Source organism: Malus domestica, chromosome 09 (assembly GCF_042453785.1).
Source record: "Malus domestica chromosome 09, GDT2T_hap1".
Lineage (NCBI taxonomy): Eukaryota > Viridiplantae > Streptophyta > Magnoliopsida > Rosales > Rosaceae > Malus > Malus domestica.
Window position 1 is genome coordinate 4,606,728 of NC_091669.1, and position 70,006 is coordinate 4,676,733.

At 39.5% G+C, this 70,006-nt stretch overlaps 8 protein-coding genes and 1 long non-coding RNA gene across 13 annotated transcripts; 6 read left to right on the plus strand and 3 right to left on the minus strand.

Annotated features, from left to right (window-relative positions):
- Positions 1-17,978: 17,978 nt before the first annotated feature.
- LOC139188286 (uncharacterized) lies at positions 17,979-18,892 on the minus strand. Of its 3 annotated transcripts, none has more exons than XR_011571632.1 (3): positions 18,671-18,892; positions 18,489-18,586; positions 17,979-18,313 (listed from the first exon to the last, which is right to left on the minus strand). It is a non-coding gene; the product is annotated as an uncharacterized lncRNA (long non-coding RNA). The 3 variants fall into 3 exon arrangements; XR_011571631.1 differs by having other exon boundaries at positions 18,439-18,586; XR_011571633.1 differs by lacking the exon at positions 17,979-18,313 and adding an exon at positions 18,372-18,405.
- A 4,086-nt stretch (positions 18,893-22,978) lies between these two features.
- Positions 22,979-23,989, plus strand: LOC139188110 (metalloendoproteinase 1-like). Its single transcript, XM_070805185.1, has 2 exons — positions 22,979-23,228; positions 23,598-23,989. The coding sequence occupies exons 1-2, from the start codon at positions 22,979-22,981 to the stop codon at positions 23,987-23,989; spliced, it is 642 nt and encodes a 213-aa protein (XP_070661286.1).
- An 11,462-nt stretch (positions 23,990-35,451) lies between these two features.
- On the plus strand, positions 35,452-36,354 carry LOC103442852 (metalloendoproteinase 1-like). Its single transcript, XM_008381651.2, has one exon. It carries the CDS (start codon positions 35,452-35,454, stop codon positions 36,352-36,354), a length of 903 nt encoding a protein of 300 aa, XP_008379873.2.
- A 1,256-nt stretch (positions 36,355-37,610) lies between these two features.
- On the plus strand, positions 37,611-39,866 carry LOC103421528 (uncharacterized). Of its 2 annotated transcripts, XR_011571138.1 has the most exons (4): positions 37,611-38,181; positions 38,303-38,350; positions 38,450-38,650; positions 38,966-39,866. XR_011571138.1 is itself a non-coding variant. In XM_029107888.2 (3 exons), exons 1-3 carry the CDS (start codon positions 37,829-37,831, stop codon positions 38,451-38,453), a joined length of 405 nt encoding a protein of 134 aa, XP_028963721.2. In that variant the 5' UTR covers positions 37,611-37,828; the 3' UTR covers positions 38,454-38,858. The 2 variants fall into 2 exon arrangements, 1 of the variants encoding a protein (XP_028963721.2); XM_029107888.2 differs by lacking the exon at positions 38,966-39,866 and having other exon boundaries at positions 38,450-38,858.
- Positions 39,846-42,963, minus strand: LOC103421527 (uncharacterized). The gene is made up of 6 exons (XM_008359570.4): positions 42,573-42,963; positions 41,786-42,167; positions 41,497-41,693; positions 40,710-40,854; positions 40,437-40,590; positions 39,846-40,192 (listed from the first exon to the last, which is right to left on the minus strand). The coding sequence occupies exons 1-6, from the start codon at positions 42,611-42,613 to the stop codon at positions 40,167-40,169; spliced, it is 945 nt and encodes a 314-aa protein (XP_008357792.2). The 5' UTR covers positions 42,614-42,963; the 3' UTR covers positions 39,846-40,166.
- A 2,960-nt stretch (positions 42,964-45,923) lies between these two features.
- LOC103442438 (COBRA-like protein 1) lies at positions 45,924-48,845 on the plus strand. Of its 2 annotated transcripts, none has more exons than XM_029107889.2 (6): positions 45,924-46,209; positions 46,629-46,708; positions 47,010-47,466; positions 47,547-47,706; positions 47,803-48,080; positions 48,243-48,845. In XM_029107889.2, exons 1-6 carry the CDS (start codon positions 46,104-46,106, stop codon positions 48,530-48,532), a joined length of 1,371 nt encoding a protein of 456 aa, XP_028963722.2. In that variant the 5' UTR covers positions 45,924-46,103; the 3' UTR covers positions 48,533-48,845. The 2 variants fall into 2 exon arrangements, with proteins under 2 accessions (XP_028963722.2, XP_070661074.1); XM_070804973.1 differs by having other exon boundaries at positions 45,962-46,209; positions 46,632-46,708.
- Positions 48,846-48,935: 90 nt separating this feature from the next.
- Positions 48,936-51,688, minus strand: LOC103442439 (COBRA-like protein 4). The gene is made up of 6 exons (XM_008381222.4): positions 51,540-51,688; positions 51,152-51,231; positions 50,508-50,964; positions 49,889-50,036; positions 49,519-49,799; positions 48,936-49,440 (listed from the first exon to the last, which is right to left on the minus strand). The coding sequence occupies exons 1-6, from the start codon at positions 51,553-51,555 to the stop codon at positions 49,157-49,159; spliced, it is 1,266 nt and encodes a 421-aa protein (XP_008379444.2). The 5' UTR covers positions 51,556-51,688; the 3' UTR covers positions 48,936-49,156.
- Positions 51,689-53,451: 1,763 nt separating this feature from the next.
- LOC103411226 (uncharacterized) lies at positions 53,452-54,438 on the plus strand. Its single transcript, XM_008349873.4, has 3 exons — positions 53,452-53,596; positions 53,884-53,972; positions 54,088-54,438. The coding sequence occupies exons 1-3, from the start codon at positions 53,573-53,575 to the stop codon at positions 54,233-54,235; spliced, it is 261 nt and encodes an 86-aa protein (XP_008348095.2). The 5' UTR covers positions 53,452-53,572; the 3' UTR covers positions 54,236-54,438.
- A 2,158-nt stretch (positions 54,439-56,596) lies between these two features.
- Positions 56,597-59,921, plus strand: LOC103442441 (PI-PLC X domain-containing protein At5g67130-like). The gene is made up of 8 exons (XM_008381224.4): positions 56,597-56,989; positions 57,087-57,209; positions 58,071-58,208; positions 58,401-58,499; positions 58,612-58,915; positions 59,185-59,405; positions 59,528-59,614; positions 59,730-59,921. Exons 1-8 carry the CDS (start codon positions 56,858-56,860, stop codon positions 59,760-59,762), a joined length of 1,137 nt encoding a protein of 378 aa, XP_008379446.2. The 5' UTR covers positions 56,597-56,857; the 3' UTR covers positions 59,763-59,921.
- Positions 59,922-70,006: the final 10,085 nt, after the last annotated feature.

The window sequence follows — 70,006 nt, forward strand, 5'->3', positions numbered from 1 at the left end:
GGCTCTCATATTCAGAGCATCCCTCTCTCAACTCTCTTCCTCTGTGAACCCAACAGAGGGCAATACCCTCACAAACACAACAACACTTTGTAATCCATACATACAGTTACAGAGGAATACAATCAACATCAGTGTGGACGTAGCCCAAATATTGGGGTGAACCATGATACATCTTGTATTCTTTACTTTCTTGCAGACTCACGGTCGGATTTACGTTGTTCCAAGACCCCTCCGGTTTTGTGTATCAACAACTTTAAAATTTAATTTTGCAGAATTTAAGGAACAACAAATTCATTAGATCGTTGATCTCAGAGAAGACTGTCCCATGCATTCCTTTAATCGATTCATTAGTAGTAGAATTATGCTCTCTACTAGTCTTGTTCACCCTGCTGTTCTTCAACTCCGACGAGTCCTCCCAGCTACAACTAATTAACCCTACATCACTCTCATTCACACTCTCAACCTCATCTCCACCGTCCATTCCATCATCCAAATTCGAATCTCGTCCCGCACTCTGCTGAACTTTACAGAGCAAACTCAAGCCCCCACACAATGTTGACGTGAGTCGTAAATTAGTTAGTCTTGGAATGTAATTTGGTTTACGATGTTAGAGAGATTCCTTCCTAGTTTAGGTTAAATTCTCTTTTATTATTCCTTGTGCTACAGGGTGTGGATGTATATATATTACCTCCATATTGGAGAGATAAATAATACAATTTAACAAAATATACAAATTATATCTACAATATCATTCATCAATGGTCGTTCGATCCCATTGTCATGCATGCAACTTAGATTTATAGCTCTTGTTTACGGTCTGGTGGTATTTCTCTTCACTTGAAAGTGAGAGGTCTTAAGTTCGAATCTTGTAGATGGCGAATTCGATACCAAATTAAGCTGCTCATTGTGTGGTTTAGCCGAACTCCCCCTCCACTTAGTGTAAAAATATCGATGTACGACTCAAAAAACCAAAAAGCTAGTACATTGTTTTCATAGAATTTATGCTCATCTATTTTGAAATGGAAAGTAAGGCAAAACCAACAAGTTACAAAAAGACTGACGTTTTACTAAAATCTATGGTTAAACTTTTACTAGTTAAGATTTATAAAAAAGATAATGCTAGGAGACCAAATTTTTAACCAAATTTGTAAATCAAATGATGTGTAACAAACACGTTAATTGACATTTAGCTAATAATCCAATCATTTAACTAATAATCCAATCACCTTCAACCACATCATTTGGTTTAAAAAATTTGGTCTTCCCAACATTATCCCTATAAAAATTAGTAATAATTTTGTGATTCAAGAATGACATAGTGACATTGTTTAGAAATATGTACTGCTGATTATTCTGTTGAATTTTTTTAGATCGACGAGCCTGAGGGCCCACTCTAACAACATCGATACTGTCCCCAACTTTACCACCTGCCCAATTCGTCAGGTGTGAGATTTTACCAGAAAAAACATCGGTATTAGTTAGAGTAGGGTAATCATATTTAAAGCCACCCTTGTTGACTTTCCCCACTGATGTGGGACTGCTAACACGCCCCTCACGTGTAACCCCATTTAGTGGTTCACATATGGAGATCCACACATCAGCAATTGGAACTCAGAGGTTGTTTCCAATAAAGTCCAGGCTTGTTTTCAATCTTTTTTCAGGAAGTGCCTCTTAAGAACTCAAGGGCTGACTCTATGTTAAGAGTCCAAGCTTGTTTCCAAGCCCACACTCCCCAGTGACAAGCCTTTGGCTTGCACGGGCCCATAACCGTGGGCTCTATACTATGTTGAAATTTTTTTAGATCGATGGGCCCGAAAGACCCCGCTCTAACGACATTAATATTGTCCTCAACTTTATCACCTACCCAATCCGTTAGGTGCTGGGGATTACCACAAAAGGCATCGGTATTAGTTAGAGTAGGATAATCATATTTAAACCACCCTTGTTGACTTCCCCCACCGATGTGGGATTGCCAACACGCCCCCTCACGTGTAACCCCATTTAGTGGTTCACACGTGGAGATCCACACATTGACAATTGAAATTCAAAGGTCAGGTCTATGTTAAGAGTCCAGACTTGTTTTCCCCAGGCCTGTCGATCTAAAAAATTTCAACATGGTATTAGAGCCAAGGTTCGGACTATGCAAGCTAACAAGCTTGTCACCAAGAAGGAAACAAGCCAGGACTCTTAACATAAAGCCGACCTCTGAGTTCCATTGAAAACAAGTCTCAACTCTTAACATAGAGTCACCTCTGAGTTTTAATAGCTGATGTGTGGATCTCCATGTGTGAATCACTAAATGGGGTTACACATGAGGGGGAGTGTTAGAATCCCACATTGGTGGGTGCAAAAAAAATAAAATAATGGGTTTAAATATGATTGCCCTACTCTAACTAATACAGAGGCATTTTGTGGTAAAACCTCACACCTGACGGATTAGACAGATGGTAAAGTTGGGGATAATATTGATGTCGTTAGAGTGGAACCCCATGAGCCCGTTGATCCAAAAATCCAACATATTCATGCACAAGACCAAGTTTTCTTCTTATTCATGCACAATAGTACAGTTTCTTTCTTCGATCAAGGGGATGCACAATATATATTATACAATTAATATGGGCTATTTTTTTTATTAATTGAAACATTTTAATCCATGAACGACATACTGGGGTCAGCATGTTTGTACCATACTTGACCAATCCCGAAACTACCGAGCACCGGCCAACGCTATACTGTCAAGGACCCAGAAGAGTTCCCCTCCGACCAGGAGGCCAATCACTACTCGACACGTGTCAAGATTAGAAGCCAATCAGAGCGCAGCACGTGTCGACATCAAGAACCAATCATAACATGACACATGTTAATGTGACAAAGCTACAAGTTTTTCTATAAATAGGGGTCATTCCCCCACAATATGGCCTAATGCCATTTGTGTTAAATCATTCACAAGAACTCACTAAATTGAGAGCTTGATCCTTTGTACTTGTGTAAGCCCTTCACTACTAATAAGAACTCCTCTACTCCGTGGACGTAGCCAATCTGGGTGAACCACGTACATCCTGTGTTTGCTTCTCTGTCTCTATTCATTTACGTACTTATCCTCACTAGTGACCGAAGCAACCAAGCGAAGGTCACAAAACCTGACACTTTCTGTTGTACCAAAGTCTTCGCTGATTTTGTGCATCAACATTTGGCGCCGTCTGTGGGAACGACACTTATTCCTACTCTCTTCAGCTGTGTCAAGCTGGTTTCTATCATTCGTACACTTTCTTTTGACCAGGCATCCCTCTCCAACATGGGAAGCGAAGGAAGCCACAACACACAGAATGACACCCCCCTTGCACATAGTGCGAAGCAACGAAAGAAGGAAGGAAAACGAGTTCTTCTTCAAGCTAAAGTCGATGAGTTGGAAGCTCAGAACAACAAGATAGCAATGAGGAATGAGGTCCTCCAGGAGCAATATGAGAAGCTCTTCGAGACACTCCACGAAGCTAGGCAAGCTCAGACACGCGAGCTTGTTGCCCCCGTGGAAGTCAACCATCAACTGGGTGCCCTCCAACATGGAGGGTCACATGCATTCGACATAGATATCCCTGATAGGGAACAGATTACCCCTCGACTTGATAATCAACATGAGGCTTCTCTTAACCCAGTTGCTTCGACCCGAACCATGAGAAGTGGAGGGAGACACCTCTTTGCTGAAGGGGCAGAAGGATCGAAAGCCGTCTTTCGCGATTGTCGGGATTTCCTGAAGCAACGTCGAGAGAATTCCATCCATATAAGCTCAAAGATCAATGACCCAAGGATTTCTGAGAGACTCGGTCCCCTGCCACGGCCCGAGCCGGCCACCAATTTGGGGAAGGGGCAACAAGTCCTAGAGAGACATGAGGGTACAGGGGACTCAGAGGTGTTCCGACAGACATACCCTGGAAGCCAGTACAGCGAGTCCAGGGAAAAATCACATGCCCTTGATCAAACCTTCCTAATTCCAAGAGGAGATGGAGATTTACGAAAGAAAGCTCCAGTGGCACATAACTCCGCTCAGGACCCCCTTGTCCTACAACTTCTTGAGGAAGTAAACAAGTTGAAGGCTGAACGTCAGGCTGAAATACCTGACTGGAACCAACCCAGGCCTGGCCCTCTTACAAGGAGGATCCTCAACACCCCCCTTCAAGCAAAGACAAAGCAAAAGCTTGGCTTGCAACTTTATACTGAAAAAGAGGACCCGATTGAGCACCTTAACCTCTTTGAGTCCACCATGACATACCGGATGCACACCGACGAAGAGCGATGTCTTCTCTTCCCCTCCACCCTCTCTGGCGGAGCTCTAAATTGGTATTGTCGTCTTACACCTGAGACGGTAGACTCATTTGAGGAATTGAGGAAACTATTTGTTTCCCAACACATTTTCCAAACCGATCGCTTGCACTCTGCAGATGACCTGTACACTATCCGCCAGAAGCCAGACGAGTCATTACGTATGTATGCTGGCCGCTTCAGCCATGAATACTCCCGGTGTGCCGAGGCAGATGATCGGATCATATTTATATATATTTTTACTTCGAATTCACTCGTCTTTTCTTAGTTAGTTCCTTATATTTTTGAGCTATTTACGTTATTTTTGTGTTTATAGAATTTGTTATGCAAAGAAAATAAAAATAGCACAAATGAGTTTTAAATAATAAATTCGTCGAAAATTGCTTTAGTCGTTCTCATTCTGTCATGGATTATTGGTAGAATTATGTCACGGCATAAACAAAAAAAAATGGGGAGAGTCGGTCAAAGAGGGAGCAAGAGAGCATCATGATTTATATTTATTTTTACCTCGTTGACTCCCATATTCTTCACTTCTGAAAACAACAGGATGCTGCTTTGCAGCTGGAAAGAAAGGAATCCAAGGTGGAAACGTGAGGAGTGGAAGGCAGAAAATAAAAGGAAATCAGAAGGCAGCTGTAGAAGGGAGAGCGAGGAGAGAGGAGGCGCGGGAGAAGGGAGCTGCCTTTGGGCAGCTCGCAGAGACGCAAGAGACGTGGGCTTCGCAGGGGCAGAAATAAAGAGAGAGGGAAAGGTCAGAGAAGAAGAAGAGAATAGCTGCTTTGCAGCTGGAGGAAAGTCAGCACGCAGGGAGAAAGCTGCCTTTGGGCAGCGTATGTAAGAGAGAGGGCAGCGGGGAAAAACAGAGAGGCAGAGGAGAGCCTCGGCACAAGGAAACAGGGAGCTGCTGTGCAGCGACAGAGGAGGACAGAGAACAGAGAGCAGCTCGCAGGGGTTCAAAGGCACAGACAGAAACACTCTTCTCTCTCGGTTAAATCTTTCCAAAATTATATTTTATTTCTGTTTTAATAATGTGTAATTAAACTTATTTTGGCTAGAGGTTAATTCGAAACCATGAATATATTTGTAATATGAATTGATTACCTTCGGTTGTGATTTCATAAGTTGTGATTTCAATTTACTTATCCGTTCGTATAAAAACTGATTTGTGTATGTTGGTTGAGAGTGCACGCTTAATTTACATGCATGAATTTGATGCTAGAATATAAGTGAATTTCACCTAATCGTTATGAACTTATTTTCACAAGTAGTAAAGGTTGCTAGTCACAATCACGTTAAGTAAATTCTTGGCAAGAGTATCATGCTTTTCATAGTTACGAATGCCTCGTCAATGCTTATAGTTTTCACAAAGTTTAATGATCTTTGATTGTATCACTATTGTGCTTTTCACGTAGGGGACTTTTGAAGAATGTTTTGAATTGTTGTATGCGTTTTTCCGTCCAATTCAATAACTTAAGGAAAACTTGAAGATTAAAAAAGTGCTGTTCACGGTTAATCTGGAGTATTGAGATTTACAATTTATTGAAAGAACAACTGAAAATCAATTTAGGTTGCATATGTGTCATGTGTGGAGAAGAACCCTCTAGCTAGTCCGTCATTTATCCTTTCATTTTAATTTCATGGTTTTGTCAATTCTGTAATTTAATTAAGTTTAATTTACTTTTCATCAAAACCAAACACCCATCCATTATTAAATTATATTATTTATTTAGTTTTCTTTATTGTTAGTCTTTTAATTTAATTTCCATCCATTTCAGTTCCTAGTGTTTAATTTAATTGTTTTCATTATTTTGAGTCATTTTAAGTGTGTTTCGAGTTATTAGAGTTTTTAGCCTAGTTTTGTGTCCTTGAGTCTTGTTTAATATTTTTAAATTAATTTAGAATAGATTAGCAATCCCTCCTAATCCCCGGCTTAGAACGATACCCTACTTACATCTATACTACAATTGTCAAAAAGAGGGTTTAATTTGTGTGTCAAGAAATTTTCACATCAAATTTTGGCGCCGTTGCCGGGGATTAGTAACTTTGCTAATCCCTTTATTTTTGTTTTTGTTTATGTTTATATTGGTGTTTGTGTATTTTACTTTTGATATTTGATTTATTTTTCTTTCTTTGATTTTAGGTTCAAATGGTGCCGAGGGAAATTTAAAGGAAAGATGCGTCCGGCTAAAGACGTTAAATCAAGCGCTTCTTAGGAGGCAACCCAAGCATTCAACGAAGGGAGACTTTGGAATTGCTAACCCAATCAGCTTTGCATTCTTCCACCCTTATCTTTACTGCTTTCATTTTGTTTTGTTTAGTTAGTTGTGTTATTTGGTTGATTTCTGTGAGTTTGTGTTATTTAGTTTAAGTGTGGGGGAAGGTTAACCAAAGTCTCTTTACATTAATTTACATATAAAAAAAAAAAAAAAGATAAAATTTAAAATTAATGATAAAAAAAAAAAAGTACATAAAAAAAAAAATTTAAAAATTAAAAAAAAAAAAAAATTTAAAAAAAAAAAAAAAAGTACAAATATTTTACAATAATGTAAACTAATAGTATTCATTGGTCGGGTGGTGCTTCGGTAGTAGGCGGGGCTTCAGCAGTCGGCGGGGCCACAGAAGGAGGAGGCAGCAGAGGTTGATCAGTTGGAGCTTCACTACGCGGTGCCGCTCCAGAAGACGAAGGCAGATGCGGTTGGAACAAACCCACAAACCTCCGATGATCAAGTAAAATTTGACCATCGGTGTCCTGCATCTGGTCAATCTTCCTCTTCATGGTTGTGGCATAGTTGTGTGCAAGCTTGTGCAATTGTTTATTTTCATGCTTGAGTCCTCTAATCTCCTCTTTGAGACTCTGTATTTCAGCCACCAACGATTCAACGTGACGGGTTCGAGCAAATAGGCGTTGGGCCATGTTGGATACGGAACCGGCGCACTGCACGCTAAGAGCCAGAGACTCCTTAACCGCCAATTCATCAGACCGCCTAGCGAGCAGTCTGTTATCTCTGGGGGTGACAAGGTTCCGGGCCACCACCGCGGCAGTCATGTCATTTTTCATCACCGAATCCCCCACGGTAAGAGGACCGGTAGGGGATATGAAGGATGGGCGCCATATATTGTCTGGTGAAGGCGGAGCTGCCTCTTCACCAATGTTCAAGTCAAAACGACGATCGGAAGGGCCAGACATTTTTCAGAGGTGGTGAAGAAAGAAGAGAGTCGGAATTATCAAGATTAAACAAGTGCAAGAAGGGAGTGTTTACAGGAGGGTGCTCAAGTGTGTTGTGGAACAAGCTTAACGCCTCTATAAAAAGAAGAAATCAAAGAGGCGCTCCTCAGAGAAGCGTCCTCTCGCAAATCGAAGAGTCGGAGTCTCCTTTCTCAAAAGTCGGATTCTTTTCTCAAAAGAGGCGTTTCATTTCTTAAAGGCTGGGCTTGCTCAGAAACCACGAGCCGAACCCCGGATTTCAAAAGATCAATTTGTCCAGACATGTCGTCACTTGTCACACGCAAATTGCTTTGCGAAATTCTCGGGTAGTTTGTCGAAGCACCAATTCAGAAATCAAAGAGGGAAATTCAACAGTCAATGACACGCTAGCTTTCTCAAAAGCTGGGCTTCAACCCACGGGCAAATCTTCTTTTCCAGATTTATCCGCACGTGTCACATGCTACCTCTACAATCGACGATGCTCAGAGCTCGAAGCGCCGATTCCAGATATCAATGAGGAATCTGCTTTGCGGAAATTACGGGCAGCTTTGTCAGAAAGCGCGTAATTTGTACTATTCATCCATCTACCGGCTGCCGACACTAAGTGAGAGAACAATTCCGGTTGTGAAGACAAGTCCTATAAGTTTCTACCTTCGCATTCCACAGCAAAAACACACTCTCTCAGCACACCCTCTCAACACTTCTTCATCTCCGAAAATGCATTCCCAAAGAATCCTCCTAAGTTACTCTGTGTTCCTCATTCCTTGGGATACTCCTGCGAACAACCCATTCAAAGCAAAAGTATTTCATATCATGAAGGTTGAAAGCAAGAGTATCTCATATCATGCTTTCTCCCTGTCCTTTCTCCAGCCAGCACCTGCTCTCGAGTACTCATCATCTTATGTTTCCGCTTCGTCTCTCACGTATAAGGGAAGTGAAGATGATACCTCGAAGCATGTGGAGACAACGTGCTGATTCATCCTCAACTAAGGACAAGGAGAAAGAGAGCAAGAGGTGGGCACTTGGAAAGATTGAAGAAAGAAACAGACCAATACCTCTACCTCGTGCCTGCCCGCCATGCAGAGGAAACAAGCAGAGAAGAATGCAGCTTGCACAATCATCCCAGCAGAAGGAGTCTGAGATGAAGAACTAGAGAAGCTGCCACATCTGCTTGGAGAACAAATAAGGAACTGCAACATTCCCAAAGAGCAAAGCCTTGCAGTACAATAGCATAAAATCATCACTTGCAAGTGAAAAGCTAAGTGTCACCCTGTTCAAGAGGAAAGCTGTGGAAAGTCAACAAGCACGACCAATGATTACTTATTAGTTTTATTCATTATCTTTTATCGTAATTTTCAATTTTTCGTTTGCAATTTTTTTAATTAATTTTCTTGCGTTACTTAACTGAATTATTTCTTTTCTTTGCAGGAACTTTTGGTTATTTCCACCCTTGAAGTTGATTGCAGAATTTTAGCTTGGGGGGGGTCATCGCTTGATTTTACTGCAAACGAGGGAAGTTTTCAGTCCACTTGTTTTATTTTGTTTCTTATTATTTATTTTATTTTATTTTTTTTATTTGCATTATAGTGTTTTCTGACATTGGGGACAATGTCAAGTTTAAGTGTGGGGGTAGAAATCTCTAGAATTTCATTTGTTTCTGTGTTGTTAGTTTTTGTTTTCTTAAAAAAAAAAAAAAAAAAAAAAAAAAAAAAAATCGGAAAATTTAAAAAAATCCAAAAATATTGTCTTGTTTCCCTTATTGTTTTGAATTAGATTTTTGTTAGTTTCCCGACCCAATGATATAATTGGATCAAATTTGAACCATGATCATCAAGAACTTAGTTAACATGTGTTTTATGAAATTCCTAATTCTCTTGTTAGTTTTGTACATGTTTGACCATCTTTGAAAAACCAAATGCACATAGCCTTGTTAATGTGAAACTAAAGTATGACTTAAAGCTTCATATGTGAATTTAGTGACCATATACATCCTATGTGAGTTTTTGAGCCGATTGAAAGTGTGTGCATTTTTCATACACTCCTATTCTTTCATGTGTGATGAACTTATGTGAGATACATCTCTAGAACTTGCGTAACGATCTTTCGAAATGTTTGTCATTGATTGCATGAACTTGGAAATGATAGAGGCATTAGGTTTACCACCATGGCCCAAATAACCATGTTTCCCAAAGAAAAATGATATCATTAGATTGCCAATTTGAGCCGTATATGTTGAACCTTTTGTTTCTTATCACCAGATATGTCTACCCTTATACCTGAAACATTTTTCCTTACCCTTTCCAAGCGAGCAATGCGAGATTGTCTTATGTGAAACGTTTGTGAAATACTTTGAAGATGTTTGGCAAAAGAATAAGTGTGGGGGTATTTCATTTAAAAAAAAAAAAAAAAAAAAAAAAAAAAAAAAAAAGATTGTATACAAAGAAAATAAAAAGTTTTTAAAGTTTCAGTTTAAGAGTGTGGTTGGAGGTGCTAGAAGAATCGCTGGAAATATTGAGTTCTTATAAATCTAAACAAAAGAACTGCTTGTAGCCTGGAACTTGTGTTTACCTATTCTTTCATTTCAATAACCCTCTCCCTAAACCTCATTACGTCCAATAAAAGTCCTCTTGATTTAAGTTTTGCAATTATGATTGTGGAGATGAGATCTTTATGCAAGCTTATGGTAGAAATTTCACATTTGATTCTTTGAGCGAAACACATTAAAACTAAACACATGTGTGATTGAGTGAATATTCAGTGAGAAGGTCGCTAGTTTGCATATGATGATTTTAAAAATAAAAACTTGAAATTGCATTAGCATGGCTATCTCACACACTACACTTCAAGGATGATTTAAAGATTACTGCTAATATTTGAATTAGGAAGATGAACTTGGATTAGTTCCTTGATGCTAGCTATGGTTCTTGATGATTTGTTTTCTTGAATGAAATTCTATGAGGGTCACATAGAGGGAAGCTAATGTTTTTTTTTTCTTGTTACTTCTTGTTCTAGTTTTCTTTGTTTTGCTCGAGGACTAGCAAAAGTTAAGTGTGGGGGTATTTGATCGGATCATATTTATATATATTTTTACTTCGAATTCACTCGTCTTTTCTTAGTTAGTTCCTTATATTTTTGAGCTATTTACGTTATTTTTGTGTTTATAGAATTTGTTATGCAAAAAAAATAAAAATAGCACAAATGAGTTTTAAATAATAAATTCGTCGAAAATTGCTTTAGTCGTTCTCATTCTGTCATGGATTATTGGTAGAATTATGTCACGGCATAAACAAAAAAAAATGGGGAGAGTCGGTCAAAGAGGGAGCAAGAGAGCATCATGATTTATATTTATTTTTACCTCGTTGACTCCCATATTCTTCACTTCTGAAAACAACAGGATGCTGCTTTGCAGCTGGAAAGAAAGGAATCCAAGGTGGAAACGTGAGGAGTGGAAGGCAGAAAATAAAAGGAAATCAGAAGGCAGCTGTAGAAGGGAGAGCGAGGAGAGAGGAGGCGCGGGAGAAGGGAGCTGCCTTTGGGCAGCTCGCAGAGACGCAAGAGACGTGGGCTTCGCAGGGGCAGAAATAAAGAGAGAGGGAAAGGTCAGAGAAGAAGAAGAGAATAGCTGCTTTGCAGCTGGAGGAAAGGGGGGGCAGCGCCAGAAAAATAAGAGTGGAGAGAGACTGACAGCGTGAGCATAGAGAGAGTGAGAGGTCAGGAGGGCGTGACTGGAGAGGTAAGGACAGCAGCAGATCTGTCTTTGCAGCTGGTAGGGAGGTCAGCACGCAGGGAGAAAGCTGCCTTTGGGCAGCGTATGTAAGAGAGAGGGCAGCGGGGAAAAACAGAGAGGCAGAGGAGAGCCTCGGCACAAGGAAACAGGGAGCTGCTGTGCAGCGACAGAGGAGGACAGAGAACAGAGAGCAGCTCGCAGGGGTTCAAAGGCACAGACAGAAACACTCTTCTCTCTCGGTTAAATCTTTCCAAAATTATATTTTATTTCTGTTTTAATAATGTGTAATTAAACTTATTTTGGCTAGAGGTTAATTCGAAACCATGAATATATTTGTAATATGAATTGATTACCTTCGGTTGTGATTTCATAAGTTGTGATTTCAATTTACTTATCCGTTCGTATAAAAACTGATTTGTGTATGTTGGTTGAGAGTGCACGCTTAATTTACATGCATGAATTTGATGCTAGAATATAAGTGAATTTCACCTAATCGTTATGAACTTATTTTCACAAGTAGTAAAGGTTGCTAGTCACAATCACGTTAAGTAAATTCTTGGCAAGAGTATCATGCTTTTCATAGTTACGAATGCCTCGTCAATGCTTATAGTTTTCACAAAGTTTAATGATCTTTGATTGTATCACTATTGTGCTTTTCACGTAGGGGACTTTTGAAGAATGTTTTGAATTGTTGTATGCGTTTTTCCGTCCAATTCAATAACTTAAGGAAAACTTGAAGATTAAAAAAGTGCTGTTCACGGTTAATCTGGAGTATTGAGATTTACAATTTATTGAAAGAACAACTGAAAATCAATTTAGGTTGCATATGTGTCATGTGTGGAGAAGAACCCTCTAGCTAGTCCGTCATTTATCCTTTCATTTTAATTTCATGGTTTTGTCAATTCTGTAATTTAATTAAGTTTAATTTACTTTTCATCAAAACCAAACACCCATCCATTATTAAATTATATTATTTATTTAGTTTTCTTTATTGTTAGTCTTTTAATTTAATTTCCATCCATTTCAGTTCCTAGTGTTTAATTTAATTGTTTTCATTATTTTGAGTCATTTTAAGTGTGTTTCGAGTTATTAGAGTTTTTAGCCTAGTTTTGTGTCCTTGAGTCTTGTTTAATATTTTTAAATTAATTTAGAATAGATTAGCAATCCCTCCTAATCCCCGGCTTAGAACGATACCCTACTTACATCTATACTACAATTGTCAAAAAGAGGGTTTAATTTGTGTGTCAAGAAATTTTCACATCAGCAGACGACAAGACTGCCCTCAAAGCCTTCACGGCAGGCCTACGTGATTGTTTCTTTAAATACATGATCAATGCCAATACTTGGAAGACTTACTCTGAGGTGATGGCGCAGGCTTATAACCATGCCTCCGCCGAGGCAAAGACATATCAGGAGAAACCCCCTACAACCATCCTTTATCAACAAGTGGGAGGTGGAAGCCAGACTCACCTAAATGAGAAGACCTCGACTTTCCAAACAGCAGTGGCACCTCCCCATGCCTTGCATAATGCTTCGCCGAATCAACAGACATATCAATTTCAAGGCAAGAGGAAGGATTTCCATCCTCACCACTCTCATTTCAGTAAAAAGAGTAAGGGACACTATCCCGATAACCAAGGGTATCGCCACAATAACGCTCGCCCCCAGGCAGTCAATACAGTGGGTCAAACCCGCGTCAAGATACCCCCTACCCCAAGGTATGAGACATACACGCCCTTGAATGCCACATGCGCGGCCATTTACCCCAGCATAGCTCACCTGATACCAAAGCCAAAGCCGAGGCACCCAGATTACACGCCCCCGAATAACGCGGGCATGTTTTGTTGCTACCATGAGCATAACGGCCATGATAGCGAGAAATGTATCATCCTCCGTGATCGTATTGAAGCTTTGGCACGAGAAGGAAAAATTGATCAATTCCTCCTTCACCCTCAAAGGGATAACCGTAACCAACGCCAGGTGAATGTCATATATTCCATAAGCGGCGGCACACCCATATCTGAATCTTCCAATAGGGCCATGAAAAACAGTGAACGAATTCTGAGGCCTGGTCACCAAGTGTTTCACGTGGAAGACATCAGGGGAGGGAAGTATCAAAAGCCTAACTGGGATCCGATATGTTTCTACCCTGAGGAAGAAAGAGGCATCATCTACCCTCATAACGACCCATTGATCGTGGAGGCTCACATAGCCAACTTTGATGTTCGACGAATCCTCGTAGACACAGGGGCTTCGGTCAATATCATGTTTGCCGAAGCTTTCAGGGCACTCAGTGTAGCTGAACACTTGCTCGATCGCTCGATTTCTCCTCTGATAAGCTTCTCCGGTGATATCGTGCAACCCTTAGGGAGCATACATTTACCCTTTACTATTGGTACAGGCCCTTACACGGCTACCATTACCACTAACTTCCTAGTGGTTGACTGCCCAACGGCATACAATGTCATCTTTGGGCGCACAGGCATCAATGATCTCAAGGCTATGGTATCCACGCATATGCTGTTGATGAAATTTCCAACCCCCCATGGCAACGGCTACATCAGAGGAGATCAGCTTAGTGCACGATCATGTTACAACACTTCAGTTAAGCAACAACACTTGCCCGGACCCAAGGAAACCCTGTCTGTACATGACCAAGTCACAAAGACCAGCCTAGATGAAGCGAACTTGGATCTTCCTGATAGCAACAATCAACCCGATGATCCTCGAGATGACTCTTTCACCCAGCAAGCCCAACCTGCTGAAGAGTTGGAAAAGGTACCTATCTTAAGAGATTATCCAGATCGCATGGTGAAGATTGGCACCACATTGTCACCACCCCTTCGGTTAGCATTGATATCTTTTTTGAAAGAGAACACTGAAGTCTTCGCCTGGTCATACGAGGACATGCCAGGCATCTCTCCCGATGTCATCTGTCATCGTTTGAGTATTGACCCCAAGATCAAGCCGGTGAGACAGAAGCGAAGATCTTATGACGCTGAACGATACGAGGCAATGAAAGCAGAAGTTGAAAAACTCAAAGGCATAGGCTTTGTCCGCGAAGTCAATTACCCGACATGGGTAGCAAATGTGGTCCTTGTTAAGAAAAATCCGACCAAAGAAAGTCTTTTGCTTCAAAAGGTCTTGTGGAGAATGTGTGTTGACTACACCGACCTAAACAAAGGGTGTCCGAAAGATAGCTTCCCTCTTCCTCTTATTGATAGACTTATAGACTCTACGGCCGGGTGTGAACTCCTGAGCTTCATGGATGCTTACTCAGGATACAACCAAATCCTCATGAACCCTTCGGATCAAGAACACACAGCCTTCACTACCGACAGAGGACTATACTGCTATAAAGTCATGCCTTTCGGCCTAAAGAATGCAGGAGCGACTTATCAGAGACTAGTCAACTCAATGTTCGCCGAGCAGATTGGGAAGAGCATGGAAGTTTACGTTGATGATATGTTAGTCAAGAGCAAACATGCTGACCAACACATCACCAACCTATCTGAAACTTTCACTATTTTGAAGAGGTATCGAATGAGGTTAAACCCCAACAAATGTGCCTTCGGCGTAGGCTCTGGCAAATTCTTAGGTTTCATGATTAGCCAACGAGGCATTGAAGCTAATCCCGAGAAGATCAAAGCAATCCTCGACATGAAGGAACCGGTAACTTCAAAGGACATCCAGAGCCTTACTGGCAAGGTGGCAGCCTTAACCAGGTTCATTTCTAAGGCCACAGACAAATGTGCTCCCTTTTTTAAAGCACTTAAGGGAAGTAGGAAGTACATTACATGGACTGATGAATGTGCCGAGGCATTCAAAAACCTCAAGGAGTACATGAGTAAAGCCCCTCTACTCTCCAAGCCCGAGGTAGGAGACATTCTCATTATCTACCTATCGGTATCAGCTTCAGCCGTAAGTTCCGTTCTCATTCGAAAGGATGGGAATATTGAGCGACCTGTCTACTACGCTAGCAAAGCCTTACAAGATGCGGAGACATGGTACTCTAACATTGAGAAATTGGCTCTGGCATTGGTCATGTCTGCTCGAAAACTCCGCCCTTACTTCCAAGCGCACTCCATCATCGTGCTTACCAATTATCCTCTTCGACAGATACTCCAAAGTCCTGACACTTCAGGGCGAATGATCAAATGGGCAATAGCGTTGGGTGAGTTTGACATCTCCTACCAACCAAAGCCAGCTGAGAAGGGCCAAGCAGTGGCAGACTTCATTGCCGACTTCACATATCCGGTTGACATTGCTTCTACACCTGAAGCAGTGGCTTCATTACCCCCGGAAGCTCAGAAGATAGAACCAACAACCCCAGCATGGAGTCTGTATGTTGATGGCTCATCCAACCAACAGGGCTGTGGAGCGGGACTAGTCTTGACTACACCCGACAAAGTAGCAATGGAGTATGCTCTTCGTTTCAAATTCAAGGCATCAAATAATGAGGCCGAGTATGAAGCCTTCCTAGCAGGATTACGTTTGGCCAAACACATCGGGGTTAAACAAATTGATATTTTCAGTGACTCCCAATTGGTGGTCAACCAGGTTACCAACAACTTTGATGCTAAGGACAGCTCCATGGCAGCATATCTTGCGCAAACACAACTTTTGCTCAAGCACTTCCACTACCAGATCACCCAAGTTCCTCGAGCGGCAAACAGTCATGCAGACGCCCTGGCTCGCCTCGCCTCGGCTGTGGAAGACAAGATTGGAAGAAAAATTCATGTCGAACTGTTGGCAACACCAAGCACCATGGCCGCAGAAGTATGCAACTTACAACAGGGGGATAGTTGGATCACCCCGATCTATAATTTCCTTGCTCATGGCACCCTCCCAAATGATAAAGTCCAGGCTAAGCAAATTCGATACAAGTCTACCCGCTACCTGATCATCAATGATCAACTCTATAAGCGAGGTTTTAGCCTGCCATACTTAAGGTGTCTTACGCCTGCCGAGGCGGAAATCGTCCTTCGGGAAATACATGAGGGAGTCTGTGGAGATCATGCTGGATCTCGGTCCCTAGCACACAAGACTTTTCGCCAAGGATATTACTGGCCAACACTCCACCAGGATGCCATCAAAGTATCCCGCTCATGTGACAAATGTCAACGATATGCGGCTATTCCTCATTCCCCTCCAGAGCCTCTTACTCCTATGATCAGCCCTTGGCCCTTCGCCCAGTGGGGACTTGATTTGATCGGCCCAATGCCGGCAGGGAAGGGCAAAGTCTGTTACGCAGTCGTTGCAGTGGACTACTTCACAAAGTGGGCCGAAGTAGAACCCTTGGCAACCATTACTGAGGCAAAGATAGAAGACTTCGTGTGGAAGAACATCCTTTGTAGATTCGGCATTCCCAATGCGATAGTCACTGACAATGGGCGACAGTTCGACAACAAGAAGTTCAGGTTGTTCTGCTCTAAGTTCAACATCAACTTATGCTTTGCCTCTCCAGCTCATCCCCAGTCTAATGGACAAGTTGAGGCCATCAACAAAATAATCAAGCGCACTTTGAAAACCAGCTTGGACAAAGCTAAAGGCTGTTGGCCAGAATTTGTACCCCAAGTTCTTTGGTCATATCGCACTTCATATCGGACTTCAACAGGAGAAACTCCATTCTCACTTGCCTTTGGCACAGATGCGGTTGTCCCTGTTGAGCTCGAGCAAGCAACATTCCGAGTCCAGAACTACATTCAAAGTGAAAATGACAAACAACTCACCCTCAACTTGGATTTAGTCGAGGAACACAGAAACCAAGCTCACTTGAGGAATGTCGCCTACAAGCAGCGCATCTCCAACTATTATGACTCTAGGGTCAAGCCTCGCTCTTTCAAAATAGGAGACTGGGTCTTAAAGAAAAGATTACTCTGCGACAGAGTCCCGAGTGAAGGCACACTTAGTCCAAACTGGGATGGACCGTATGAAGTCATTGGCATCAGTCGCCCTGGCTCTTACACACTTAGAAGCTCCGATGGCAAGACCCTTGGCCATCCATGGAACGCTGATCACTTGAAGTACTACTACAAATAGCCTCACGATGTACAAGTGTTGAGCTATAGCCGTTCGGCATCCTATGTAATGAAGGCCATTTGGCAATGAATTCACTAAAGAGGTAATTTAGCCAACTTGGCCCTCACTCTTTTACATTCCTAGCAATGGAACACTCAAATGTTGAAACCTCAAAGCAGATATATCCAACACGAAACAAAATCTAAGTATGTGTCGACAAGACTATACAAAGAAAGGAACAACCAAACAATGGCTTATATCCAAACAATAGATCTATTCATACACAGCCAAAAAACTTCACTTAAAACAGCTTCACCCAAAAAAAAAAAAAAAAAAAGCTTCATCCAAAAAGTTTCACCCAGAAAGTTTCATCTACAAAGCTTCACCTACGTAGCTTCACCCAGAAAGCTTCACCATCAAAGCTTCACCTAGAAAGCTTCATCTACAAAGCTTCACCCAGAAAGCTTCATCTACAAAGCTTCACCATCAAAGCTTCAACACCAAAGCTTCACCTACAAAGCTTCAACACAAAACCTTGCTCCAAATAAACAAATTTTGTTCACAAAACCCAAGATGCCCTTGAACTTGTACAAAAACACTTGGGTAAACATAAACATTTTTTGTTTTACACCCACAAGGGCCCAAAATTTTCCTTCTTATTTATTCACTTATATATGTTCCCAAACATATTATAATAGATCCAACAACAAGCCAAAGTCCCAAGTTTCATAATGGACAAAAGTACAAGCAATTCATCAATAATGAAGGTGCTACAAAAATTGGAATCTGCCCCAAAATAGAAATCCAACCCAAGAGACTTTTTCTCTCTCTCCCTCTTCCGCCTCCTTTCATCTATCAAATTTCTGCAACCTCTGCTCTTCTCCAATGGAGCTGAATTTTGGACACCCTATAGTTCTTGAGCATATGAACAACTTTCAAGAAGGAACCATTTCTGTTTGAGCGACGCAAATTAAAGTGTTGAAGCTCCAAACATGACAGTGGGATTCTTGCAGATTTCGAAGCTGCTGTGATGTTTCGAAGATCTGGAAGTATTTAACCATTAGTTCATTCTGAATTTTTGATATGTTATGAAAGAGACGATGAGGAACAACTTCAATGAAGAAAGCATGCTGATCTGAACAATAGAAAATGGAGTTTCGAAGCTCACAACAAATCTGACGGGTTGACAGAAAAATAATAACCAGTCACTCATCATACTTGGATTTCTGGAGTTATACTGCTCCGAGGGACCTCAAATTTGGATATGTTGTAGTTCACAAGTTAAGGAACAACTTCGATGAAGAAAGTATGTTGATCTGAGCAAGATAAAATGGAGTTTTTGAAGCTCACAACAAGTCTGACGCGTTGATATACAAATGACGAACAATCACTCATCATACCTGAATTTCTGGAGTTGTACTGCTCCGATGGATCTCCAATTCGGATATGTTGTAGTTCACGAGCTAAGGAACAACTTTCATGAAGATGGTTTTGCGATCTGAGCCACAGAAAATGGTGTTATATTGAAGAAAAGCTAAAGGAAGACTAAAGGAAAGCAAAAATGGTAAAGCAAAGCAAAAGAAAAGCTAAAGGAAGACAAAATCATGGCACATGATAATGAGTCATACCCTACCCCTCATTGGATTCGAATACACCCATCCTCCAAAATCATGACAAAGGCCACATTATAGATATCTGTACAAACATTACAAAAAAAAAAAAAAAAAAAAAAAAAAAAAAAAAAAAAAAGGGCCTAGGCCTCCACTTCTTTGGACCTAACACATCTTCATAACAAAAAACAGTATATGAAGAAAGAGCCCTGGGTTACCACTTCGAAAAGAAACAAGTGAAGTTTTCCTACTCATGACATTGACTACTAGCTAGACACCTCATTCGGCAACTCTCTTCGCCTGAAGACTTGGGGGACTCCCACCATATGCTACTGCACCTTGATACTCGGCAGTCTCACAACCACTCAGTGACTTGGATTTTTCAAGTCTCCAACCGAGAAGTTTTCCTCACTTGGGAAATTAAGGGAACACTACCTCAAACTACATGCTTCACTCACAAAGCTTCAACAATACAGGTTTCAACAAAAGCAAAAATTCAAAGAACTTTATGAAGAAGGCTTTGGTGTATTTAACACAATATGTTGAAATGAAGCAAAGCTTATTTATTAATATTTTCAATAAGCCACAAATATGTACATATACATGAGTCAAAATAAACAAACAAAAGGGAGCCTTCACAAAGGTTGCTTAGGGGAAGTCTCAGCAGTCGGTAGAGCCCCAGAAAGAGAAAGCACCGGAGGGTGGTTATCCGGAGCCTCAGTACTTGACAAAACCCCAGAAGGAGGAGGCATTGGAGGTTCATCATTTGAAGCTTCATTACCAGGTACAGCCCCAGAGGACGAAGGCAATAAATGCCTTTGGAACAAACCCACAAACCGCTGATGATCAAGTAAAACCTTACCATCAGATTCCTTCATCTGGTCAAGCTTCCTCTTCATGTTTGTAGCATAGTCATGGGCGAGCCGGTGCAACTGCTTATTCCCATGCTTGAGCCCTCTAATCTCCTGTTTGAGACTCATCACTTCAGCAGCCAATGATTCAACTTGGCGGGTTCTAGCAAATAGGCGTTGGGCCATATTAGACACAGAACCTGCACACTGAACACTAAGAGCCAGAGAGTCCTTAACAGCCAACTCATCAGACCGTTTGGAAAGTAGTCTGTTATCTTTGGGAGTGAGAAGGTTCCTGGCCACCACTGCAGCGGTCATATCATTCTTCATCACAGAATCCCCAACGGTAAGAGGACCAGTAGGGGATATGAAGGATGGGCGCCATATGTTGTCTGGAGAAGGCGTGGCTGTCTCTTCTCCAAGGTTCAAGTCAAAACGACGGTCGGAGGGTCCAGACATTTTCAAATGTGTTGAAGAGGGAAGAGGTCAGACAAATCAAGATTTTAGAAGTGCAAGAAATGAGCTTCTACTGGTAGAGATTCAAGTGTGCTGTGGAACTTAATGCCAGCCTCTATAAAAATCTGCACTCGACGGAGCTTCAGAAATCGAAGAGGCGTTTGCTTTCTCAAAAGCTGGGCTGCTCAGAGACCACGAGGGCCGATCTCAGAAATCGAAGAAGCACCTGCTTTTTCAGCCTCGTCGGCACCTGTCACATGCACACTCAGCTTTGCGGAAATTACGGGCAATCTGTCGAAGATTTCTGGTGAAGTAGAAAGCACGTGAATCTTACTGTTCAATCACCGCTCTCCATATGCACCATCAACTCCTCGGGTACCACATATAACTTTGTCAAAGATCTCTGACAAAGTTTAGGCACGAGAATTTCGAAGTTCCAGCTACCCTACTATTACCCATAAGGGTAAAGGAACAGCACCACTGCTTGACAACTGGAAAGTCCCTATGTGTGTCGACCTCCGTGTTTTGCGGCAAGACAGGTTGGCAAGAACGTCCAACCTTTACTCACATTCGAGAAAAGACTCCCAACATAATTACTTTCTCAAAAACCGGAGTAGCACCGCTTTCCGAATCTCGAGAGTCAGATCCTCGACGGGATTGCTTGTTCGAAAACCGAAGAGGCACAACTCTCAGAACTTCGAGAGCTAGATTTCCTTAGATAAAGCTTGTCTGTAATCTTCACACGTAACATCAGCTTTCCAGATACCACATACCACTTTTTCAAAGTGCTCTGACAAAATTAAAACACGTGAAGCTGGCAGCTCCCACTACATTGCTGTGACCAAAAAGGGTAAAGGAATAGCATTACTACTTGTTATTGGGAAATCCCTATATACATTGACCTCCCTCCTCAACGGACAGGAAAACCTGCAAAAATGCTCAACCCTTTCTCGCATTCAAAAAGGCACCCTCAACATAACCTCTCGAAATACTCAGCTTTATTTCCCCCCGATAATACCTCAGCAAATAAGCCACACCAAGAACAAGAGTATCTCATATCATCAGGGTCGAAAGCAAGAGTATCCCATATCATGCTTTCTCCCTGTCTTTGTCTTTGTCCTTGTCCACACCTGCAGGACAAGGAGAAAGAGAGCAGTCAGTCGGAACCTGAAATCAAACCTCCAATTTGGAACTGACTGCCTGGAGCCTTTGCCTGGTTGCTTACTTAGCATTGCTCTCGAGTACTCATCCTCAACTGCTGTCAAGGTCACGAATTCCACCGGCAAATGCCTCATGACAGTTGATCAGATATTGGCTCTTTACACTGAAGCTGCCAAGCGTGGATGAGTCACTATGAAGGAATGTTCTGAAGGACCATTTAAATGCAAAGGTTGCACACCACTTCTGCCATGCAAAAGATTGAAGCAGAAGGTTCAACGGTGAGCTGAAACAGATCACTACAGCACGACACCTTTCCATACCACATTCATTATTCCGTCAACAGCAAAAGTATCCCATATCATCAAGGTCGAACGTACTTTAGATTTGATGGACTTGTTTTGACCCTCAAATTTTTGAGTCGGCCTTATACTCTGAAGGGCACCAGAAAACCCTCCAGCACAGTTCAAGAATAAGCCTGTGGAAAGTTACTTCTTCAAAAGCAAAAGTATCTCATATCATCTCTTATCCATTTGCTTCTCCTTATCCTGGCAGTTGAATGAGAGACAAGGAGAAGGAGAACAATCAACCGGAAGCCGAAGTCAAACCTCTGATCCTGGGTTGCTTACTTGGAAGTTTGACTGCTTACCTTGTCTGTCACCTCTTTCGGCAGATCTCCTAGCTCGGCGACTTGGGGGACTCCTACTATAGGGTTTGTATCGCACTTGACCAAGCCCGAAACTACAAGTAAGCTTCAAAGTGAAATTGATACATTACCTTGTGCATCTTCATCAGCTAAATACACCATTCCCGGATGGAGGAAAGGTACTTCCAGAGAAGGGCAGATGAAGATCAGACCACACTTCGGTACTTAGAAGTTTCGTGATTACTCAAGGGATTGGATCTTGCAAGTCCCCAACCGAGGAGTTTCCCTCACTCGGGAACTTAGGGGAGCACTGTTTGTACCATACTTGACCAATCCCGAAACTACCGAGCACCGGCCAACGCTATACTGTCAAGGACCCAGAAGAGTTCCCCTCCGACCAGGAGGCCAATCACTACTCGACACGTGTCAAGATTAGAAGCCAATCAGAGCGCAGCACGTGTCGACATCAAGAACCAATCATAACATGACACATGTCAATGTGACAAAGCTACAAGTTTTTCTATAAATAGGGGTCATTCCCCCACAATATGGCCTAATGCCATTTGTGTTAAATCATTCACAAGAACTCACTAAATTGAGAGCTTGATCCTTTGTACTTGTGTAAGCCCTTCACTACTAATAAGAACTCCTCTACTCCGTGGACGTAGCCAATCTGGGTGAACCACGTACATCCTGTGTTTGCTTCTCTGTCTCTATTCATTTACGTACTTATCCTCACTAGTGACCGAAGCAACCAAGCGAAGGTCACAAAACCTGACACTTTCTGTTGTACCAAAGTCTTCGCTGATTTTGTGCATCAACACACAATATATATTATACAATTAATATGGGCTATTTTTTTTATTAATTGAAACATTTTAATCCATGAATCTACTCTCAAAACACATTAGTATAAATAATTAAACGAAAGAAGTGGAAAATATATATTTTCCATATACATTTTGAGTAGTGTTTTCTGAGAGACAAATGGCCCCAAATATTCTTTGCAATCGGTTGGGAGCTTTACTTTTCCTTCTAGCAATTCATGCCTTCGCAGTTCAGTCAGTTCAAAATGAAGAGGGGAAGACAATAGGGCTCGATGAGCTTCGAAGCTACCTGAGGACCTTCGGATACCTAAATGACAGCAGTTCGAAAAGCTCCAGCAGTTTGGAATTTGATGAGGTTTTGGAAACTGCACTGAAAAGTTTCCAAAAAATATATCATTTGAATGTCACAGGTTGATTCCAGTACGGTTCACCTAATATGCACTCCAAGGTGTGGTATGCCTGATAATTTTGTCAACCTAAATGCAACAGAACAACGTACACATGGTGTTCATATGTGTTAGGGAGTTATAATAGTTAATGACACTAATTATTGAACATTGGCCAACTGTCCGTTATATTGTAACTCCATATTTATTTGTACATCTATGGCCTTTAAGATGTAACCATAGAGTATAGTATGGGTTCTTATTATACCTATTATACCTTCTTCAATGGAAACTTGAGATGGCCACCCACAAAGCGCCATCTTACCTATAATTTCAACGCCGGAGCAAAAAATCCTGTTGGTCCATATGCATTATCGATGGCATGTTGACAAGCATTTGATCTATGGGCGAAAGTTACCAAATTTACATTTCATGAGGTAGGGCCAAGTTCACCAGCTGACATTTTGATTAGCTTTCAACGCCGGGACCATGGAGATGGGATCCCATTTGACGGTCCCGGTAAGGTTTTGGCGCATCCTTTTGCTCCCACGGATGGAAGGCTGCACTTGGATGCAGATGAGAATTGGAGCTTCAGGCCTCCAAGTAAGAACCAGTATGACCTGGTGTGGGTGGCTACGCACGAATTAGGGCATGTTCTTGGACTTATGCATAGTACATTTTCTGATGCCATTATGTATGCCTATGTTGGTGCTGGGAGGACTAGAAGGGCGTTGCACAGTGATGATATTGCAGGGATAAAAGCTTTGTACCACCTGCAACCATAGAGGAAACATGCTTAAATTGGATTCTACATGACAATGATATATGTGGAGCAAAAAATAATCACAAGGCGACATGTGGATTTTTGGGTAAAAGGGGACAAAAATACCCTTGAGGCATACCGGGATTCTTACACGCAAGCAGCGGACAATCATCCGTCAATCAAGTCAAAAGTGTCCAAAATAGGTAACCAATTCAAAGATATTCTCATCCATCCTCATCTTAGGTAATTATTTTATAACCTACATAACATTACATATAAGTGGAGGTTAATTGGCTAATTAATGGATTAATTCCTAATTAATCCATTAATCACCAATTAAAACACCTTAGGTGCTAAATGTGGTCATAGGCGGAGTGGTACCACCACTACGAGGTTCCACCATAGCCCAAGTCGTGCCATCCAAGCTTGCACGAGCCCGAGCCCAAGCCTCGCATCCGCATGCATCACGCATTAAGTAGCCTGCTCCTGCCGAGCAGCCCATTCCCGTGGCCCAGCCTACTCCTGCCAGCAGCCTACTCTTGTGGCCCAGCCTATTCCCGTGGCTTTCTAAGCAGCCCAAATTGATCCAAGATTAGTTCAACCATCCCGGTTTCAAATTTCTGGACCGATAATCGAACCAGGAGCATTTTCACCATATTTTTCTTCGGATTTGACATTTTCCAACTCAAATCTCGCGCCCGGAGTCTACCACACTTCCACTGCTCAAGAATATGCATTCATTCTGAGCTATTCCAATCCAAATGGTGAACAACATTTGTCTCGACAAGTCATAGAGTGACAAGCGCTTTTGCACAACAGACAACATTGGTGAATCAACTTTTGCAATGCACCGGGATCCAACGTGCCCCGGACGAGGTATCCCGAAGTAAGACAAGAGTAGACGAACCTTTCCAGCAATGTCCTGGCAAGTAGCCACTTGACAAGCCACATGCCTAGTGTTCGAGCAGTGTACACTCCCGATTGGGCCCCCGAGATAGCGTATACTCCCGTCTTAGCGCAAGGAGGAGCATGCATTCTCGATTAGGCCCACGGATGAGCATACATTCACGGTTGGGGTCACACTCCAATAGTCAACATGAGCAACCTTCCAGGCAAAGTGTTCATTCGCAGCTAAGCTTGCAAGAAGCATCATCCACCTCACATCAGAGTAGGTAGCACGACGGACAGAGAGAAGTAGTCACTCAATCCAGCTCAAGTTCAACCAGCAGCCTGCGAAGAACTCGCTCGCCTGCTAGGAATGCACCACATACACTGCATCCACGGCATAGACGAGCCAGACACATGAAAGAGCAGCCTAGACCAGCAAGTCATGGCTGAGGGCAGCCGAAAGCTCCGCTACCCCCAACAAAGGCAAAATCAGGAAGAAGTAGAGAGACTCTTGACCAAGCGATTGCACGATTTCCAATGCAACGAGGTCACCGACGAGGCACTACGACGGAACATGACCAACATGAGCAGGTCACCCTTCACGGATGAAATCGAGCAGGCAAAGCCTCCACGCAAGTTCAGCATGCCATATTTCACATCTTTCAAAGGGGATGAAGACCCGAAGAGACACTTAAAGCACTACCAAAGCACAATGATCCTTTATCGAAACAGCGATGATCTCATGTGCAAGATATTTGCCACCACTCTACAAGGCGAGGCGCAAGATTGGTTCTACACCCTACTGCCACAATCCATCCAGAATTTCTACGAACTTTCTTTGGTTTTCACCAAAGAATATTCATCCTATCGCTCGATAAAAAAGAAGTCCGACCATTTGTTTGACGTCAAGAAGAACCTAAAGGAGTCACTTCGTGACTATGTGAGGAGATTCAATGCAGAGAAGGCAAGGATAGTCGGACACAACGACTCGATACCTAGAATAGCCTTCCAAAAGGCCTTCCAGCAGACCACCTGCTATTTGGAATATTAATCATGAAAGAAGATCTAACTCTGGCAGACTCTTTTGCTTTGGCAGAGAAGCATGCACTCTGGGACAAGGCTCGCCAATGCACATTCAATGACTTGAAAAAGTACCTATCATTACCTCCTTAGAAGTAGCGGAGGACTTATTTGCATGTTTGACGATATCTAAAGTAGTAATAAGCTCTACCATCATGCGAGAAGAGCTGGGGGCTCGACTACCTGTATTCTACAGTTCAAAAGCTATCTTCAATGCTATTAAAATTTCAAAAGCTAACTTTGGTGATAGTTGTTGTAACCCAAAAGCTTAAGTTTTACCTTCAAATGCACGCAATCATCATCATGACGCACTATTTCACCGAATCCGAACCCACGACGATAAAGGCATAGACCATGGCAGATGCAAAGTTTTCTGACGAACGTAACAACTAGGCCTAAAAGACACGCCAAGTGCAGACGAACACTAGAAGGAACACTCAAAAGCAAGTTTTGTCCTCGTCGCCCTAAAAGATTCTACGTAAGAGCAACATGTACTGGCAGTCGAGCATTACCTCCTGCTGTGCATCACACAGCCCTAGCCGACCCTTGTTCCATTATTCAGCTCTAGAGTGGCCTAATACCAAAAGTTGAGCATCTCCTGCTACATATAACATGGCCCCAGCTCCACAGCTCCCTACCGCACCTTTAAGCCTAGCCTTGACAACGCAACAGAGTGGCCCAACGATGCCCCGAAGGCAGCCGAGCACACTTTAGCCACACCTGCTCCCTCAATGGAGATTTCTAGCATTTGCATGTCGATGGTGCATCCAACTACAAAGGCTCGTGATCAGTCGTGGTTCTTGCCACCCCAGGCGGTTCAATGCTCGAGCAGGCGATCACTCAAAGCATCTAACAACGAAGTAGAGTACGAAGCCTCACTAGCAGGCATTCAAATGACAAAAGACTTGGTGGTGAAAAAGCTTTCAATTCTTTCTAATTCCCAGCTAATCACCAGCCAGACTACTAGGGGCAAAGGCATGATGATCGTGGCAACCGACTACTTCACCAAATAGATAAAAGCAGAGCCCATGATGATCACGATTCAGACTGACATAGAGCGCTTCATATGGAGGAACATCATTTTTCGATTTGGCATCCCTCAGTCCATCGTCACCCACAACGGCCCGCAATTCATAGACAAAGATTTGGCGAGTCCATGCCAATATATCCTCAAGGCAATGAGTAAGCTGAAGCATCCATAAAACGATATTCGACTGCCTCAAGAAATCCCATACCAACAAGAAGGGAAAATGGCCAGATAAACTCCCCAGATGTCTATGGGTATATCGCACCACCAAAAGATGAGCAACCGGTGAAACTCATTTCTCTTTGGCATTTAGTTCGGAAGTAATAATTCATCCTAATGTCACCAAGCCAAGTATCATCGCTCTACTACCAAGCATTGAGCAGAACAGTAAGGAGATGGTCACAAGCTTAGATCTAGCAGATAAGAAGTGCGAGCAGACCAACACCCGCATTGCAACCTACCAGCAACAGTTCCTCACTAACTACAACAAGAGGGCCAAGATCCGACAATTCCAGCCTGGAGATCTAGTCCTAAGAAAAGCCTTCACCATTGCTCGTACAGAAGGCTCCAAAAAGATGGGTCTCATCTAGGAAGGTCCATACAAGATCAGCAAAGTAGGCGGTAAAAGTAATTACACCATGAAACGAAAAAAAAATTCGAAAAGCAGTGGAACGCCTACAATCTGATGAAGTACCATGTGTGACATCCCGCTACATCAAAGCCTGAAGACTCAAGCAGCTCGATGGGCACCACCTCACAAGCCGATGACTATCTAGTTGTTATGCAATTCCTACCTTATAGCTAAGTTCTCGTTCACTTCAGTCGTTTTTCAATGAGGAATTCAGAAGTAATCATAACTTGGCTTGGCTGCATGCTTACAACAACTAATCACTCATGCACTTCAAAAGAAGATTGCGCCCTTCTTAGAGACTCATTGCAGGAATTGCGCACCCCGAGGGACCAACCATGTTCTCCAGTGTGAGAGGGTAAACTAATTGCTCTCCAGTGCGATAGGATAAAAAAATTCCCCGACACCCATATGGGTCAGCTCTCCAAGATGGAATGATAAATTTTACACTTCGAATATTCAGACGTGGATGAGCCTGGCTACCCTAGTATAACTAGATGCACGATGGTTTGTGCCGGGATTCCTAGAAGTAGCCACAATGGTCTCTTTCAAGGTTTAGCTAACTGAAGGATTTTGGGTCTCTTGGCCTAATCTGTGAGGAACCGGGCCCTAGATACGAAGGGGCACATTAGGCAGTATGCCCTACAGACGGCTGCCCTAGAACCCTAAAGATGCTACCGAGTGCACTAAGGTAGCCTACGGATTCCGGAAGACTGCCTACGGCTTGCCCTTCGAGCAGTAAAGTCGCGCTAGACTTATACAACCGCACATTCTTATGAAAGGTTAAACAAGCTAGTGCGCATATACGAAGCTCAACCTACACCAAGTCCTAAAGTGTTGTGATACTTGCTACGCAACCTACGAAATTGGAGAAAGTCAAGGTTAACAGCCTAGTGGTTACGCGGACTAGTCTACTTCTGTAAGTAAGGCATCCGGCTGCCAACCCTATGGCTAACAACTTTGCAAAGTTCTACACCAACACCTACGGCTGCATAGGCTACACGAGCTTGTCTACTTATAAAAAAAGTAGCATGCCTGCCATTGGTCTATCAAGTCTAAAGGTTAGGGCATGAACAAAAGAAGCAAAGATGAAGAAAAACGAAGGAAAACATGTTTATAAACAATTAGCAAAGGTCGAAGGAGTTCAAGCAAAACAAGAGCTACAAGAAAAAACAAATAAAATCCAAAAGACTACCTAGAAGACTACAGCAGCTTGGACATCCCATGACTACTCGGTCGCCACACCTTCAACAGCCGTAATGCTCTTAGCAGCGGCATCATCCGACGCTTCACCCCCGACTGCCCCAGCCTGGGCACCAACTTCTTCAACTACTTCACCAATGGAAGCCTCAAAAGTAAAAGCAAGCAAGTCTTCCGGAGAAATAGAGAAGGTCTCGAAACCTTAAGCTCATCATTCTCACCCTTCAGCTGCTCATTCTTCTCAAGCAGACTAACACGGACGCGCTGCAGCTCATCCACTCCCTTTTTCAAACTTTCGTTGATTTTCAGTACATCTTGAAGTTCCAACACTTGGGGTTCAAGTCTATCGACGATTCTCTTGAAGTGGATCACTTAATTATAAGCAGCAATCAACTCTTCATCCTTTGCATAAGCATCAAAACGAAGCTCAGAAACTGCAAACTCAAGATCTTGAATCTGAGGTATGCAACATCCAATCTCATTCTCTACACTTTCATACTTAACTTGGATCGCGTCAAGCCTAGTCTTCAAGTCAATGATCTCGTGGCGAGCAGTCTTAAGCTGCAGAGAAGTAGGTGCAGAAATATTAGACCCCTTCAAAGCAACAAGCTTCAAGCTTAAAATCCAACCTCTTGATCTCCTCGATTAAGGAATAAGCTTCAACTGCCATAGTCTTCGCCACCTTCTTGGCAGCCTTGTTGTATATACATCATAGCAAGCAGAGCATTCTTTCTATATTGGGTCGTATGTTTTGCAAAAGAACTTGGGCAAACAACCTTTCTACCGCCACCAACAAACTTGGCACAAATGTCCATGTCTTCAAGCAGATCTAGCTTCAAAAGCACATAGACCTCAGCAGCCTCCCCAGAAGCAGGTTTAGTGAATTTCTCACAACTGCCCATGCGAGCAGTCTTTTCCTTCCTAACAGAATCAGTCTCAGCAGCAAAGGGAGTGGGCCTTGGCGCCACTTTAGCAGCAGAGTCCACATTACCATTCTTATAATAGCAAGTCTTTCCAAAGGTGAACTAGACTTAGCTCCCAATGAACGTCCTGGTACAGACTTCAGCACTGAGGGCATGATAAAACCTTTACGCTGAGCAATCTTATCAACAATTGTACTAGCCATTCTCAACATAGAAGGCGCCACATGCTCAGATCTAGCAGCCTCTTTTTTTCTTCCTATTGGAAGAAGTCATGCCAATCACAGGCCTCTCAACAGCAGACAGATCATCATGAGCAACGGAGGAAGTTTTCAATTTTTTCTCAACCAACATCTCTTGAGTAGGTGAGGAAGATCTCTTCTTTCCACCTTTATTCATAGTAAGCTCCACGACAATGATCAGATGAGCCAATGCATCCGCCTTGATCCTCTTTACCTCCTCTTTGGGAGCAGTCCACCTTACTTTCGGCGAAGAGAACTAAGCAACCAACGCCATTCACGGTACTCAGTATAGAAGATCAACCCAACATTCTAGCAGGTAGGAGGCCTGCATGTCCAGCATTCCAGCAACCCATGAGGCCCACGACCTCCTCATTTCTTTTAGTCGCCAGCCTGGCCCGAGTTAAGTCCAAGAGCCCAAAGAGCATGAGCCATGTGGCTCGCCTAACACTGCGCCCCAACGCCACAATCCACGGCCCCGACCACACAAGTTGCCTTTGGCTTTAGCCAAGCCAAACAGCCCAAGCAGTGGCTCCTACCACGACGCCTCATCGGCCCATGCCGAGCCGACTCCTGGTACCTGCCAGTCGACGTGCCGCACCACCCCGACGGCTGCCCTGCAATAGCACTATCCAAGAAGAAGACAAGAAAAAAATTAAATTTTTCTTACATCGGTGCAGCACGGAGAAGACGAAGAAATCAACAAAAGACGGTCATTTGCACGGGTAAGATGTAGAAGATTGCTAGAGGAGGGGGAACAAATATCCTCTAAGCTCTTTCTCTTGTAGGGTAGAATAAATCGTTCTCCAAAGTTGATTTAATAACCCACTTAAGGTGGACTTAAATAGGCTTTGAGAGAAATTTATTTCCCTTTCCTAGAAATACCTAATTTCCTATTAAAGAGATAATCTACATCAAAATAGGAAGTAGTCATACGTTTCCTAAAGCAAGATGATCTTTACACATGCTGCCCTTTCCTAGGAGCAGCCCAACAGGTGTGGGGGCATTTGTGGAGCCAAAAGTAATCACAAGGCGACACGTGGATTTTTGGGTAAAAGAGGACAAAAATACCCTTGAGGCATACCGGGATTCCTACGCGCGAGCAGCGGATAATCATCCGTCAATCAAGTCAAAAGTGTCCAAAATAGGTAACCAATTCAAAGATATTCTCATCCATCCTCATCTTATGTAATTATTTTATAACCTACATAACATTACATTTAAGTGGAGGTTAATTGGCTAATTAATCCATTAATCACCAATTAAAACACCTACAAAATATACCCAAAAATCCCAAAGGGTTGGCCACCCTTGTTAATCCCATTATATTTACCTATTTTATCTAGTTAATTTGGCAATAATTTTATTTGCTAAATTAATTAGTCAATTATTCTCATAACTTCTAAATTCAACCTAAATCAAGAACCTTATCCCTATAAATAGGCTCACATTCTCACCAAAAACCTAGGTCTTCACTCTTGCTAAAATTCTCTAAAGCTCTCAAACACTTTTCTCTCAAAATTCTAACTTTTGCATCGGAGGTTCTTCGGCCAAAGCCCCCCCCATTCATCGTGGGCGCGTGAGGCTCTTGGCCTTGACGTAAGGTGTTATTTGTTTTGCAGGTGCAATTTTGTCCAAGATCAAGGAGGAAGAAATTTACATCCACAATATATTTAATTATTCTAATACAATATATAGCGTCTTAATTACTGTGTGAAATGTGAGTTTTGGAAAAAGAAATTTTCAATGCAATGATGTGATTAATTAGAGCAATGTTAAGGGCTCAAATTTTATGGACAAAAGATGTATATAATCAACATTCAATAATATAACAGTAATGATTATAGACTGATACAACTCTTCAATTAATTTGATCTCTTTCAGCGAGGTCATGATCATACCTTGATCTCTTTTAGTGAGGTCATGATCATACCAATTTTGATACCATTGATGTATTGGGTGATTAACATGCATTATCTATCGTAGTAAATGTCACAAACAGTATAGTACCATTAAGTTTTATAAACAGTGTAGTAAGTTTCATAAATAGTTTGTATGAGGGGCGGGCGCATGAGTCTGCGCGTTAGTTTTTTTTTTAAATATTAAAATTATGTATTTTTTGTTAAAATTTAAGTTTTTTTTTGTCATTTTTATTAAAATTTAAGAGCTTTTTTTTTATTTAAAATTTAAGTCTTTTTCATTAAATAAAGTTATATCATGGTTTTTTTTATTAAGATAAACTTAGTCCAAACCCTTTTCATGAAAGTTTCCTAAAATATATCTTTACTAAAATAAAAAAAAATAAGTACCCTTGGTTGTCATAAATAATATTGGCAACAATAGTAAAGGAATAAGACTTGGGTGCTGAACATTTCAGCAGGAGGTCCTACTTACACCCAATGCCGAATGAACACGTGTCCAAATTTTGATTTTTTTAATCACAATTTGGACACGTGTCCACCCGAGATTTGGTGTGAGCAGGACATCCTGCTGAAATGTTCAGCAGCGAAGCAGCGTTCATAGTAAATGGTATATATCTCCTCAATTAGTTTAGGAAAAAAAATCAATTATATAAGATTGATCTTGTACTTTAGTCTCTTTGTTGATATGGTGTTTATAACTAAACTTACATTGTTTTAATCTTCATATATGTTTCGAGACTCGCTGAACTTTAAATATAAGACAAAACCAGCAAGTCACAAAAACATCGACGATTTGATAAAATTTATGATTTAAACGTTCAATAAATGCTACCAACACTAAACCTTTAGTTAGAGGCGGAGCCACAGTGGGGTCAATGGGGTCGCACGACCCCTTGGAAGCCATGGAAATAACCTTAGAGGTCCCTTGGAGCTGCTGGTGCGACCCCTTAAAGCTGCTGGTGCGACCTTTTGGAGCTGCTGCATTTTTCTGGGTTTCTTCTGGTTTTCGTTCGGTTTGGCGGAAGAGGAAGACGAAGACGAAGACGTTCTCTCTCTTCCTTTCACACCACATGACCACACACTCTTCTTATTTAATTTTTTTTCTTAGTTTCTCTCCAATCAAATTTGTACAGCTAGCATCAAATTGCTTGCTTTGTGTAAAAAGCCATAGGCTGTCAGTTCGGTTCGTGTGTCAAGTTGAAGATGTCACCATTAAGTCTTGGTGCAGATTGCAAAGTTCCCATGCGTCCACATCCACATATTTGACATAAATTAATGGTAATGATGTGTGTGCCCTTTCCACATCCACATATTTAACAACTTTATTTCTCTTTATATTCAACATAAATTAATATGATCTCTAAAAAATATTATTATGAACCACCATATTGACATCAGAATTTTATGTTTATTATGAACCATCCAACCAAATTTTATGTTTATTTTTGGTTGTCAGGGAAAGTGAAGGCACCTTTCAGTATGGTAACTATCGGAAAGAGGCTGATCACGCTATCCTACCAAGACCCGATGAAATGACGATATGCATGCCGTTTCTGTTAAAAAAAAATTCGCACTGCGCGCGCTTTCCTTGTTGACCCCCCAAACATTATTTCCTGAATCCGCCACTGCCTTTAGTAGTTAATATTTATAAAAATTTGTAATAATTATGTAATTCATGGATGGCATAACAATTTTAAAGACACAAATTAACCACATGTAATAGGAACATAAAATATAATCTCTAGATAACGATTTTACCTTTGATGTTGTGAGTATATCACAAAGTTATTCTAAGGGAATAAGACGTAGTTTGTTCTAAGGTAATTGGCATTTCATGCCACTAATGAACCATGGACTCTCCAAGTCGCCCATAATATGTTATGCCATTGGATCATTTACCTGATCCAATAATGGCAGGGTACCGACTGTCTATAGTCCGGGTATATGGTGCGTCTGCACTCTTACCAACATGGACCTTCAAGAATACTAGATGGCATGACTATGGAGACTAGCCTGCAAACCTACATTTATTTACCTGTTGTATATATTATTGTTCAGTATATATTGAGTTTGCTTGCAGATACCCATGTACTTGAAGTCATAAATTTGAACCCGAATAAGTGTCATAGAAACTCAAAATTTTCTTAAAACACTACACTCATGAAACCACAAGTTTTCATGCAAATTTAAATAAAAAAATATCTAATAGAACTTGGATGTTCTGCTCCTTTTGCGATGAGCATCTCCACTGGTGATGGAAGTGTGGTGGACAACATGCACAAAATTTGAGTTGTAGCCTTCTGGTTTAGGCTGCTGCGATGGTCCAGGGTGGTGGTGGCAGTCGTCATCGCTCCATGTCCGCCGCGTGGGTAAAGACCATGGCGCGTAGAAAGTATCACTCGTTGTAGCTAGTTTTGAATTTCCAGCCATGTTTTTTTTTTTCTCCAGGAATTAATAAAAAAATTCAGAGACTACAAGCGTGTGAGAAAATCGAAGAGGGGGACATTCGAAAAAAGATGGTGAGTGCTTTTTCGATATTTGAATCAGACTCTCAATAAAAGCACCAATTTCCGGTAGTATAAATCCGTCGTCTTCCATGTTGGCGAATTTGCACCTACAAAACAATTAAACAACTTTGATCAAAGACCAAAGTCACGTGCCCATGTAGTAGCAGGGTTTGGTCACTGATCTTTGATGCTAAGTCAATTCATCTGGAAAAAAAAAAAAAAAGTTTAGAGCCTAATTGTGTAACAAAAACTTATTAAAATTTGGTGAAATAGAACTAGTTGGCCGTGTGTGTAGGATTGCCATGCTATGTGTTAATGTCTAGTTGGACAATATGTGTCATCCGTTAGATGCACTAGGTTTTGTGATATCTTTCAGATACTTGAGAAATAATCTCAAAGATATTATTTAATTAATGATATCTTGGAATTATGTAATGGAATCTCTGATTGGATTTGACTGTGATTCCTTACTTGATTGAGTTGGTCTTCAAAAAGAAAAGCATTAAAGATAAGATTTTTTTTAGTTATTAATCTTATCTTTAATTAATACATTTGACCTTTCTCTTTGCCATGAGAGAAGTCTTAGCAGCTCAAGTCTTCTTGATCTTGTAGAAACCGTAGATTATGTGCTCATTTGAAATTGTTTTTAAACTAATTGAAAACGTTTTTTTGTTGGTTTTGGGTTCAAAAGTACTTCAAGTGCTCTTCCAAGATCCACTTTGATTTTTACTAAGGATTGATTTCAAAACATAATCACCAAAAAATTCAGTGCTATAGATGTTTTCTATATGCTGCTACATGCTATGGATTGTATAAAAGTGCCATTTTTAAATGCTATGAAGGTTGGTTATTTGAAAAATGCTATAGATGATATCTTATAGAATTCAATAAATGCTATAAAAAAACATTTCATAACAAATATTTTTCTACAGAAGTTGAAAAATGCTATAGAAAGTGTAATCGCGCCTAATATAGCATTGGAGAAAATGCTATGGAGCACTTTCTATAGCATTTATGGGCTGCTATAAAAAGTGGTTTGTGGTGTAGTGTGAGTAGTGTTTTCTGAGAGACAAATGGCCACAAATATTATTTGTAATCTATTGGGAGCGTTACTTTCCTTTCTAGCAATTCATGCTTTCACAGTTCAGTCAATTCAAAAGGAAGAGGGAAAGACACTAGGGTTCGATGAGCTTAGAAGCTACCTGGGGACCTTCGGATACCTAACCGACAGTGTTCCAAAAAACTCCAGAAATTTTATCAGCAGCTTTGAGGTTGATGAGGTTTTGGAAACTGCACTGAAAAAAATTCAAAAAACATATCATCTGAATGTCACAGGAAAGCTTGATTCCGGTACGGTTGATCTAATAAGCACTCCGAGGTGTGGTGTGTCTGATAATTTTGTCAACCTAAATGCAACGGAACAACGTACACATGGTGTTCGTATGGGTTCTCTGGGTTCTCATTACACATTCTTCGAAGGAAACAGGAAATGGCCACCTACAAAGCGTAATCTTACCTACAAATTCAACGCCGGAGCCAAAAATCCCGCTGCGCCATATGCATTATCGATGGCATGTCGACAAGCATTTGATCTATGGGCCGAAGTTACCAACTTTACGTTTCAACAGGTAGTGCCGAGTTCACCAGCTGACATTTTGATTAGCTTTCAACGCCGCGATCATGGAGATGGGAGCCCATTTGACGGGGCCGGTAAGGTTTTGGCGCATGCTTTTGCTCCCACGGATGGAAGGCTGCACTTGGACGCAGATGAGAATTGGAGCTTCAGGCCTCCAAGTAAGAACCAGTACGACCTGGTGTGGGTGGCTGCGCACGAATTAGGGCATGTTCTTGGACTTCAGCACAGTACATTGTCTGATGCCATTATGTACGCCTATGTTGGTGCTGGGAAGACTAGAAGGGCGTTGCACAGTGATGATATTGCAGGGATAAAAGCTTTGTACCAACTGCAGCCGTAGAGGAACCATGCAAAATTGGGTTTTACATGACAACGATATATATGATGGGCTCAAATAATTAATAAGTTTGTAGGACAAATTTTCAAGTTGAGTCGAAAGATTATTAATAGGCTCAAATTAAATTTCCTGAATTATAATAAAATGTGAAAGAGCATCTAAATTGGTCACGAGGTACTTTCTTTTTGGTCAATAACTAGATAACTACATATTATCAATGCGTACTGGTTTGATACTTTCTTTCCCTTAAATTATTGTAAAAGTTCCACTCTGCAAGAACTCCGAATCATTCTCTTGAAACTCATCATCTTCATCATAAATGATCCGCTTGCCCCGAAATGACCTAACCCAATAGGGAAATCCCAATTCATTGGGCATTTCAATACAATCAAATAGAAAGCCCCAAGGGCGCCATATTCTAGGAGCCCAAACTATTTGATTGAATAAATCCTCCTCTATCCGTTGCGGGTTAAGGACTTCTTCCCCTTCTGCAAACTCCGATTCATATTGTTCATAGAGAAATCTCTGATCAACGATAGAACAAGATTAGGTTTCGAACTCTCCCTTTAGTAATAGTAAAATTTAATATATATATATATATATATATATATATATATATATATATAAGTGTTATTGGCATTCCAAAAATCTCATTCTACACTCCTTACACGTGTATTTTTCTTTCCAAATATAGAAAGTTTGGAGTGTAAAATGAGATTTTTGAAGTGCCGATAATAATTATATATATATATATATATATTACCAAGCTCTTCCTTAAACTAGCTAGGTAACTACATTTTATGGGTTAATTGTGATTAAATATTTACCCAAAAAATACCATGGTAATCGTTGGTCATATTTCTAAGTTGTGCCGTTTCTCATCTCGTAATATATAACATATTGTTTATCAACATAAGTGTTTTGTATGAGATGTGATTAATAATGTTATTAGTAAATCAAATTTTGCGTAGATTGTATGGAATCCGTAAAGCTGTAAGACCATGTATAGGGGCCAACGCTTGTCTAGTGCTGGAAGGTCAAGAAAGGCAGTGACCTGATAACATGGCAGCGGACGACCAAAACTCCAGAGTAGTGACCATAACTATAACGCTCCTAAAGTAGTAAAATTTCTTGTCGAACAAGCTCCGACACGTACAAAAGCATAAAGGTCCGGGCACTGTCTTACGCAGTTCCAATCCAAAACCCAATTGTCAAATAAACCTCTTACCTTTCTCAAGCTCTTTAGGCCAGTTAGTGTCCACATTCCCAAAGGGCTATATTGACATATCAAATCAACCCAAATCAAAAGCCCAATCTCGTTCCAAACAAACCACATCCAAATCAAACACGGGTCATAAAAACCCGTTTTCAAATCGGGTTAGTCTTCTCCGTCTGTCTTTCCCTAAGACCCAAGACTTTCTTTTGCTCTGTTTTCACAAAAACGCAAAGTTTGAATCTTTGAAAATCGTACGGAACCATGATGAACGGCGGTCGGCACCAAAACAAATTCGCATGGAAGCCCAACCTCGGCGTCAAAATCAACGAAACCGAGGTCGGAGGCCGGTTCCAGCCGCTGTCGGAAATCACGGGGGTCTGCCAACGCTGCAAGGAACAGATCGAGTGGAAGCGCCGTTACGGAAAGTACAAGACCCTGACGGAGCCCGCCAAGTGCCAACGCTGTACCAAACGCGCCGTCCGGCAGTCCCACCATAAGCTCTGCCCTGCTTGCGCCAAGGAACAAGGTGTTTGTGCAAGTGCTGCTGCCGTGTCGAGCAAATCGTCGGAAAAGACCTCGCGGAAGTGGAGGCTGAGCAGAAGAAGCTTCAAGAGGTTTGGTTCTTTAATTTTTATTTTATTTTATTGTAAAATTTTCAGTTTTTAATTGGTTTTCGATTCGAAAATTGGCAAAAATTGATGGGTTTGTTTTGTCTTATGAATTTGTGATGCGCAGGCGATCAAAAATGCAAGAGAAAGAGATAGGAGGAGTCTGTTGCGTGCGGTATGTTCTCGAATTTAAGCATATTTGGTTTTGGGATTCTTGTGTTGGATTGTGAATGAAAAGTTGCGTAATTTGTAATCTCGAATTGTGCTTCAACAGATGAATGCTGGAAAATCTGCGGGTGTAGCGAAAGCTGCAGGCGAGAAAGGAGGCAAAGCGGGGGACTTGTTCCCCTCCGCGTCGCTTGAAGAATATGCAGCGGCAACCAGAGACGATGATGATGATGTGGAGGAGGATGGTGGAGGAGGATGGTGAAGGTGAAGGTGAAGAAGATGAGACGCATGTTTGCAATTAAAAGAGGTACTAAGTGGTATTTCGGTAGCAAACATGTCGGTTAGGCCAGTTGGTTACGATCGTGTAGTGTGCCCATCTTTTGCACGCAGGTTCGAAATGGCGTGCTAATCTTTGTACCATCAGTGACAAATTGGGCAATGATATTCTCATTTCTTCAACACAGTTGTAGAAGGTCTTGGAGAAGTTAAATGATCAACGTCTTTTCCTTTTCGTATTTCTTTCTTTGTTTTAGTAGTCGACACGTAATTTTCGCCACAGTAACCTTGAAATTTTGTTTGATTTTATTTATCAATGAAGTGGCTCTTGTTAATATCATCACAGATCAAGATTCATTGCTTTTGGAGGATCGAAAACTCAGTAGAAAAATAAGAGAAATCGAACTTCACTCTTCAAGTAAACAGCTTCAAGATTGAATGATCCACGGCATGTGCCCAGGTGATTAGGAAATAGCTCAGAAGCTTGTAGTTCATGGTGTGATCCATTGCCAAGAAGAAGACTACTCTTGTCTTGTTTCGAAACAAACCACATCCCAAAGAGGCTTCTTCAAATGCTCAGGCCTTCGGAAACAAGCCTGGGACACTCCAACAAATGAGTCTGAATCAGCTGAGTTCACCATTGACGAAGTTCTAAGCTTCAAGCCGGGGGAGATGAGAATCGGCCTAGACTTTAGCCCGACCATGGGAACGTTTGCTGTATCATGAAGGAAAAGAACATTACCATTGCCTCTAGTACCTTAAACTTAAGGGCTCCTTCTAATGAGGTAATCGCCTAAGAGGAAGATCGGCTCGAGGCTGCCTTTCTTCGACAATGCCCTCGACATTATCCATTCCACTTTGTTCTTGGATGGCTGGATCAGAGCTGAAATCCTTCAATTTGCGCTGTTTGATTGGGAACTCGTCCTTCCGCTGAAGGGTCTTCTTTGGATAGACAGATTCTTCTGTCACAAGGCGGACATGAAGTTGTATATGGATGAGTTTAAGAGGTTAGGTTACAAGCCATTGGTATGGAGGGTACTCAGGGTAGCTCCCAAGACTGATAAGCTTGGAGATGAGCTTTTCTTTTCAGCTGTTTTGGAGAAGCCAATCAGAGGTTAATTATTGTCGTTAACGAGTAAATTTCTCAATATCTTCGTGTTTAAACGAGTAATAATTGTTGTTATTTCAATCGGGCGAATGAATTTGATGTTCTAAAGAGAAGAATATAGAAAAATGAAATTATTATATGAACTTTGTATTAAGAAGTTGAAATTCCCTGCTCAGGGTAAAGGTACACTTGCTACAATTCAAATGAATTCAATTCAATTTTTAAAGTGATATCACAACTATCTATCAGAAAAATTCTTGAAAGAATTCAGCGGACCTTTCCAAAGGTTAGTAACTAATGCATTTTAAGATATCACGGGATCAAATTTCCCAATCAAAAATGTCCGGTACCTGTTTGTTTCATAACCACCAAATTTTCCGTCGATGCATAGTTGCTCCACGGCAAGAGGAAAAGGTTCTGGATGGAAGAGGAATAGCACCTACTCATCTTTTGCACACAGGCGCTCTGAAAGTACAAGGAAACAACAAAATAGAAATCAGTTATTAATTTCTGGTATTCGCAAGTCCGATGATTATTGCTTGAGAAGTTGAACAGCAGGAATTTATCATTTCTGTATCTATGGATTTCGAGATTGGACTTTAAAAGTAGATTGAACCTTGAAGTTGGGTAAACATGAGGCCACAGAAACATCAAGAGAAGAGGACCCAAAATATATAACAAAGAAGCGCAATGGGTTAAGAGTTCGTACTCAGATATTCATAAGCCAATATCATCGAAGTTCCCCAGGCGGACATGCTGAAGAATCTTGGACCTAGCCCTCTGTAGAAACCTTGCCAGCCATCATCTCTAATCAAGTTCTTAATAACTTCTCTTGCAGTAGGTCTCCTGTCATGTCCCATCGTCTACATTGCAGCGACAAAGTTTTATTAAAAACACAAATTATCAATAACTTGGTCAAATGAAGATGAGCAAGCTGCAAGCCAGCAAAGTAACCAGGTACATGAACTGGTTATATGAATACCTGCAGTCGTGTCTTGATGGTATCCAATGGGGTTGTTACGCAGGATGCTGTTGCACCGGCAATAATTCCTCCAGCAGCTTGAACCAACACTATATTCCCCACGCTCGGAACAGCTTCTTCAGAGCCAATTCCATGGCCTAAGAAACTGCTTAATAAATAAAGATAATATAAGAGAGAGATATATTGTCACACAATAAAGATAAACTGTGGACAAAAGGGTATTTGATTCACCTAAACTCCTTCACCTTATAACTTTATCTAAGCAGAACAAAGTTCATTAACCTAATTATAGATATTCAATGGCTTGATGGACTTTAGAATTGCTAAACAACCTAACAATTGACAAAGTTGCAGTATTGATGATTACATCCAACAACTCATTACTTCTTTTTGACAGAATCGATAAGGGTTTTCATTACCAAGAACAACAAGTACAACAGGTACCAGATGGGTACCTATTCTCCAATAACCAATTTCTTGATCTGCAGATAATTCGCACAAAACACAAATGAATCTAAACCATTACTTCTTAACATAACTAATATGTTCCACTAACACACTCTAACCAGGGACCATCTAAAACGAACATTAAACTGATACACCTCCCAACTTTTCATGCCCTTGTAAAATGAAAAATCAAATGTTCAACCGAAAATTTTTAAGTTATGTATTGCTGACATTCAATTGAAAGATATAAAATTTACTGATTAAAGAATTATCAATTAGGTGACCTAGTTTAAGAATAAGCACAACCAGAGTTAATAGACAACAAATTACCATTTCTCACCTCCAGATTAAGCGCTGGCTTGAACCATAACTAGCCCACCATACAGCGCTAGATGGAGAGTAAGTCATAACAGAAAGTCCCAACCCTCTATAAAGTCCGCGTATGCCATCCGACTTTATAACCTTACGAGCAACATCCAGCCCTCCGGTGTACTTTGCATGGCCCGAATAACCTTGCACCATCAGCCTTTGACTAATCTAAAGAAAATCCATTACTCAAAATTACCATCTCAAACCCCTAACTACAAAAGTACTCAAATGAAATTGATAGATCCTATAAAATAATTTACCACGTCAATGGGCACAAAGACAGACTGAGCGAAAAGCGAGGCAGTCATTCCGGCTACTCCATTAGCAAAAGCTGCCTCTGTAGCCTCAGATAACTTTAAGGGTTGAACCATCTTGAAAGCAGCCACCTTGGTGGCCTCTAAAGCACTGAGAAATATGATCCGGGCAGGAACTGCGCCGGTAATCACGGTGCCAAACCCTCTGTACAAACCAGGAATACCATCTGCTTTCCAAATGCCTTTGGCCACAGACAATGCATCTCTCTCTAGAGCATCTTTGGAAGCAACCTGTAGGCGGGTTTTCACCACGGAAACTGGGTACAGTGCCACTGTGACCCCTGTAAACAAGCCAGCTCCAACCACATAAAATTTAGTCTTATCAAGCCTGCATAAAAGCCAATAAACCACAAAATTCACTCATTTGAGCACTCAACCAACACACACACACACACACACACACACACATATATATATATATATATATATATATATATATATATATATATATATTACGGGTTTTGGATTTCGAATTCTTTAACTAATTGAAGACTTCATGGCATTATTGTCAAAATTCAACGAAGCACAAAATTCAATACTTTGAGCACTCAACCAATACATATAAATTATGGGTTTCGGATTTGGTTTCGAATTCTTTAATTAATTGAATTTCATAGCATTAATAAAGGAAGCATAAAATTCAATAATTTGAGCTCATAAACGAAAGTATAACAAATGGGATATCTCTCAACTAATGAACAAAAATTAAAATTGATCGAAGTAAATAACATACTTGTCCCAATTAATCTCGGTGTTGCCAATGGAAACCGCCATGGAGGTCGCTCGAAATCGAAGAGAGAAAGAGGAAGGCGGCGACTGGCGAATCAAGAACGCATCTTGTTTCCGAATCCGAAAAGCGCCCCAAGATTCTGGGAAACGGGATGCGTTTTGCAAAACGGGTACCGAGTTTTGTTGGAGCGATTAGCGCGTGGAAATGGAAGGAGTTTTCTTCTCGAATTTGGAATTTGGAATTTGGAATTTGGAATTTGGAATTGGGAGAATTTGAATGCTTGGAGTTGCAGGAGGAGGAATTGGAGCAAAGTCAACTGGCTGACCCTTCTTCTGTTTACGTCGGCTCAGCGCGGGTCAGGAGCTTGTTTTTGACCGAACACTCTCCTCTTCATGGCTCTCGAATAATTAGAGTAGTAATATTCGCACATTTATTTTTATTTTTATTTATTTTTAGTTTAGATTATCGAATCGAATGAATGAAAAATTTTAATACATAAATATAGAAAAAAGTGTGTGAATATCATTACTCTTTAATTATTCCAACTAACAACGAACTATACGATTTTCATCTAGATTGGTAAACAGATTGATTTAAATTTGGGTCAATTTGAACTGATCTATCAAGTAAACAAATCATTTAAACTCAAATTTTAAATTAAGGATCATTAAATCTAGGGAATTTTAACGAAAAACTCATAGTACTGTTCACTTTAATGAAAAATCATATTTTTATATTAAAAAGTCAATCATGTTACTATTTACTTTACTCTTTATTTTGTCTTTATTGTTAAAATTCAAAGTTTTCAAGCTATTTTCATTAGTTCTCCTTTAAATCTAGCCTTATAGGTAGTCCGTTTCAACCGTTATCTAGAATTCAAAAACTAAATCTTTTTAAAAAGTAACAACCGATTCATTTCTACAATTTGTGCACAAAATTATTGAATATGACCAGAGTGTTAATAACAATTCATTTAAATTTGAGATGTCTTGTCAGCATTGATCAGCCTTACTAATTCAAATGCGGCGCGTAACAATGACTCCGCGTGCACCCGTTGGATCAGAATGGATCCTTCATCGTGACCGTTTCTTTGTGAGAGTGCATGTTTCTTCATGCACCGCGTGGCGCTGGACCAACTCTCGTCAGTGGGCTGCACGTAAATAGGGCCCGCAATAAATTTGGTCTGGACCTGGTTTGTACCATTGAACAGCCAGATAGCCCAGTTGGGTAGGTTCTATTGAGCCTTAACATAATAAGCGAGTCCCATGCATGCATGCAGCGGAAGCCGACTGTGTTTTGGTTTTGGATATGAAGTCTCATACAAAGCTTTAGACAAAGATGCTTTTGAGATATTGAGCCCTTATGACATCTCGTGTGCATTCCGACAATTGGCCAAGAGAATAAGCCATCTTCAAAGTAGATTTGTTGTGTGACGGGTGCGTTATGACTCGTGAAATTTCAATTAGGTTTGATTGCAACTTCATATCTTATCTTTGATCTGCTTGTTTGACCGTTAAATGATGATTTCACTAGTTTGGAATCCACATTAATGCTGATGGGGTTGTCAGAACTTTTCCACATAAGAAAAAAATAAGGAAAACTAATGAAAATGGCTTGAAAACTTTGAGTTTTAATGATAAGGACAAAATAAAGGGTAAAATGAATAGTACCAGGATTGACCTTTTAGTGTAAAAATGTGATTTTTCGTTAAAGTGAACAGTACTAGGTGATTTTCGTTAAAATTCCAAAAAAAAAAAGTAGAATTCAGTGCTCACTACTGTAATTTTATGAGACAGAATATATGGGGCTGGAGACGAGGACGGTGGCAGGGTTGGGTGTGGGCTGGCGGCGGTTGGTTGCGGGGGAGGTTAGGCTGGGAAAGGAGGTGTCAGGGAGGCCATGGTTCTGGGCGAGTGGTGGGACTGAGGGGGGTGGGGCCTAATTTTTTTATTTTATGTTATTATTTTAAATATTTATTTATTTTATTTTAAAATTAGTTTTAAGAACTAGGGTAGGTTGGGCTGTAGAGAGAAAATGTGTAGCCGAACAATATTGGTTGACTACGACTACGTCAATAAATTGCAAATATATATGTTGAATACTGGATTTTAGGGAATGTCTATTGGCGTCTACGCGTGGCATATGAGCTGGTTGTTTCCTATATTTTCTCGTCGGTAATGTTAGTAGATCAAAATTTTAAATTAAATTTGTAAATTAAATAATATTTTATTAATAAAAATAAACAAGTTAATCGACATTTAAATAATAATCTAATCATCAATAATCAAATTATTTAGTTTTCACAATTCTGTTTAAAAATTTAGCTGTCTTAGCATTACCCTTCCTCTAATACCATACACATTTCATACACAAATGAAAAGAAAATAGTGCTATTTGGACAAGGTGTTTGTAAGTGTTGGAATAAAAATAATAGATCTTGGGCCTTGACTTTATCCCCCTAACTTATTAGTACCGACTGAAATATTTTATTAAAACCATAAAATAAGAATGCATGAATCCAACCTTTTGCCTTTTAACATTTCAATAAGGTCTATTACTATCATACAATTTTTTTTCAAAAATGACCAGTTAGTAGCTTTATTTTGGTAGTCTATTTTTCTGGGTTGGGAAGACTTGCAGAAATATTTTAGCTTTTTTTAGCATCATCGTGTGATGTACCAACGTCATGAATTGAATTTAAGACATACTATTTAAAATACGGACCTAAAATTCGTTCCAAATCACAGCAACCACTAGAAGTCTTCTAAAATCTGACAAGACAAAATTGTACAAAATACTAAGTTCCAAACCAAGTAACTACTAGAAGTCTAAGAAGCTGCCGATTTCATATTTTTGTGCTAGACAAGATGCCAATTACCAATTGCCAGACCCTTGATTTTGATTTGTGATCATCACAACTGTCAACCACTTTATTTACTTTGAAACTGTCAATTAATCTTTTTTAACCCATTTTATAAATTAATTATTAGCATAAAACAACCCACAAATTAATAATTATTGTAAAATGAATTCTTAGGCTCTCAGCATAACACATAGTTTTTGAAATTTTTTATCATGTCTAGTATGTGATATATGCCGAATAAATAAGGGTAATGATTCGATATTCAAGAATTAAACCGTTGAAATTTTATGTTTATTGTACACTGATAGATACTAAATTATAAAATAAGTTGAGCTAATTTATACATTGAATTAACTATAATAATTTAATTAAGAACCCGTCATACACTAGAATAAAATCAGTTAATTAAGAAACCGAAGACTTCCAAATTAGAATAAAATTAGTTAATTAAAAATTTACTCTTTTAAACTGTCTTTGCAGACTTGCAAAGTGATCAGTATCGCACACGCTACCGCGTTCTCCTCTCTCTCTCTCTCCTCACTCCTTATTTTCTCTGCTTCGGAAACGAAACCTGTGCCACCACCTCTGACCAAAACCGCAAGAAACTTTGCGGCACCCAAGACAAATTAGAACGCAAACATTCTGATCAGAACAAAGTCTAATTGCCGGAAATGGGGTTTCTCTTCCTGCCCATGATTCGATCAGTCCCGAAATTCGTCAGTTTCGCCACCTTGCTCGTCTTTGTGCTTTCTTGCACCAGCACCTTCATTGCCACAGGTGTATATGCTCGGACTCGGTCTGTTTTTTTTTTCAAAGTTTGAATATTTTTAGCTGGTGATTTGTGATTTCTTCAAAGTTTGAATCTTTAATTTGCTTGGTGGGTTTTCTTGGCCTAATGTGTCTTATTTTCTTCATTGTTTGTGAGGTTTTGGCAGCTTTGGGGTTTTGGGTTTTCACTGTTACATACGAGGATGATTTTTTATTAATTTTTTTTATTTAATTTGTTTTATCAGATTGGTTTTTTTATGGAAAAATTGTATTTCGTTATGAAGTTCTTGTGTTTCGGGATGAATTCGAACTTTTTGAATTTTAACAGAAGAAACTGTGGCAAACAAGGCTCTGAAATTATTGTTTTACATGGTTTTTTATTGATTCGAATCATCACATTGTTCATTATTTTGCTTGTGTATTGCCAGAAGCGTATGATCCACTCGACCCGAACGGAAATATCACCATCAAATGGGATATCTTAAGCTGGACTCCTGATGGCTATGTTGTAAGTATTATCTGAGACGTGTTTGTTTTTTACATTCGTTGCACGGAATGTGTAAAATCATTGCGTACGAAGAAATATACGTGCAATGAATTTCTGAGGAGTAACAAGTCTTGGTCCCCGCAAGATTAAAAACTGAATCACAAGTTGCACTCAAATTTAGACGTTCCACTTTTGCTTTAGTGAAACAAATCTCGATTAGCTGTTGACAGCAGCATATAACATGGGTTTGTTTTACCTTTCCCCTATGTACAGTTGAGTTGAGTGAATATCTAATCAGTGTTCTCTTTGAATGAATACACAGGCCTCTGTTACACTTTTTAACTTCCAAAAGTATCGGCACATTCAGGCACCAGGATGGTTGCTGGGGTGGACATGGGCAAAGAAGGAGATTATATGGAACATGGTGGGAGGAGAAACCACAGATCAAGGGGATTGTTCAAAATTCAAAACAACAATTCCCCACTGCTGTGATAAGACTCCTACAATTGTTGATCTATTGCCCGGAACTCCATACAATCAACAATACGCAAATTGTTGCAAAGGAGGAGTACTTAGTTCATGGGTGCAAGATCCAGTAAATGCTGCAGCTTCTTTTCAAATAAGTGTTGGTCAAGCAGGAACCACGAACAAGACCGTCAGACTTCCTAAAAACTTCACCCTTAACACACCCGGTCCTGGGTATACTTGTGGTCCCGCCAATGTTGTCAAGCCAACTCAATTTATCAGTCCAGATAAAAGGAGAGTCACTCAAGCTAGGAGTAAGTGTTATGAATCCTTTTAAACATAAATGTTTGCGCTAATAAATTTGTCAGTCGTTCTTACCCTTTGTTCGTGACAGTGACATGGAATGTGACGTGCACGTATTCGCAATTCCTGGCTCAGGCAACTCCTACATGTTGTGTCTCTCTCTCATCCTTCTACAATGACACGGTAGTGCCCTGCCAAACATGCTCATGTGGCTGCCAAAGTAACGCAACTCATCCAGGAAGCTGTGTAGAGTGAGCTCTCTTCCGGAATCAGCTTCTTTTAACTTCTTTAAGCTTTTACTTTTAATTTTTTTCGTTAAGACATTTATGTTCTCTGTGAATTTGCAGATCAAATTCCCCCTATTTGGCTTCAGTTGTCTCAGCCTCCAACAAGCATAGCTACACGCCTCTAGTTACATGCACTAATCACATGTGCCCAATCCGAGTTCACTGGCATGTCAAGGAAAACTACCAACAATACTGGCGAGTGAAGATTACAGTTACAAACTTCAATTACCGGATGAATTATTCCGATTGGAACCTGGTTGTCCAGCACCCAAACTTTGACAATCTGACCCAGATTTTCAGCTACAACTACAAGTCGATAACTCCATATGGAAGAATTAGTATGTTAACCCTTACTTCCTATTACTTTTCATATGTTCTTTGCTCACATGATTTGACTAAAACTTGAAGTTTTGTATGGTTTTCTTAAATACCTGCGTATGTTATTCTTCCTTTATAACATTGAAAGTTACAAATCTGTGATCTGGATTTCTTTCAAACAGATGACACTGCCATGTTATGGGGAGTTAAGTTCTACAATGATGTTCTGATGCAATCTGGGCCTCTTGGTAATGTACAGTCAGAGCTGCTTTTCCAAAAGGGTGAAGCATTCACATTTGATAAGGGTTGGGCGTTCCCTCGAAGGGTCTATTTCAATGGTGATAACTGTGTGATGCCACCTCCGGATGCCTATCCACGGTTGCCAAATTCTGGTTTCCGGCAGCATGTCTCTCTACTTACTCTAATCATGACTTTTCTATCGACCGTTGCAGTCATGTATGCTTATGTTTAACCCGAGCTCGAAAATGTTCCAATCTATGATTTTCAAAGGGTATAGTACTACAGCTTAGATGGGAAATTTTGGAAGCCACTGGATGTTCTGATGCGTATTGGTGAAGTGCTTCCGACGCGAAATTTGATGTCGTCAAATGTGCTGTTGATGTCCATTTTTTGTATTACTTACTGTAAAGGCGGGCTGCTTCTGGCTGTAGTGTTGTATGAATATTCATGTAGCCAGACCCTCTTGGTTGTAGGGTTTACCAGATGATGTAGTCATGATTGTAAATCCCAAACGCGCAATTGAATCTGATCAGAGTATTGTTATCTGTTCTTACTGTGTACATAAGCAGTCGTGTGATTGCGTTGATTTAATCAAATCATGGCAGTTCTGCATTAAATTAAAGATTTCATTTGCCAATCATGTACTGTAATTTATATGATTTCAGAGAACATATACCAGACTCATTCAGTCTCTCTGTTCACAAGATACACATACAAGTAAGTTGAGTTTGCATTCTTCAAAGAATGCTTGAAGTTTAAGTACCTGTGCTCCAATTCTCTCTGCAAAATATCATTCATACCTCAGGTTCAAAGCTTTTAGGGCATCGACCACGATTCTGGAATCTACGGAACCAAATCACCAAATAACTATGAACAAGAAAGTGAATGACGAAATCAACGGTGAGAAGGAGAGTAGAGTTTCATGGGCAGAATTGGGAAGAAACGGGTAGACATCAGGTGGAGGCAACTGGCCCTCATCGCCATTGAAGTAAACTTTGCGAGGAAATGCCCACCCCTCCCTCAAAGTGAAGGTATTCTTGTCCTTTTTAAGCAGCATCTCCGACTGAACGTGCCCAAATTTCCCGGCTTCCATTAAGTGGTCATTGTAGAATTTCAAGCCATAAAACATGCCAGTGTCATCTGCATATAACGTGACAGCTACGTTAGGTTGTGACTACGATAATTATAATGTGGAGGAGGAAATCGATTGGAACTCACTTATAGAGTCGTAAGCAACGAGAGGCTTGTAATCAAAGCTGAAAACTTGCGTGACGTTGATGAAATTAGGATGCTGAATTACCAGAGTCCAAAGCGTGTAGTTCATCCGATAGTTGAAGTTTGTAATCGACACCTTCACGCTCCAATAGTCCTTGTAATTCAGCATCACATGCCAGTGCACTCTCACCGGACACATGTGGCGTGTGCACTGCGGTAGCGGCTGCACATTGCTTTTCTCTGTAGCGTCATCTTCCACCGTGCTAACAATTTTGGAACCACTTCTGCAAAACAATCAACATTTTTGACATGTGATTTATGTATATATCTGTGCACAGGTAATGCAATATATGTCACTTGTTTGAGGACTTACTGGACGCAATTGCTCTTGTCGTGGCAACCACAAGTGCAAGAAGGGCAAGGAACGACTGTGGAATTGTAAAAAGACGAGAGAGAGACACAACAGCTTGGGTACTTTTTGGCCAGAAGTTGTGAATATGTGCAGGTCACGTTCCATGTCACTGCATAAAATATGATAACCGTTATGCATTTGACATGTCACATGCTAATCAAAATGAACCAATAATCTAAAATGAATTGTAAAATTGTGAGAATGAATGCCCACAGTAGTGTAATTGTTATTATGTGATGTTTTCAAAAGGGCAACAATAGTGTAATTGTTGTTATGTGAAGTTTTCAAAAAGAGCAATCTTTTCACTTTTTGGTTTGTCACGGATGTGACTCTATATAAAAAGCACTCCGTGTGTGATTACAATACATAGCAAAGAAAAGAAGTGAAAGCAATAATATCAGTATCCCTCCCTCCTCTTTTTCCTGCAATCTTTTGTGTTATAGTTACGAAACTAAACAGTGTGATATTTTGCATCCACTTCTTTCATGTCCCCTAGCAAAATGTTATCTCTCGAACTTTTGTCTATTTATAACAAAATGTTGAGCAAAGTAATTGAGTCATGTGACGCAGAGGAACTTACTCAAAGCTTGAGTCCTGCGGCGTCGGTCAGGTGACAAAAATATTGTGGAAGGCACAACTCTTGCCCTGCCACAGGTGTACCCTGGTCCGGGGCCTAGCAGCGTGAAGTTCTTAGGAGGTCTGACTGTCCGTTTTGTAGTGCCGGCTGATCCAACACTGAGCTGGAAGGATGAGACCGCGGTCGATGGGTCTTGGCCCCACGCAGACACCACGCCACCTTTGCAGCAATTTGTGAATTGCTGGTTGTAAGGAGCACCAGGAAGCAAGTCCACAACGGTGGGGGTTTTCTTGCAACAATGAGGTATGTTCCCTTTGAACCAGGAGCAGTCACCTTGTTTCGTGGCTTCAGCTCCCACCGCCGCCCATATCACTTCTTTTCTAGCCCACATCCACCCTAACGTCCACCCCGGGCTCATGATGTGCCGGTACGTTTGGAAATTGTTCATGGTAACAACCGCCTGAAACAAATTCATTAGAGGCGTAATCGATCCTTGTTGATGCATTTTGTATGCAACCTCTAAATCTTCTTAGAACAATCTTCTTAGACAACTGATGAAGGTGAAATTCGTTCAACTAATGTGATCGAGTAACGGACATCGGATACGTGAGAAATCAAGTTAATTATAAGAAAAAAGTGATACTCACCACATAACCATCTGGTGTCCAAGACATGATATCCCATTTTACTGTTATGTTTCCATTCGGATCCAAAGGATCATATGCAGCTTCATCAAATCAGAAAACATCAGATGAATGATTATTTTTCTTTCTTCAATCCAATGTGTAGTCTAAGGAGTTAGAGTTTTACTGGCACATGAAAACATAGCAAGAAAGAAGAGAACTGACACCAAACTTCTCATCTCTCCCCGGTCCGAAACCCTAATCATCAACTTTACGGTGATTGAGTTTGGATTGTAAGCTTAGCTTAAGCCATGAGCAGGAGCATTTAGTGGGAAATGGAAGTGTATGTATTTAAGGAAGATAGAGATTGTGCAAAGGAAAATTTTGTTAGCTTTGTGAACAGATGGATTACCTAATGGTTGTCGCATACTTGGAACTACATGTCCAATTCTCTCAGTCTCTCTGATCTCTCGAGACTTCTGTTTGGCTTTCCAAGTCCTAAAAGCAACTGCTTTAGCTCGCTAGGCATTCCAAATATATTTGCAGTGAGCACACCATCTCAACGGTCCCTGGTTTGCAGCTGAAGTTGACAGGTAATGAGAGTAGAAGTTCAAGCTAAGAGAAATTCTATTCAGTCTTTAAGGGAAGACATCCTCATTTTTTGAAAAAAAATCGAAATTAATCGCAAAGAACTCGTAGGCTTGTAACTCAAGTGATTAATAACAATGACGAAGTCACAACTAGATTCCTAGTGGCCATGCCCACCAACCCAACTTTTTTCCAACCTTTGTACATGCAAAGTTATTTCACAATATGGTAGGAGATTTTTAGTGAAAAAGTAGATGGTGGCTCCCAATCCAAGTTAATGCACATATGTGAATATTATTGGTTATGGATTTTGCCAGCCCCCAACCCAAATTTTGGCTCTTCTCTTGATTAAAAGTATTAAGTATTAACTTTTGATAATGTATATGATGAGGTGGTGTGTTCAATTTTTTCTTTTTCTATTATCGTTTGTATTAACGAAAATGAAATTTTGGTCGTTATTTGCTTGGAAGATGATTGATAGCTAACCCATTAATTGTGAATTAGATCTTCAAAAGGCTGGATGTAAACCTCAACTGGATATTATGTGTGAAGACCGCAATTGTCACATTTGCTTCACGTCATTCTGTTTATGTTATTCACGTGTTAGGCTTGACAATTCTTTATACGTGAGGGGGCATGTGAGAATGTGAGGATAAAGTCCCACATAGCCAATGGATTTTATGGTAGAACCTCAACTTTCTTCACAGTATTGGAGCACATTGTCCCATTTGTGAAGCCCAATGGCTACACGTACTACACGTTACGAAATTTGTGTTATTCAAGTGTTATTAGACTTAAAAGTTTGTCATATGTGGGGGGCGAAGGCGTGTTGGGAGTAAATCTCACGTTGAAGAAAAAAGGAACATTGCATGTACTTATAAGTAATTGAGTTATTGCATGTATTACCAATTAATTTTAAGGAAAATTAATGAAAATGACTTAAAAACTTTGAGTTTTAAGACAAAATAAAGGGTAAAATGAATAGTACCAGGATTGACTTTTTAGTGTAAAAATGTGGTTTTTAGTTAAAGTAAACAATACCGTGGACTTTTCGTTAAAACTCCCTTAATTTTATGATTGAATCCCAACTTTTTTACTGTTATATGTAAAAGCATGGTTATTTATTGCATTCATAAAGCTTAATTGCTAATTTACAAGTTCAATTTCAAACAAAAGCGGCGAAGTTTCAAGCAAATGTGATTACACCAGAGTTTCACAAAATAACTTAGAAGTAATTGCCAATTACAAAAACATAACAAAAATCAGTGATTTATGAAGAAACAACAAGAACATTTCTAACGTGCTTCTAATGAAAATGTTTATAAACAAAAATGTACCCTTTATATTTTCTTTTGTAAATGTATTCTTTCGTGAACCAAAAGAAAATCCAATTTTTAATATAGGTTTTGCCATATTTTTAAGAGGTATTGAATGTTTTTTTATAAGGGTTTTCCTCGAAAGAACATGCTAGAATTCATAAGGAGTCTATTTCATGCTTCGGATTTGTTATATAAAGTAGTTTGATTGCCGTATGGAACATTTTGGTGATAAGGTCTAAGTTTAAAATTGTCAACCCACAAGGCAAAACGCTCTTTCCTATTGGGTCGTTTAAGAAAATCCAGAGGCTAAGCCGCTGGTTTTAGCCGTAGGTGGTCAAAAGTATATTGCTGCCCACAGTAAGTAGCTCCTAATTTTCCAAATACCATATTTTCCAATCCACGTAACACAATATATATATATATACACACACACATACATACATGGCACATAGAAATACAAACGCAACAGCAAAAAGCAGGAAGCAGAAAAAAAGAAAAGAAAAGCAAAATACTTTCTTCTCACATATCTGGAATTCAGATGGGGCGTTGGGTTAGGCCTGAGGTGAGAAAGCTTTCGACTTTTAGTTTAATTACTTTTTTTCAATATGTTAGCAGTTAGGGTACTCTTTGCATTCGAATTAGAATCTCTCTCGGAAGTTAAAGTAATTTAGAATAAATCCGGGTTAGTGATTTTCATAAGGTTATTTTTATTTTCTTTACTCATCTCTTCGTTTTTATTTTTTAATAAAAAAGAAAATGAGTGCGTGAAAATCACTTTCTCTAATTTTGTGAATAAAAACATCCAATAAAGCTAATTAATCCGAATTTGTGGGTGACATATATATTTAGGTGTATCCGTTAATGGCTGCGATGACATTTGTTACAAGCTTGTGCGCATTTCAGCTTACACGGAACATGTTCCTCAACCCTGAAGTCAGGTACAGATTCATACACACACACAGATATATATATATATATATATATATATATATATATATATATAATTTAAAGATCTTAATTTATAAACGTGTTAATTAGTTAATTAATATGCAGAATCAACAAAGCTCACCGTCGAATGGCGGTGCTTGAAAATGAAGAAGAGGGAGAGAAGTACGCCGAGCACGGGCTCCGGAAGTTCCTCCGCACACGGCCACCGGAGATCATGCCTACCATCAACCACTTCTTCTCTCAAGAAAAATAATTTCAGACGCGTTCGTGAAAAGTTTACTTGTGAAGGGGGGTTTATTTTTTTAAGAGCTTTATAGCAACTTGTTCATGTCGGTTATACTATTTTGCTTTGGGCCGGTTTAATCGAGTTTTGTGAAATTCCACAGATGTCATTCATGTTTCCTCATTTTGTATAAAAAAAATTAAATTATTAATAATGAGCCTGTCGTTTTGATACTTTCGAAAGAATCGCATTAAAAAGAAAACAATCCCTAGCCAAAAAAAAAGGAAAAAAAAAATCTTTTTTGGTTGTTCTGATAATTCAGTACATTGTACAGAAGTTTTTTTTTTTTCCCCGGTAATAATGCAGAAGTAGTTTTAACACCAGGCAATGAACTTCAAATATTTCCAAACGGGAGAAGTCGCTCAAAATAACAACTTACCCAACTGAGTGAGGTTGAGCGTATGAATTTTTGAACGTCACTTCACTCGATTTTTGGTTGCGTCAAGTTTATTATTAGCTCTAAGTACTCCAAACCTCTTTTGTACTTTTCACATATATTTTTTAATTAATTCTTGATCTCCCGATCTAATGAATTAAAGAGAGTCAAATGATAAAATTAATAGAAAGTGTATGTATAAAAGAGAAAATATGCATGCCAAACTGTTTGGAGCCTGGGCTTGTTTTGGGCTCCCCCTACCTACTATTGTAGTCTATTAACTATTTGTTGGATCATATTACCATAAAAGAAAACAATTTGTTTGGATAAAAAACAGGACCATTGCTATATGTTTATTGTTGTTTAAGTTCGGCCCATGTGAGACAATGAATGTGATTCTATTTTAGTAATTGCATTTTACACCATAAGACCATCTCCAACCCTTGGGCTAAAAGCCAAATTTTTTAGCCCGGAAAATTTGGCTTTTAGCCCAGAAACATTTTTTCTGCTCCAACCCTTGTAGCCTAAAATTTTAGCCCGGAATTATTAAAGAATGAACTTAGGCTAATTTTTTTTCTTAAATCAATTTTTTTTTAAATAAATATGTAGATTATTGTAAATTAATTTTATGAACATTTTAATCTAAAAAAATTTAAATTCCGATAAACATTTGGCATTTAGCCCGGGGGGAAAGCTGGGGGGGTATTTGGCCCAGAAATAACATTTGGCATTTAGCCTAAAATTTTAACATGGGTTGGAGAGTGTTTGGGGGGGGGTAATTTGGCTTTTAGCTCAGGTTTGGAGATGGTCTAAAGTCAGAGTCATTTGCAAAATGAGTTATGAGGTTTCAATTTTTTAATACATCATGTGATGTCTGAAGTGCATTAATTTAACACTTTTGTCAATTTTACTGTCTAATTAGACGTTAAGTATTGACGGAGTATAAGTTGAGCCAACATTTGCTTATTAGTAGTTTACTATTTTACTCTTTTAATCATTTTATAAAATTGACAATCAACGTGTGTCTCTTATATGGGCCTAATTTATATTATGTCAACATTTAACGTCTAATTGGTTCACTTCAAAAGCAACGTGTAATATGCGAAAGTTAAAAACCTCATGATTCATTTTGAAAATGACCTCCAAGCCTTATGATGTAAAATTGCAGTTTTCTTTCCCTAAACTTTGACCAATGACTAACACAAAAAATAAGAAAGTCAAGACCATCACCATCACCATCACCTTCCCCTTTATTTTAAAGTGTTAATTTTACACATTTTGATACCTTGAACACATTCAATGTAGCATCCTATATTCTTTCTACATACATATTAGCCATTGGTATTCGTTTATGAATAATACTAGGCACATCAAATAGTTATAAATTTTGCAACAAGTGATGTGGAAACAATCAAATTTATATTTTAATTCAAGTTAAAATTTGATTAATAATTGTAATAAAAATGTATACAATGTAGAATGTGCCACAATATTTGGTGCATGAATTTGATATATGTAGCACCACCCTTTATTTATTGCTAGATTCAACTGAGTTGAATAACTTACCATCTTCAAGTCTCAAGGTATGTCAAAAACAAATAAAAAATAATGAAAATACTATGCTAATATGATAAGGTTAGAAAAGATAAATTTCATTCGCGTCTTATAAATTAAATAAAAAAATCATTCCTTCTTAGCCAAACGGCCGAGAAAGGTAGACACTTGCATACTATACATAGTTTCATTCGCGTCTTATAAATTAAATAAAAAAATCATTCCTTCTTAGCCAAACGGCCGAGAAAGGTAGACACTTGCATACTATACATAGTTAAACACATATGGTGGATAAACAAAAACATATATGGAATATGGAAATTATACCATTTTAATTTTGTTTCTCCTTAGTCCTTAGCCACAAGTCAATATTTTCACATGGGAGTGAAGGTCCAAGGTTAAGGATGTTCCGTTACGGCTCGAGTGATTCAAACATTTCCTCTTCTTCTCCATCCCAACGTGGTTGTTGTAAATGGATGTGATTGGTTTTGTTTGGGATGAACATTTATATCCGTACCCGTAAGAATTCCCAGACAGTTTAATCTGCATTCAGAAGGTCTGCAGACTTCGTTTTCTCAGACAAAACTGAGAAACCTAAGTTCGGTCACCAAAACCCAACGACCACAGTTTCCCTTCATCACTTTTGGGTTGCAACTTCCAATATGAAGACTCTGCATCACTTTTTGGTTGCAACTTGCAACATGAAGACTCTGCAGAACTTAGGGTTTACTCAGCAGAACCTCGTTTTGTTAGTCACGGTTTTCGCAGCGGTTTTAAGCATTGGACAGTGCAAGGTTTGTGCCTCTCTTTTTCATATATATGCATCTGAATTATGTAATTTTTGTGACGGAAAAAAGAAAGATTGACGATATTTTGCTTTCAAATGTGTAGCTTTTGGACGAATGCTCGACGGACGCCGATTGTGAGGCCGGACTTCTCTGCGGGTCTTGCCCACAAGGCTTCTCAGGCACTAGATGTATAAGATCAGCCATTACAGATCAGTTCAAACTATTGGTATGTGACCTACCTACCTCCACTCTCTCTAGAAAATTTGGGCACTTAACCTACCTACCCCCCTCTCTCTAGAAAATTTGGACACTTATCGTTTCTTGTAATATATTCAAGATTTTTGTCTTATTTTTTAAAGATATAGAAATCCAACCACTTGAAACTGCTTGAGCAGCTCTTGAGGCCTTTCGAGCAATACTCAAAACTCCGTTGAGTATGATCAACGCCCTCGAGTGGTTAAATTTCTAAAAGACGAGAACAAAATTGAGATAAACATAACCATATCATGAAGAGGAAAAACAGGAGATTTTGAGTAGGGATGGGGTGGGGTCCACTATGTCACATTGACTCCATGGAATCTGAGCATGACTTTGCCGGCTCCTTTGGATGTCTTTTTTTTTTTTTTTGGGTCGTCTTCGGATGTCACAACCATTTAAAAGAATTTTACAGTTTCCTATGCCCACAATTCACTGGCCTTAAGGAGTTTAGTTTGGGCCTGGAAATTGGGCCCGTTTAGGGCAGAGGATACTGCGCACTCATGCATGTCGATTTGGGGTTTTCATACTTTGACCTAATAGGCTTGGTAATTAGCTAGGGTTGAATGATAAGAAGTGAATTTTACAAACATTTTTAAGTTCTAACACACTTTTCTTTATTTTTTTATATTTGATTGAATAATCTAACGGAAACACCGAGCACGATTAAACTTTAAAAGAAATTAACATGATGTATGTTTATCATTTTCCTTGAATTATATCTTCTTTTAATTCGGATTCTCGTGGAGTTGAGCTTTATTCAATTAGCACCGAATCTGCCTCGAAAGGTTAATCGTATATTTGATTAGTTGTGTTTTTTTATTTGACATAGAACAATTCTCTGCCGTTCAACAAGTATGCGTTTTTGACAACCCACAATGCCTTTGCAATTGACGGAGAGCCATCTCATACTGGAATTCCTCGCGTTACCTTCAACAATCAAGAAGAAACTGTCACTCAACAGCTCAGTGTATTGCATCCTTCATCCATATACGTGCAGGCCTTGTGCCTTTTCAATTTTGTTCAGAAGTTGTTATTAGCACTCTCGAAAAGGTCATCATGCACAATGTGCAGTTCTGCCTTTGTGCATGATGACTTGTTAAGAGTGTTAATAGTAGCTCTCTTTTAGTCGTGTATCTCATTACTCATTGACTTCTTACAGGGTGGAGTTCGAGCCTTGATGCTGGATACGTATGATTTTAAGGACGATGTGTGGTTGTGCCATTCTTTTAAAGGAGAATGCCATGACTTTACTGCATTTGTAAGCAATACCATCTGCCATACTTCATTTTCTTCTTGTATATATATTCTTTGAGATTAAGAAACTTGCACACAAAATGTATTTGCATCAACCTTGCTTCCCAAATATATAGGGACCAGCTATAGATACCCTGAAGGAAGTTGAAGCATTTTTATCAGCCAACCCATCAGAAATTGTGACATTGATATTAGAGGACTATGTGGAAGCTCCAAATGGATTGACAAAGGTCTTCGACGCTTCCGGGTTGAAGAAATATTGGTTTCCAGTGACAAGCATGCCCAAAACTGGCCAGGACTGGCCACTAGTTAGTGACATGGTTGCCAAGAACCAAAGGCTACTTGTGTTTACTTCAAAAAAAGCCAAGGAACAATCCGAAGGAATCGCTTACCAGTGGAACTACATGGTTGAAAACCAATGTAAGAAGCAACATACCAACTTCATTCTTTTAAAATATTATCAAATGATTTTCCATCTGTTATTAAGTTACCTGGAGCTGGATCCATATCGACAAGCATATTGCATTATCTAGTATTGGTAATGTTGTCTGCATTGTTGATATACTATCGATACTTTGAGTACATAATTGTTGATATGGATCCCGCAACATCTACCGTGGATCAGGATGCCTCTTAAGGAAGGGGAATGTATGAATGAATGTCTTACTTTACAACACCAAACTTTGCAGATGGGGATGATGGAATGAAGGACGGTTGTTCAAATAGAGGAGAATCATCAACTCTTGATGACAAGACCAAATCTTTGGTTTTGGTGAATTATTTTGCTTCTGTTCCCATTAAGAAAGGCAGTTGCGTAGATAACTCTGGGAATCTGATTAACATGCTTTACACTTGTCATGGTGCTGCTGGCAACAGATGGGCTAACTTTGTTGCTGTTGATTTTTACAAGGCATGCCTTTTTTTTTTTCCTCCCCTGTTTAACAGCCTCTGAATAATCAAATTTTAAATTTAGGTCTGAAATTTAAAATAGGAAACTTTACTCATTTATACATGTATGGTTTCTTGATGCAGAGAAGTGATGGAGGAGGATCGTTTCGAGCTTTAGACAATCTCAATGGGGAGCTCTTGTGTGGATGTAACGATGTACATGCATGTGTGGTAAGCTAAGAAACTTTGGTTCTTGTTCACCAAAATAATTTTTTTGTATTTTAGCAAAGTTTCTTCATAAAAATATATCTTTTTTTTTTTTAATAATTTATGTTCTCGATTGCAGCCAGGATCACCTCCAGGGTCTTGCAAGCCATAGAAGTGACAATACAAATTCATTTAATAAAGCTTAAATCTTGAGAACTGTAGGAATATTGCAAGGAATCAGCATGGTTTGTAATTGCTCTTTGGAAAAAATATATATTGAAATTCCTTGTCACTTCCTTCTTAGTAGATGAAAGATGTTGTCACTCGAAAACTACCAGTTTACTTTGTCAATCCTGTAGGGCTCATATAACTTGATTTTCTCACACGAACTATTTATGTTAATGATAGTTAGTTAGATGGATAAAATACAAAATGGATTCAATATCCAATTTGAACACCTCTACGAGATAGACTTCAACATTAAATGATGTCATCTAAAACATCGTCACATATAGTGTATGTCATAACTAAGTAGCTCCATGGGGGATCGGATAGCTAGTGTTAGCAACAACATTACTCATTTTTTAACGATATATAGTGCATACTAAATCCAGGTTTGTTTTTTTTTATACAATATGACATTTGGGGGTTTGTAAGAAACAATATGGAAGTTCACGAACAACAGTATTACATAAGAAAAATGGTTTATAAATTAACCAACAATCTTCCTTCCAAGTGAATAAAAACTCCATATTATTATTACATGAAAATTTTTTCCAGAACGTACATGATTAACTTAAGAGAATTTATCGAAGTGCATGAACAACTTAGTTCATACACGTTTAATATGTGGAAACTTGTAATGATTTCCAATTGTCTATTGAAGGCAAAACATCATGTGATGGAATCCTATGCTATATATTACCAAAGTACTTATCAGAATCATTTTATTTTAATTTTGTTTTCTTAATTTGTTTATGCTGCATGAAACTAATTAAAAGCTCAGAACTTTGGCTTTAATTATGTTGTATTTGTATAGGTAACCAAAAACAAAGTTAATGTTTTCCATGCTGTCTTGTGCAAACAATGGGCTACATTGATGGAAAGTGAGTATTAGATAATACAAGGAAAACCCCTTAATTATCCTTTCATGCATTGTCATGGGAACCAACCAACCACTGATAGTACAAAAATGATCGCATCTTGTTTAGTTAGGTTTAGTCTGTACCAATAATTGAGCTGTACTACATCTGTATCCAAAATCTATAATTGTTTTAGTTTTCATTTGTTCCCCTTATTAGTTCATTAATTATCTCTCTCGGTTGTTTTAATACAAATGATTTTGAAGAAGAAGAATCGAGCATCTTAGTGAGTACATACTATAACAAACATGAGATTATAAAGCCTCTTGCAATCCTTATTTTTTTCTAACATAGTTTTGTGTTTTTTTCCCCTTTTTTCTTGTTTAATTTGTTTTTTTTTAATACAGCCCATATTACACAACTAGGAGGAGAGAGAGTTTAATTCCGTATGACAATGAGTTGACGAGAAAAATCTTAACTATCATAACAATTTACCACTTGCATTGCAATACATTATTTCTTTGTTTTGTTTGACCTATATTAGGAGTAGATTGATGGATTTAATTGATGTCTCATCGATGCTAATTACAAGCAAATTAAAAAACTAAAATTGAAGTAAAGTTTTTTTTTTTTTGGTGAATAAAACCAAAGTAAACTTACTTACATATTGAAGTGGATGTCACGTTCACTTAATCACTAGGGACCTGCAGGGGCAATATTTCCACGCATAGCAACAAACTGGATAATCTAACCTTAACCTTAGTAGGCTAATGTCTGGTTGAATTTTATGATCTTTGACCTACTACCCAAACGAAGAAAAAGAAAGAAAAGAACGTGAATAAAGTTTGATTAAGGGATATAGGTCTATACCAATAAAACAAGTGCACTTGACTAAGTAATCAAATTATTAGCTCAATTTGGTGATTTCTAAAATTTGATTCGGTCAAATTCATGACTCGTGAGTGTGACCAAGTTTAATTTTTCTTATTACGTACACTGTATTGTTATAGACTTAAAGCTTCCCGAAAAAACTGAAATTCATCACTAGTCAGTGACTCAGTGGTCAAATTTAACTTATTAGAAATCAGGGCTAAATTCTAAAGAACTTATATTTGTTCAGAATTTTAGCCATCCAAGATCTAACATTTCTGGCATCACCGACTGGATGGGTAGTCGTGAAACTAACTAAGAGATTCGAAGTTAAAGAGGTCATAATCTGATGAATCCAGAGTCAAACAATGCATACATTCCCAGTAGTTTAGTTAGAGTCGAGTAGCTAATTAAATCCTATATTATGTTCCCAATTAATCTTAAGGATCTTAATTGGTGTGGAGCATGTGAGTTGGTAGGTTAGGAGGCATCCAAACACATGCTAGCAATCTTGAGCAAAGGAATAAAAATATTTATATCATTTGTAAAATCAATGTCCTTAGGTTCAATTATACAGTGATAGGAATAATATAGGATATCAGATCAACTTGTGATTACCTAATTAATATTACTTTAACCAGTAACATGCTTTGATGTTGCTTTTGTGCCAGAATAATGGGCCTCATGTTATTGGTGTATCATGAATGAAACTTTAGAAAAATGTTTTTTTTTTCTTTTCTAATTTCACATATTCATGGGTATATATTTTGTGATACAATGTTCACTGCATGTATTTGATATCATTTGGACTATGTGTTCGTGGTACTCTTGTCGTCAACGCACTACTCAATAGCTACCGATTGATTGAAGAATTCCCTATACACATTATATTATTTCGCTCAAAAGGGTTGAATAATGCACGGTCTGTTGAGAAATCTTTTATTGGCATACAGCACATTCTCTAATTTGTTATATTGCAAAAACGTACAGATTAGTTGAAAATATAATCATGTCTGAATCTAGATCATGGAGGGGTTATTAATAATACGTTCCTTAAGTATATTTCTTTTCGCATTTTTCTTTGGTTTGGATTTCTTAAAAACGAGCCCTCATCATGACCTAATTTAATTCTCTTCGTATTTTTTCATTTCATGTTCACGGCATAGGCATGTATAGCACTCGTGTGCATTAACAAGACTAACTAACATGTCGCATCCTATATATAGTCGACACATGAATTCGCAAGTGTATAAATTAAAGATGTTTGTTTTTATGAATGAAATGAAAATTAAATTTTTTGTGACAAAACATTGAAATGATCAATCGATGGTTGGATATTGTGGGTAGGGGGGGTTGGGATGATGGATATCGATCGATCGATCACTAGGAGCTGAGTGTCTGGTACTTGTCAATATTATATATTCCACAAAGGTACCAAGGACGATTACGAAACACCCACGAGGGGGTAACATGCAAATGAAATTGGGCATATCGTTTGATCCATAATTGATAATTCCATTGTTGTTTGTTAATGCACACAACTACACCACAGGACTAGACCAGCCCCTGTCTGTGTGTGGAGAGCCCCACCACAAGATTCATCCTTGCTCACTCGTTGTGTCCAAGCAGCCACCCGATCACGTGGGTTTTGGCACCCATGCCCATATGTAACCATTAGCTTACCTAATCTGGATTCCTGGACTCAACTCACCCAAGCAGCACAAGCTCAATGCATGCATGGTGAGCGAGTCTGCTCGTAATCTGTTGTATATTGTCTTCACGAGCATCACTCATCAAGTTCCTCACTCGTGGTAAATAATTAGTGTTGCAGACAAAAAAAAATTATCTCCAATTTAAGGGAGTACGTACACTACTACTCTAGATGGAGATGAGAATGTATACACAAACACACATTCAAGCAACATAAATAATATAATTTTAAAAATACAATAGTGGGAAGGAATGAAAGAAACAACAGCAAAGACAAGCAATTATGCATCACTACACATTGCAAATGGGGACCCTTTCACACATGGGAGTGGGGGTGCTCAACCTTCTGCTGTGGAGCCAACCAAGGTACCTAAAGTTGTATCAGAATCTTTTCCAAAATTGTTACTTGGAACCACATACGTACTTATTGCCTCCCCAAGCTTTTCATCATAATCTCTCCAACTTACAAATTTATAAACACTAATTATATGTATATCAATTGTTAGTTTCTGGATATTATATATATACCCAAAACTAGCTGGTACCTAGATATGTAATATATTTATAAATTGGAAGATTTGTCTGTCTAGGGCAGAGAGAGCACGTACAAATTAAAGAGAAGGGACGCCTCGCATGCACGAGTTTGCATGGAGTACAATACTATTGGGATTAGGTTTTTTATTTTTTTATTTTATCTGAAAGAGTGTAGTAGGCCTTTATTATGGGCATCAAGTAGCTGAAAGTTTACTGGAATATAAGATAGACAAGGAAACCCTAGTTATGCAAACGGACGTACGTATGTACGTCCATGCCCATGGCCCTGGCCAATTGGCCACATACCAGCACGCGTGAGCTGACCTCTTCTCTGCAGGACTGCCACGAGCAAAAACTAGCTAGCTAGGAATTGGAAAATCCAGAGGACTTGTGGTACTTTAGTGGCCCTTCTACAACTAGCAACTACCAACGTAAGTAACTATCTGGATATATGGTTGATTTTTATTAAGAAGTTCCCTCGATCGACATAATTACGTTCAACCGTAATTGCAGCTTTGCTTTTGTTAATTTAAATCTTTCAATTTAGAAGCTGCGACATATGAAAAAGTAAACCCTAATTTTGTAGTTTAGGACACATGCAAGTTAGCATCGGTTATATAATAAAACAAGCTAGGGATGGGTTGATCTTCGAGAAAGGAAAATTATACAGTGGTGCCCCATGCGCAGCCCGTTTGACATGAATGAATACAGAATTGAGAGTTCGGTGCAATGCGTCAAGCGTACACAATCGTAATTTGAAAAGAATAGTAATGAGAAAGCATAATTGTTTAATAAAAAAATCTTAGACGATGTTAAAATATGAAACAAAAAATGTATACCCCTTGATTTTTGAATTAACACATAGTAGTTACCAGTGGAAATTGTTAAAGTAAATGTTCATGCAATTAATGTTACGAAGAATCCATGACCAAACAATAGTGGGTTCCAAACAATTAAATCTGTTTGTGAATGAGTAGACTTTTTAATGTGGCCGAAACATGAGACAGTACGTCATATGTCATTATACAAATAAAAAGAATTTTTTCCTATTATGATTCTATTTGTATAATCACATATGACGTACGTACTCGTGTTTCAGGTATATTGAAAGTTCTCTTAGGGAATGGAAAAGGATCAATTCTGCTTTAGGTGATATTGTTCGTAGGGAAAACACACGTGTTGTAATACCAATAGGACGTAGTTTGTTTTTTGTCTAATCACTCATTCAGCATAAAGGACAAAGAAACAATAATGGAATTCAAGTAGTCACTTCTGTTCTGTATTATGTGTGTGTGTGTGTGTGTGTGGATAAGTGCATGTTTGTATATGCTTATATTTCTAACCTAAGCCATATTAATTACAGGATTTATTCATTTGATTTGTTATTTCTCTAACTGAAAAATAAAGGAATTAAAAGTAGTTTAAGAGGTGCTATTCTCTTAAGTAGAGATAAAGTAACAATTCATCTTATAACGTCTTTATATAACTTATCACGTAACTTAATGAATAAATAGATGATAAGGTTGTACATGCTAAGGTATACTATGGCTATGATAATTTCTCAAACAAACAAAAAGGTGCGACTTGTACAGAGGGATTTGACGAGCTATGAGTTGACCAAAAAAATAATGAGCCATGACTATGAGCACTTAACTACATATGGCTTCTGGTCCCCCTTCTTTACCGACCGTGACTTTGCCGGAGTAACAGTACAAGGTTAAAATGGAATATTGTTATTAACCCCAGGTAAGAAGTAAAGACAAGCGTGGGTGAAAGAGGTGCCAGATAGCAAAGAGACAGAAGCAAAGGGGTAAAATTTATCAGAGAGCCAGGGCAAGAAGAAGAAGGGTTGAGAGAGAAGGAGAAGCAAGGAACAAATCAATCAATTCAGCGAATAAAACAGGTGCACGTGGATAGACCTACCACACGTGCACACAATCATCATATGGGAATGGGGAGTGGGTTTGTGGTTTGGATAAAGACGTCAAGAAACTACAAGACAAAAAAAGAAATAGCGAAAAATCTTTACCATGCATCCTTCGGTCAAGGGATTCCTTGGATTTTAGGGCACCCGTGTACCACTTCTGCACAGATGTTTTTAATTATTTCATTTTATAAAAATAGTTTTTATTTAATATTTGTTGTGTCTATTTATTTTCCAAGTTCAGAGCTTGGGAACTGAGATTTGTGAGTCTCAAGGCGTTTCTCAGTGGCACTGGCATGTAGTTGATACTCGACATATTTTACACCGACTGCTTTAATTTACTGTCGTAAAAAGAGAGTTTTGATTATTCTTTGCCCTTTTTTGGCCGGCCAAAATATTGACTTTTAGGGTTTCCACTTTTTGTTTTCCTCACTTTAGGGTTTCACTTTCTGTTTTCCATGTTTGATTTCACTTAATATTTTCTCATCATGCATGTCACATATATAATGGAGAAATCATGTTGTGTAACAGGAAAACAATCTTTCAACATAATGGTTAGCAACCTGAAGTTTCGAACATTATAGAGCTAACCAAATTTATGGTAGATAGCCCATTTCAACTTTCAAGCATATAAAATTTTAGGGTGTTTTTTTTTTTGTCTAAAAAGAGAAATTTTATTAAACTTAAATACGAATAGTTACATGTGCATCTTCTGCTAAAATATTAAAAAGAAACTCTGGTCCTAACTCATCCCAGCCAAATCTCCCCCTATGCTTAACAATGTATGCTGTTATCGAATGGGCTGCACGATTACAATGACGAGGGGTAAAGCAAAACCTCACCAACTGGAATAAGCTTGCCGTTCTCCAAATATCTTGGAGGTAAATCTCAAGAGTCACATCAACCGTGATCTCCTTGTTGATCATCTGAATCAATCCCTTAGAATCCGATTCAACCACCAGCCTAGCACTAGCCTCCACATCGCTCCTCACAATTGCCTCCAAACCCTGTTGAACCGCCTCCTCCTCCGCCATGATAATAGCCCTAAACCGCCCTCTCATTCCCCTCACGCAAGCTTTGGGAGCCCAGCAAAATCCCGAAGCACCCACCCAACCCATCACTCCTTCATGTCTTTCCTTCATGCAGCATCACAATTCAATTTCAGCACCCCAAATAACGGTTTCTGCCATTGCCCTGCTCCCTCTCCAATCCCCACCCCTAACTGCTGCCTCTCCCCACCCCAGACGTCCTATCCCTTCTATGTTCCCCTCCATTCCCCACCGTATCCCCCATGGCATCCCTAAATTCAACCATTTTCCGCTGCCATGTATCAACAGCCACATGTGGAAAAATTCGCAACCCTTTGAAGACCGCCTCATTCCTGCATTTCCAAATATGCCACAACCCAAACACCACATGTTACAACATCACATTAGCATCCTCCTCATTCTCCATACGCTGCACGATCCGCTGCCATCCCTCTAAGAACTCATTAACCCCCATTGCCGCCATATTAATTTGCAAGGACATCCCAAACCAAAATGCACGGCTAAACTCACAATCAAAGAAAAGATGAGCCTCTGTTTCATCACCCGCTTCGCACAAATCACATCTATTCACTACTTTAATCCACCGATGCTCCAAATTGTGCCTAACCGCCAAAGCCTTCTTACAAGCCTTCCAAATAAAGAACCAGAGTTTATTCGGCACTGTAAGAAACCATATCCTCTTCCATACCCTCCCAGTGCACCTAAGGAACTCAGCATCCCACTCCCTTTCCTTCCAAGCTCACCATTTTTCATCATTTCCATCGCAACACCTTACCGAATACAAACCATCCTTTGTATAATGCCAAATTCGTTTATCCTCGCACGCATGTCGACTAATCAGTATAGTTCAAATCAATTCCAAATCCTCCGAAGTCACCATAATCGCAACCTCCTCCAACCCCTGTCTATCTGCCTTCATCAACTCAGACACCTTTAAATTTGGAGCCCCATTCCTCAATACCGGTTTAAACTAATGAGGCTTGGGAAGCTAAAGGTCTGCCACCCTAACTGACTCCCCATTCCCCACCCTCCACCGAAGGCCTCAGTTCAAAATTTACCTCCACCACAGAATGCCTTTCCACCCCTATGACGACTTATTTTGCTTACTCGGCTCCAAAAATGATGTGTTGGGAAAATATTTGTCCCTAAGCACCATGCTAAGCATCGACTCCGGCTTCCTTAACACCCTCCAACTAATTTTAGCAAGCATAGCCAAATTAAAACCAATGAGGTCTCGAAAGCCCAAACTTACAACCTTCTTACTCTCAGTCAATTTTTCCCACGTCACCCAATGACATCCCCTAGCCTTTGATTGACTCCTCCACCAGATGATAGTTACCTCCCTCATTTTCTTCATCATCCACAATATCATTAAAATCTCCAATCACCAAGCATTTCCCACGTGAACTACTAATCCGCTTACTTAGCTCCTCCCACTGCCGTTTCCTTCGTTTATCATCCGTACTTGCATATACCGCTATCAACTTCCATTTCGACTACTCGAATCACTACCCACACCCAATTCAATATAAAAGCTACTCCAAAGAATACGAGAAATGTCCACCACATCTTTCCAAAAAACACACAATCCTCCACCAATACCTTTCGGTTCCACCGGTTGCATAAAGTCCATCTGTAACAACTTAAGTAAGTAACTGTAGCGATCACTCTTATTTTTTTGTCTTGAGTAAGATCACTACCTAATGTGATTTAAAATTTTAAAAGAGTTACAAATTCATGAATTTGAATGGATTTTCACATACATCATGTGATTTGAGTAATTTTTTTTTTCAAAATAACAAGGGAGATGTTGAATTTGTTAAGGCCTCAAGTACACTATGAAATCTTTCTAAATCCATCAAAATCATAGAATTGGCTACAATATTTTTATGTATTTAATACCATCACCATATGTGGTAAGATATATTCATATGAATATATGTATGTTATATAATTACCATCTAGTAGTCAAGATATAAATTGCATTATATACATATAAGTATTGTTGTTAAATTACAAAATCATACATAGCATTTTTTTTAACAAATAAATCTTCAACCTTTCAAAATAAAAAACCAAAACATGATTTTTTTTGGTCAAAAAAATCAAAACATGATTGGATAACCCAAATCATGACTGGATACATTGGATGTCATCTTTACTTTTATATATTCCCCTTCTTTTAAAATTCTTACTATATATATCCTTGAATTTTCAAATAAATTTGTTTAAAATTTTGATTGAATACCTTGAATTTTTAAACTCTTCTAAAAAATTTCAATATTCCAATTGAATACTCCGTCTTGGAGGTAGTACCAATATAGTTTTTTTTATATGTTTTCTATAAAGATTACATCACATGCAAATGTATACTATGCGTGCGTATGGGAATTTGGGGGATCCAAAAATCATGTTCGTTCATCGTACATCGTGTGATTGGTTTTCGTTATGTACTATTTATATTTAATTTTAAATTTTAAATGATTTCTAACTACACGATGTACGATGAACGGACATAATTTATGAATACCCAGAAAAAAGGATCTAGCGATGATCCTTTTCTAACAGGGCCAGTTTACATAGGAATCCGAGTGGTCCGGAGTCGGGGAAATACAATAGTGAAGCTTTTTCATGGACTCTTAGAATATATAATACATAATCTTTTTGTGTCCATTAAGTGTTCAATGAAATGTATGTTTAACATATCTCAGTGACACTAAATAGGACGTGTTGACATACTCAACATAATGAGCCAACATCACTCGACAGGAGATCTAGACATAATTTAGAAAGGCCACTCGAAAAAATTCTTTAGGTCCCCTATCGATAACACTCAACAAATGCCAGCATGCAAGCAGCATGGCTTGGTAGAGGACGAAATGCCCAAATGATTAACTATAGGAAAAAAAAACATGTTAAAAAGGATTTTTTTTTTTTTTTTACACTAGGACCCCCGAAGTTAATCTTTAGCTCCATCTCTTAATAAATATGACGTTACGCTATCACCAATGTCAGTGCGAGGGGTGGGGGGTTGAGAAAAAACCACCAAATTTTGGGTCCAAACCATCTCCAAGGGACGTATTTTGGGACTGGGAAAAATAGGATTTTAGGTCTGTTATCCCCATTTCCCCCTGTATAACGAAAGTGGGTCGAGGACCCTAGCTTGCCTGCACACGTGTAGACCAGCCATGTGGGCCCCAGTGGGGAAGAATTGTCTGCGTGGCAGGCGCTCAACAAGCGTCCTTTC

Bases quoted from the DNA above. Each gene is read 5' to 3' on its own strand.
- LOC103442441 (XM_008381224.4), top strand. From the start codon at position 56,858: ATGAAGACTCTGCATCACTTTTTGGTTGCAACTTGCAACATGAAGACT. The intron at 58,209-58,400 runs GTATTGCATCCT...GACTTCTTACAG, and splicing joins CTGTCACTCAACAGCTCAGT to GGTGGAGTTCGAGCCTTGAT. The intron at 59,615-59,729 runs GTAAGCTAAGAA...TCTCGATTGCAG, and splicing joins ACGATGTACATGCATGTGTG to CCAGGATCACCTCCAGGGTC.
- LOC103411226 (XM_008349873.4), top strand. From the start codon at position 53,573: ATGGGGCGTTGGGTTAGGCCTGAG. The intron at 53,597-53,883 runs GTGAGAAAGCTT...ATATATATTTAG, and splicing joins GGCGTTGGGTTAGGCCTGAG to GTGTATCCGTTAATGGCTGC. The intron at 53,973-54,087 runs GTACAGATTCAT...ATTAATATGCAG, and splicing joins TTCCTCAACCCTGAAGTCAG to AATCAACAAAGCTCACCGTC.
- LOC103442439 (XM_008381222.4), bottom strand. The intron at 50,965-51,151 runs GTGAGTATCACT...AATTTGTTTCAG, and splicing joins GGACACCAGATGGTTATGTG to GCGGTTGTTACCATGAACAA. The intron at 50,037-50,507 runs GTAAGTTCCTCT...TATTTTATGCAG, and splicing joins CCGCAGGACTCAAGCTTTGA to TGACATGGAACGTGACCTGC.
- LOC103442852 (XM_008381651.2), top strand. From the start codon at position 35,452: ATGGCCACAAATATTATTTGTAATCTATTGGGAGCGTTACTTTCCTTT.
- LOC103421528 (XM_029107888.2), top strand. From the start codon at position 37,829: ATGATGAACGGCGGTCGGCACCAAAACAAATTCGCATGGAAGCCCAAC. The intron at 38,182-38,302 runs GTTTGGTTCTTT...TGTGATGCGCAG, and splicing joins AGCAGAAGAAGCTTCAAGAG to GCGATCAAAAATGCAAGAGA.
- LOC139188110 (XM_070805185.1), top strand. From the start codon at position 22,979: ATGGCCCCAAATATTCTTTGCAATCGGTTGGGAGCTTTACTTTTCCTT. The intron at 23,229-23,597 runs GTTGATTCCAGT...CATGTTGACAAG, and splicing joins ATATCATTTGAATGTCACAG to CATTTGATCTATGGGCGAAA.
- LOC103442438 (XM_029107889.2), top strand. From the start codon at position 46,104: ATGGGGTTTCTCTTCCTGCCCATGATTCGATCAGTCCCGAAATTCGTC. The intron at 47,467-47,546 runs GTAAGTGTTATG...TGTTCGTGACAG, and splicing joins GAGAGTCACTCAAGCTAGGA to TGACATGGAATGTGACGTGC. The intron at 48,081-48,242 runs GTATGTTAACCC...TCTTTCAAACAG, and splicing joins AACTCCATATGGAAGAATTA to ATGACACTGCCATGTTATGG.
- LOC103421527 (XM_008359570.4), bottom strand. From the start codon at position 42,613: ATGGCGGTTTCCATTGGCAACACCGAGATTAATTGGGACAA. The intron at 42,168-42,572 runs GTATGTTATTTA...GCTTTTATGCAG, and splicing joins ACCGAGATTAATTGGGACAA to GCTTGATAAGACTAAATTTT. The intron at 40,855-41,496 runs GTGAGAAATGGT...TTTATTAAGCAG, and splicing joins AGCCAGCGCTTAATCTGGAG to TTTCTTAGGCCATGGAATTG.